General features: G+C 43.2%; 2 protein-coding genes and 7 gene segments (V, D, J or C); all 9 read right to left on the bottom strand.

Moving 5' to 3' along the window:
- Positions 1-7,370: 7,370 nt before the first annotated feature.
- LOC148188165 (T cell receptor alpha variable 18-like) lies at positions 7,371-8,816 on the bottom strand. The segment is given in 2 exon segments: positions 7,371-7,945; positions 8,036-8,816. Coding segments are annotated over 2 exon segments (507 nt in total).
- Positions 8,817-10,354: 1,538 nt separating this feature from the next.
- LOC148188164 (T cell receptor alpha variable 4-like) lies at positions 10,355-12,257 on the bottom strand. The segment is given in 2 exon segments: positions 10,355-10,698; positions 12,158-12,257. Coding segments are annotated over 2 exon segments (444 nt in total).
- Positions 12,258-14,248: 1,991 nt separating this feature from the next.
- LOC148188163 (T cell receptor alpha variable 26-2-like) lies at positions 14,249-14,784 on the bottom strand. The segment is given in 2 exon segments: positions 14,249-14,622; positions 14,723-14,784. Coding segments are annotated over 2 exon segments (429 nt in total).
- A 1,140-nt stretch (positions 14,785-15,924) lies between these two features.
- LOC121965935 (T cell receptor alpha variable 18) lies at positions 15,925-17,326 on the bottom strand. The gene is made up of 2 exons (XM_042516044.2): positions 16,567-17,326; positions 15,925-16,476 (listed from the first exon to the last, which is right to left on the bottom strand). The coding sequence occupies exons 1-2, from the start codon at positions 16,682-16,684 to the stop codon at positions 16,088-16,090; spliced, it is 507 nt and encodes a 168-aa protein (XP_042371978.1). The 5' UTR covers positions 16,685-17,326; the 3' UTR covers positions 15,925-16,087.
- An 18,552-nt stretch (positions 17,327-35,878) lies between these two features.
- On the bottom strand, positions 35,879-36,423 carry LOC148188162 (T cell receptor alpha variable 18-like). The segment is given in 2 exon segments: positions 35,879-36,258; positions 36,381-36,423. Coding segments are annotated over 2 exon segments (423 nt in total).
- LOC148188161 (T cell receptor alpha variable 26-2-like) lies at positions 36,255-37,115 on the bottom strand. The segment is given in 2 exon segments: positions 36,255-36,960; positions 37,061-37,115. Coding segments are annotated over 2 exon segments (396 nt in total).
- Positions 37,116-39,891: 2,776 nt separating this feature from the next.
- On the bottom strand, positions 39,892-46,353 carry LOC121937799 (general transcription factor II-I repeat domain-containing protein 2B-like). Its single transcript, XM_088085011.1, has 4 exons — positions 44,709-46,353; positions 43,222-43,505; positions 42,769-42,826; positions 39,892-40,232 (listed from the first exon to the last, which is right to left on the bottom strand). The coding sequence occupies exons 1-4, from the start codon at positions 46,351-46,353 to the stop codon at positions 39,892-39,894; spliced, it is 2,328 nt and encodes a 775-aa protein (XP_087941137.1).
- Positions 46,354-59,012: 12,659 nt separating this feature from the next.
- LOC148188160 (T cell receptor alpha variable 12-3-like) lies at positions 59,013-60,916 on the bottom strand. The segment is given in 2 exon segments: positions 59,013-59,350; positions 60,778-60,916. Coding segments are annotated over 2 exon segments (477 nt in total).
- A 2,308-nt stretch (positions 60,917-63,224) lies between these two features.
- LOC148188159 (T cell receptor alpha variable 38-1-like) lies at positions 63,225-63,893 on the bottom strand. The segment is given in 2 exon segments: positions 63,225-63,659; positions 63,782-63,893. Coding segments are annotated over 2 exon segments (423 nt in total).
- Positions 63,894-71,310: the final 7,417 nt, after the last annotated feature.

Genomic DNA, 71,310 nt, shown 5'->3' with positions numbered 1-71,310 from the left:
ATGTGACAAAGACTAAAGAGATGGTGGTGGACTTCAGGAGGAACAGGCCCCCACCCTCTCCTGTCTGCATCAGTGGGACTGATGGGGAAATTGTCACATCACACAAGTACCTGGGCGTCCTTCTGGACAACAAACTGGAGTGGTCCACCAACACTGAGGCAGCCTACAAGAAGGGCCTGAGTCAGCTTTACTTCCTGAGGAGACTCAGGTCCTTCAATGTCTGCAACAGGATGCTCCTGATGTTTTATCAGTCTGTTGTTGCGAGCACCATCTTCTTTGCTGTGGTGTGCTGGGGGGCAGGCATCAAGGCAAAGGATGCAAACAGACTGAACAAACTGATCAGGAAGGCAGAGTCTGTTCTTGGCTCTAAGCTTGTCTCCCTGGAGGTGGCTGAGGACAGAATGCTGGCAAAACTGCTGGCAATAACGGACAATGTCACCCATCCCCTCCATAAGACACTGGACAAGCTGAAGAGTAGCTTCAGCAACAGACTCCTCCAACCCCGCTGTCTGAGGGAGCGATACAGGAAATCATTCCTGCCTGCTGCCATCAGACTGTTCAACACATCCACCTCTGTCAGACCTGCGGTCACTGTCACTGAACTGGACTAAACTCTGTCACTGCACATCCAAACAGTACAGACTGCAGTATGTGTGTATGCATATCATGTATATACATGTACAAATATATAACATCGGATCGTCGCCTGCATTGTATTATAAATATTATATTATACATCACTATATATATATATATATATATATATATATATTATTATTATTATTCTATCATTATTATTATATTATATTATACATAACATTGGTCATCAGACATAAAAATGTCAAGTGCTAATGTCATGTTGCTGATACTATTATTAATATTAGTATTATGGATATTATTACTACTATTATTATTATTATTATTACTACTATTATTAATACTATCACTACTATATGTGATACTAAACTATGTGTGCGATGCCTTCAAACTGATGTTATTACCATTATTAGTATTATATGTACACCTCTAAATATTCCCCTTATTCTGCTGTCATCATTACCATGCTCATGTGTATCCTAACCATCATCAGATTGCACCTTACCACTGCATTTGCACTACCTCAGTACTCTTTTGCACTACCTCAGTACTCTTTTGCACTACCTCAGTATTCTATTTATTCTATTTTTATATATTTATGTCTATTTCTATCTTCTATTATTCTTCTTATTTTTCTGTGTATGTCTCTGTATGTCTTACGTGCCAAGCTGCTGTGACAACTAAATTTCCCTCCGGGGATCAATAAAGTCGTCTAAGTCTAAGTCTAAGTCTAAGTTCATCTTTACCTTATTGCTTGTCATGCTGCTCTGTGTGCCTTGAATTGCCCCCTGGGGACAAATAAAGTTTTTTGAATAGAATTGAATTGAATTGACCAGCTTCTTGTTATCTACCCAGTTAGATGCACATTGCAGTTTGCTTTGGAGTGTTGTTTTTTTTTAATTAATAGGATCAGGCTATGAACTGACTGGTACATTTGCGACTCATCAGCGTGTGGATCCTCCCACAGTGTTTGATTAGCAGCTGTAACCACAGTGACTCTGATCCAACAGGAACCATCAGAATCCATCTGATATGACGCTGTGGTTTGAATACCACTTCCCTCCTCTTTGAAGAGGAGTCAGATATCTGTGTTGAGCTTTTTGTACAGCCTCTCCTACACTTTGTATCACTGTGTTTCTAGAGCACAGTAGTACAGAGCAGAGTCTGCCAGGGTTAGTGTGCTTATGGTCAGCTCTGTTGAGTCCGCCGTTGTCTCGGATCCATATTTGACCTCATCAGGAATATGTTGATTTGTGTCCCCTTTTGCTGCTTTCCAGAGTATAAACTGAGGCGCCTGAAGGTCAGAGTGATGTTTGTACCAATAAAGGAGAACATAGTCCTCAGTTGTCTCATATTCACATCTGAGTCTGACAGATTCTCCTTCTCTTCCACTGACTTCTCGTCCTACAGGAGAGATTTTGTCTCCAGCTGTTAGTCCTGGAAAAAGCAGAGAAAATGAATCCATTAGACTGACATTGTTGATGAGGCTGAGAGGAGAAGACAGTGGAAAATGTCACCTGTACAGTGTTACTCTGTGGACAGAAACAGCTCAACAAATGAGAGATTTCTGCTGTCAACTCCAGTTTCTATAAATCTTTAGAAAATGATCAAAGATGTAGTAGTTTGTATGTTACCAAAGAAAAGAGCAGCAAGAATAATCCACAGCCAATGCTCCATCTCTACAACAAGGTTTAAATCAGCAGGAGAAAGTAGCTGATGTTCAACATTCAGTCTGAGAATTGTTCTCTTCACAGCAGCACTTATTATTGACTGAATGGTTGAACACAGTGCAGAAGTAGTGCACCGCCTACTTGATAATGTCGCCCTCTAGTGGAGGTCAAAGGTTGAGTACGACAGTGTGGAAAAAAGTGTGTCAGCTTGTGTTTTTGTACAGAGACTGTGGGTTTGCTGTCACTGTGGGCCTCACAGCACAGTAGTACACAGCAGAGTCTGTCACTGCAGCAGAGGAGATGCTCATGTTGATTTCTTTGTTCTCCACTTTAATCGTCAGTCTGGAGATTTGAGAGTTTAGTATTCCTCCTGATCCTGAATGAGAGATGATGAACTCTGGTGGTTTTCCTGGATATTGTCGATACCAGAAGAAATAATCAGTGTTAGCAGCAGCTTGTTTGTAGTATGTGTAGGACAGAGTAACAGTGCTGCCTTCTAAACTGGACTCTTCATTGTTGACTGGAGTGAGTTCATCACAGCTGACACCTGAAGGAAGAGAAAACTCTGTTATTTCATGTTTCAATCAATGATTCACATTCAGGTGTTATTGGCATGAAACTTTTTCAGACTGTATAATTGAACGTACCTGTTAGTATGGACAGAAACAGCAGAGTAAACCCACAGTGCTGCAGTGACAGCATGTTGAATAAAGGTGATGTTGATGGTTTGTGTATTGAACTCTGTTGAATATAGAAGTTCCTCTCTCTTCTATAGTTCAGGAACAGCTTAGCTCCTCCCTGAGTCTCTCCGTCTCCTCTCACATCTGTATTTTCACTTCTCTCTGTTACACTATATCCTGGTTATTAGACTGGTAGCAGCATTTTGTAGCAGTTAGAGGTGGAAAGTTTATTTGTCTTCCTCTGGAGTTTCTAGTATCACTTTATTTTACAAAGGTCTGGACATCAGTACTTTTATTAAAGCAGCTGCCATTGTTACTGTATTAGAATCACATACTGTCAGCTAAACACTGAATGCTGTAATTAAACATAATTTTGTCCAAACGTAAAATTTAAATAGACAATCAGAGGACCTACGATTAAACCCTGTGGCACACCACAAGAATTCACATCCTTAAAGATCAACAGAGAAACTTGTTTTGTAAAGATCAGAACAAAATTGTATTGCAACAAGATTATTTTATTCACATTGAAGTATTTGTCAGTAGTTGAATTTAATTTGACAGTAAGTATAGTTACACAGTTTATTTGTTTATTGGTTTAAACAGATAAGCATTAGTTGCTACCAGGGCAACAACTAATCTTCTTGGGGTCCCACCATAAGACAGCTACATACAAGCTCACGTTCAAGAGACAGCAGGTAGTTCAGTCATTATTAGTGTGTCTCCCCCATAACCCAAATCCCCTGACCTACCCATAACCCTGTATCACCCCTTCCTGAAGAAACACCATCCGTTTGGTGAAATATTTGATGGCAACAATAACAAGTAACAGATTCAGAATGAATCAGAATGAAACTGGACTGAAAGGGAACTCTGTTTCGATCAGGTAGGATGTCACTCAGGCACAGAAAGCAAGAGAAAATAGAAAGATATAAACCAAACAGCAGCAACTAAATACAAAAACAACATATCACATAGAAGGACTGTACCAGGTATAAGCTGCCATGTGCCATAAGACAGTCCAACCTCATTATGCAGAGCTATCCTCGACTATCACTCCTTTTTTGAAGTCCTTTTTAAAGCTTGTTTTACTGTTAGATTTTTTTAGGAAACCTGGCAGCTTATTCCACTGAGTAATAGCACTGTACAAAACTGTTTTCTGCATAGCTTGTTCTAGGAGCTGGAAATGCAATATTAACATTCATGACCTTTGTAGTTACATGATATCTGTTATTGACATATGGCGTCTTTGAGTAGAAACTTTTCGGCGTTGCCATAGTGTATATATAACGGAAAAAGACAACGACATTACTTAATAGTCTCTCCTCAACTTTTAGTCAAGAAAGAGCACGATGCATGCCTGCCATCGATGCTCGCCCTGGATGAACAGTGCAGAGCCAGATGTGCAGCTGTGTTCTGCATCAGTTGGAGCTCGTGCAGGTCTTTCCCTGGTGCACTAGACCAGATAACAGAGCAATAATCCAGATGAGGCAGAACTAATGATTGTATGACCTGTCTGACTGAATGATCAGCCATGAAACAGGCACATCTCCTAATGGTGGAAACAGTCATTCCCATTTTACTTACAATCCTGTTCATGTGATGAGACCAGTTCAACTGTTCATCAACAGTGACACCCAGAAGCTGGACCTCATGAACCTGCTCCAAAGCTAAACCTGTCACGCTCAGAGACAGAGCCAGCTCATTTCTTAATGCACAATTTGAACCCAAAGTTATGCACTTTGTATTAGCTGTAGGACCAGCTTCTTGTTATCTACCCAGTTAGATGCACATTGCAGTTTGCTTTGGAGTGTTTTTTTTTTTTTTAATTAATAGGATCAGGCTATGAACTGACTGGTACATTTGCGACTCATCAGCGTGTGGATCCTCCCACAGTGTTTGATTAGCAGCTGTAACCACAGTGACTCTGATCCAACAGGAACCATCAGAATCCATCTGATATGACGCTGTGGTTTGAATACCACTTCCCTCCTCTTTGAAGAGGAGTCAGATATCTGTGTTGAGCTTTTTGTACAGCCTCTCCTACACTTTGTATCACTGTGTTTCTAGAGCACAGTAGTACAGAGCAGAGTCTGCCAGGGTTAGTGTGCTTATGGTCAGCTCTGTTGAGTCCGCCGTTGTCTCGGATCCATATTTGACCTCATCAGGAATATGTTGACCTGTTCTCTTTTTTGCTGCTTTCCAGAGTATAAACTGAGGCGCCTGAAGGTCAGAGTGATGTTTGTACCAATAAAGGAGAACATAGTCCTCAGTTGTCTCATATTCACATCTGAGTCTGACAGATTCTCCTTCTCTTCCACTGACTTCTCGTCCTACAGGAGAGATTTTGTCTCCAGCTGTTAGTCCTGGAAAAAGCAGAGAAAATGAATCCATTAGACTGACATTGTCGATGAGGCTGAGAGGAGAAGACAATGGAAAATGTCACCTGTACAGTGTTACTCTGTGGACAGAAACAGCTCAACAAATGAGAGATTTCTGCTGTCAACTCCAGTTTCTATAAATCTTTAGAAAATGATCAAACATGTAGTAGTTTGTATGTTACCAAAGAAAAGAGCAGCAAGAATAATCCACAGCCAATGCTCCATCTCTACAACAAGGTTTAAATCAGCAGGAGAAAGTAGCTGATGTTCAACATTCAGTCTGAGAATTGTTCTCTTCACAGCAGCACTTATTATTGACTGAATGGTTGAACACAGTGCAGAAGTAGTGCACCGCCTACTTGATAATGTCGCCCTCTAGTGGAGGTCAAAGGTTGAGTACGACAGTGTGGAAAAAAGTGTGTCAGCTTGTGTTTTTGTACAGAGACTGTGGGTTTGCTGTCACTGTGGGCCTCACAGCACAGTAGTACACAGCAGAGTCTGTCACTGCAGCAGAGGAGATGCTCATGTTGATTTCTTTGTTCTCCACTTTAATCGTCAGTCTGGAAATTCGAGAGTTTATTATTCCTCCTGATCCATAATGAGACATGATGAACTGTGGTGGTTTTCCTGGATATTGCCGATACCAGTAAAATTCATCACTACCAGTAGCTTGTTTGTGGTATGTGTAGGACAGAGTAACAGTGCTGCCTTCTAAACTGGACTCTTCATTGTTGACTGGAGTGAGTTCATCACAGCTGACACCTGAAGGAAGAGAAAACTCTGTTATTTCATGTTTCAATCAATGATTCACATTCAGGTGTTATTGGCATGAAACTTTTTCAGACTGTATAATTGAACGTACCTGTTAGTATGGACAGAAACAGCAGAGTAAACCCACAGTGCTGCAGTGACAGCATGTTGAATAAAGGTGATGTTGATGGTTTGTGTATTGAACTCTGTTGAATATAGAAGTTCCTCTCTCTTCTATAGTTCAGGAACAGCTTAGCTCCTCCCTGAGTCTCTCCGTCTCCTCTCACATCTGTATTTTCACTTCTCTCTGTTACTCTATATCCTGGTTATTAGTCTGGTAGCAGCATTTTGTAGCAGTTAGAGGTGGGAAGTTTATTTTTCTTCCTCTGGAGTTTCCATTATCACTTTATTTTAGAAAGTCTGAAATGCCATTACTGAAATGCAATGAGCCCACTGTCAGTTTTTGGATATTAATTATATATATAAACACATATTGCCAGCAAATGAGTGAAAAGTGATGTGCTGTTTGACCATAATGTCATTCGAAGGCAACATGTAAAATGAGAGGACCTAAGATTGATCCCTGTGGTGCACCACGAGAAATCGCATCCCAATAAAACAACATCGCAGCTTTGTTTAACCCTCTGGTATCACAATGGACTTTTTGTCCAAATGGGTCATTTTTCACGTTTGTTTTCACAATTATTTTGGCTGTGTTCGTACATATGACATGATTTTTTGTAAGAAGGTTTTTTTCTTGATAAATTTTGAAATTCCAATTGTAATGGGTCTATAATACACTGTATACAAATTTACTACCCTTTAAGGCCATCAAGGACAAAAAAATGTCCACTTCCAAAAACTTTCATAAAAAAAATATTATATATAAATATTTTTTCCCCACTTTCTTATCTTAAATCTCTCAATCAACCTCAGTCCTAATCACAAATACCAAATAATTATACGTTTTAGGGGTTTTAATCCCTTTAAATGACAGTCTGATTACATGATGTCACTCCTTTTCATGAAAAATACACAGAAAAAAATAGTTATTTTCAATATAATAAATATGGAGAGGCTGTTTTTTCTTTTAATCACGGTCTTGGATATGTCAAAGATTAGCAACAACATTGATTTTGATGCATTTTTAGTTTTTTGTGCAGAGTCAGATTGATAATTAAAAACCTGGTAATCCATTTAGGACAAAAATGTCATTTTCCACAAACTGCTGTCAAAATATAACATATAATATTTTTTTCCCAAAATTTTTGGAGTAAATTTTTCAATCAACTTCAGTCCTGATCAAAACTGCCAAACATTCAATTACTTTCAGGATTTTAACCCTTTTGATGCCAGTTTGTTTACATGAGGTTACTGTTTTCTAAGAAAACTTTTGGTCTCTGTCTGTCCGATCTGACCTCAGTACTTTTAGGATCTGTTGTTTGAATCTCTGAACGTTATGTAGCGAGCGACTCCCTCTAGTGGATGTTGTGGAGTATTGTGTTGTCTTTGCTCATCATGTTTTTGTACACAGTTTTGGTGTTTCCTGTCACTGTGGGCTGCAGAGCACAGTAGTACACAGCAGAGTCAGACAGCTGAAGCTTCTGGATCTTCAGAGGAGCTGATCTGAAGGTGGAGTTCAGTGTGGATGAAAATCTCTCTCTGGACTCGTCTGGTGTGTTCCCTTCGTCCAGTTTATAGCGGCTCAGGATGAATTTGGGGCTGTTGTTTCCATCCTGTTTGTACCAGAGGAGATTTATATTTGTTGAAGTGCTGTTGTAGTGACAGCCGAGTGTTCCTGCCTCTCCCTCAGCAGCAGTCACATCTCCGTCTGGTTGCAGCACGTTGTCTTTCTGTGCTCTGCACTCTGTCAAACAGTAACAAACAGTATCAGTGTGCTGTGAAAGAGTCATGTCGGTGTGGGATTGATATCACAGAAACTGAGATGTGTTCATACCAAAGCTCACAGCAGCCAGCAGCACTGAGATGAACAGAGGAGTCATATCTGCAGCGCTGAGTAACTCTGAGCCACAGCGAGTGTAAAGAAGGCCGTGATCTCTGTGTTTAGTCTTCATCGACACTGAGGCGCTGGATTAGAGGGAGGAACCTGATCCCAGTGATACGACTCATTCGCAGCCCTGCGTTCTTCCCTCTACTGACGACTGTACACCGAACACAGCCTGAGCCTCTCTCCTTTCCTTGTTTAACATGTCTCATATGTCGTCATTAAGTGGAAATTTAAGGGGACGCGTTTCCTGTTTTACAGCTGCTGCAGATTCATGTTGTTCCTGAACATATAAAAGCTGCTAATTGTTGCGAAGCTGCTACGGCCACTGTACTGTTTCTCCTCAGAGACTGTGAGAGTAAAGTGAGAGTGAATATTCGAGCACGTCAGCTTTTCTGCTCTTTGCAGTATGTTTTTTTTCTCTGGAGTATAAATTGACAGGTTTGTATCTTTTGGTCAAATTCAGAGATGTTGTGGAAGCGTCTGTCTTTTTCTTTAATCAGATAATTCTTAATTTGGTAAAAACTTTAGTGGTTAAAACAGTGAGGTTTTTGTGGATTTTAAATATAAATATCTTTCAATTCCGTGGTTTTACTGCTTGGTGTTTCAGTGTGTATTTGAGGTGTGGCTCAGGATTTTTCAGAGGATAATGAACAGTGGAAGGAGCTGGCCAGTTGTCATTCTGACATCATGAAATACCACGGCTTTTGCAGTACTTGTGGTGTAAGATGGCGACCCCAAAAGCCACCTGTGTTGGTCGCTCGATACGCTGCTGGAGAGCATGAGGTTGAAACGCTGCCCGGTAAAGACGTAAAATAAGGAGCATGACGGTCCCTATAGGGCGGGCGGGACGGGCGGTGGATGGATCCAGCAAACATTCAGACGGGAATTAATCGCCGCCGTTTAATTCCCGTCTGAATGTAGTGTTTTTTTTCGGTACCCTGTACCCTTTGCCTCCTTCCCCTGATCCCAACCATCCGTACCAGCATTCGTCTTTGTTGATGTCTCAGCGTCGGCTGCCGCGTGCTGTCGTTGTCCAAATGAGGCCATGTACTGTGTCTTCACACCATGTGTACTTGTTGACATCATGGTAGCGGCATCCCCAGACATCAGCAGCAGACGCAGAAAGACACCTAGAGTGTAATATGCAGTCGCAGAGTCCACTGTAAAAAGGCAACATGCGACGAGTTGGGATGAGAGCGTGTTGAAGGAGCTCACTGTGACCACATTACCTGCAGAGAACAACAGAGGCTGTAGTTGCTGCGGCAGAGTCTATGTTTCTGTTGTCACGTGTTTGCGTTTGAGCCGTGATGAAGTCGGTTTGTGACTGATGTGGATTTGCCGCTCATGTGGATCCTCCCACAGTGTTTGATTAGCAGCTGTAACCACAGTGACTCTGATCCAACAGGAACCATCAGAATCCATCTGATATGACGCTGTGGTTTGAATACCACTTCCCTCCTCTTTGAAGAGGAGTCAGATATCTGTGTTGAGCTTTTTGTACAGCCTCTCCTACACTTTGTATCACTGTGTTTCTAGAGCACAGTAGTACAGAGCAGAGTCTGCCAGGGTTAGTGTGCTTATGGTCAGCTCTGTTGAGTCCGCCGTTGTCTCGGATCCATATTTGACCTCATCAGGAATATGTTGACCTGTGCTGTCTTTTGCTCCTTTCCAGAGTATAAACTGAGGCGCCTGAAGGTCAGAGTGATGTTTGTACCAATGAAGGCTAACATAGTCCTCAGTTGTCTCATATTCACATCTGAGTCTGACAGATTCTCCTTCTCTTCCACTGACTTCTCGTCCTACAGGAGAGATTTTGTCTCCAGCTGTTAGTCCTGGAAAAAGCAGAGAAAATGAATCCATTAGACTGACATTGTTGATGAGGCTGAGAGGAGAAGACAGTGGAAAATGTCACCTGTACAGTGTTACTCTGTGGACAGAAACAGCTCAACACATGAGAGATTTCTGCTGTCAACTCCAATTTCTATAAATCTTTAGAAAATGATCAAAGATGTAGTAGTTTGTATGTTACCAAAGAAAAGAGCAGCAAGAATAATCCACAGCCAATGCTCCATCTCTACAACAAGGTTTAAATCAGCAGGAGAAAGTAGCTGATGTTCAACATTCAGTCTGAGAATTGTTCTCTTCACAGCAGCACTTATTATTGACTGAATGGTTGAACACAGTGCAGAAGTAGTGCACCGCCTACTTGATAATGTCGCCCTCTAGTGGAGGTCAAAGGTTGAGTACGACAGTGTGGAAAAAAGTGTGTCAGCTTGTGTTTTTGTACAGAGTCTGTGGGTTTGCTGTCACTGTGGGCCTCACAGCACAGTAGTACACAGCAGAGTCTGTCACTGCAGCAGAGGAGATGCTCATGTTGATTTCTTTGTTCTCCACTTTAATCGTCAGTCTGGAAATTCGAGAATTTAGTATTCCTCCTGATCCTGAATGAGAGATGATGAACTCTGGTGGTTTTCCTGGATATTGTCGATACCAGAAGAAATAATCAGTGTTAGCAGTAGCTTGTTTGTGGTATGTGTAGGACAGAGTAACAGTGCTGCCTTCTAAACTGGACTCTTCATTGTTGACTGGAGTGAGTTCATCACAGCTGACACCTGAAGGAAGAGAAAACTCTGTTATTTCATGTTTCAATCAATGATTCACATTCAGGTGTTATTGGCATGAAACTTTTTCAGACTGTATAATTGAACGTACCTGTTAGTATGGACAGAAACAGCAGAGTAAACCCACAGTGCTGCAGTGACAGCATGTTGAATAAAGGTGATGTTGATGGTTTGTGTATTGAACTCTGTTGAATATAGAAGTTCCTCTCTCTTCTATAGTTCAGGAACAGCTTAGCTCCTCCCTGAGTCTCTCCGTCTCCTCTCACATCTGTATTTTCACTTCTCTCAGTTACTCTTCCTCTACCTTCACCTCTGGAAACGACTCGGATGCTGCAGTCCCCTTCATATAAATCATGTTTCACTCATGCTGGATAGAGAAAGTGTTTTATATTGTTGTCTGTCAGAGGAGAGAAACATTTTTGGATTCACATTTCAGCTGCACTCAGTTTTTCCACATTAAAAATATGAGATTAGTCTTTTCGAGTTACCAGCGATGTTCCTCTGGGTTCTGTTTTGGGCCCCTTCTATTTAGTATTTACCTTCTACCTGGTGGCCAAATTTTTGGGAAACCAGCCATTCAGTTTTTTTGTGACTCAGATGACACTCTGCTGTATCTATCCACCAAGCAAACCTCCACTCTTCTGCCCACCTCCCTCTCCGAATGCTTACTGGAAAGTCATTCTTGGCTCTTATACAACGTTCTTGAACACAACAGTCAGTGAGTTTACGTGCAGCGATAAGTGGAGTCACGGTCAAAGCTCCATGAGGCCATTTGATTGGACTACTGTTTCCCAGTATACCAGCACCGGGGGAGAATTGATGCTTTCACAAAAGTTTTTTGCATTCAAATTATTTCCATCCATCCATCCATCCATTTTCTTCCGCTTATCCGGGGTCAGGTCACGGGGGCAGCAGCCTAGACAGGGAAGCCCAGACTTCCCTCTCCCTGGCCACTTTGTCCAGCTCTTCCCGGGGGATCCCGAGGCGTTCCCAGGCTGTGAGACATAGTCTCTCCAGTGTGTCCTGGGTCTTCCCCGGGGCCTCCTTCCGGTGGGACGTGCCCTGAACACCTCACCAGGGAGGCGTCATGGAGGCATCCTAATTAGATGCCCGAGCCACCTCATCTGGCTCTTCTCAACGTGGAGGAGCAGCGGCTCTCCTCCGAGCTCCTCCCGGATGACCGAGCTTCTCGCCCTATCTCTAAGGGAGAGCCCAGCCGCCCTATGGAGGAAGCTCATTTCGGCCGCTTGTACCCGCGATCTTGTTCTTTCGGTCACTACCCAAATCTCGTGACCATAGGTGAGGGTAGGAACGAAGATCGACCGGTAAATCGAGAGCTTTGCCTCTCGGCTCAGCTCCCTCTTCACCACGACAGATCGGTGCAGAGTCCGCAATACTGCAGATGCTGCACCGATCCGCCTGTCGATCTCCCGCTCCACCCTTCCCTCACTCGTGAACAAGACCTTGAGGTACTTAATCTCCTCCTCTTGGGGCAGGACCTCTTCCTCGATCCGGAAGGAGCATGCCACCCTTTTTCGGCTGAGAGCCATGGCCTCAGATTTGGAGGTGCTGATTCTCATTTGGGCCGCTTCACACTCGGCTGCGAACCGATCCAGTGAGAGTTGAAGGTCACGGCCTGATGAAGCCAACAGGACCACATCATCTGCAAAGAGCAGAGACCCAATCCTGAGGTCACCAAACCGGACCCCCTCAACACCCTGACTGCGCCTAGAAATTCTGTCTATAAAAGTTATGAACAGAATCGGTGACAAAGGGCAGCCCTGGCGGAGTCCAACCCTCACCGGAAACGAGTTCGACGTACTGCCGGCAATGTGGACCAAGCTCTGGCACCGGTCATACAGGGAAGGGACAGCCCATATCAGGGGGTCCGAAACCCTATATTCCCGGAGAACCCCCCACAGGACTCCCCGAGGGACACGGTCGAATGCCTTCTCCAAGTCCACAAAGCACATGTGGACTAGTTGGGCAAACTCCCATGCCCCCTCAAAGACCCTGCCAAGGGTCCAGAGCTGGTCCACAGTTCCACGACCGGGGCGAAACCCGCATTGCTCCTCCTGAATCCAGGGTTCGACTATCCGGCGGACCTCCTCTCTAGTACCCCGAATAGACCTTACCAGGGAGGCTGAGGAGGTGTGGTGTTCGTTATGGACAATCTGTGGTGAGCGCAGAAGTCCAATAACTTGGGTTCAGATCGGGGGGGCCCTTCCTCCCGATCATGCCCCTCCAGGTCTCACTGTCGTTGCCAACGTGAGCGTTGAAGTCCCCCAGCAGAACGAGGGAGTCCCCAGAAGGAGCACTCTCCAGCACCCCCTCTAAGGACTCCAAAAACAGTGGTTACTCTGAACTGCTGTTTCGGCTGCCGCCCAGCTTACATGGCACCCGACCCCTACGGCCCCTCTTACGGGTGGTGAGCCCACAGGAAGGAGGTCCAATGTCACCTCTTCGGGCTGTGCCCGGCCGGGGCCCATGGGTAAAGGCCCGGCCACCAGGCGCTCGCCATCGAGCCCCACCCCCAGGCCTGGCTCTGGGGGGGGACCCGGTGACCCGCGTCCGGGCGAGGGAAACTCTGGACCATTTGTTGTCTTTATCATAAGGGTCTTGTGAGCTACACTTTGTCTGGTCCCTCCCCTAGGACCTGTTTGCCATGGGTGACATCGGTGGCATAAAGCCCCCAACAACTGAGCTCCTAGGATCACTGGGACACGCAAACCCCTCCACCACGATAAGGTGATAGCTCAGGGAGGGGTCAAATTATTTCAGAATATAAAAAATAATTTGTTCCATGTCATCATATCATCCACAGTTCAGTCAGAAAATTCTGCTGGATGTGGGTTTTGTTATTAAATAAGAAATATATGCTGTAGTTTGGTTTTGATCACCCTGACAGTATTGTGAAATGAGCCAAAGTGAGAGCAGGCAGAGTTAAACTCAACGCTCCAATGAGTAATATGAACAAAATTGCCATTGACTATACATCTGTGTAAAAATAGGTTCTAAAAACCTGAGTGGATATATTTCAGAGACGGTCTTTCCCAGATGAACACTGGGAATGTAACGGCAGTCATATATTACATTAATAGATAGTCAACAGACAGTCCAGCTGCTCAAAACATTAAAATTCAAAACTCTGCTTCAGCATAAACATGGTATGATATTTCTAACAATAATATGTCTTTTTTGTTTTCATAATCCTCCAAAACCGGTTGGGTCATGTTAGTGCAAAACAACATTAAACTGATCAGATACTGGATACAGACTGTTCTGTTGCATGTTGACGATCCTTGAGCAACAAATGAAACATTCAGAGAAATATTTTGTGGTAAAAGTTATTCATGTTTTTTGTCCTGTTTGATTTGTCCACTGGACCAGACTGTCAGGTTTTGCAAACCGGTTGATATTTTAGAAATCAAACAGCAGTGAAGACAGAGGACACCTTTGGTCTCTGTCTGTCCGATCTGACCTCAGTACTTTTAGGATCTGTTGTTTGAGTCTCTGAACGTTATGTAGCGAGTGACTCCCTCTAGTGGATGTTGTGGAGTATTGTGTTGACTTTGCTCACCGTGTTTTTGTACACAGTTTTGGTGTTTCCTGTCACTGTGGGCCTCACAGCACAGTAGTACACAGCAGAGTCTGTCACTGCAGCAGAGGAGATGCTCATGTTGATTTCTTTGTTCTCCACTTTAATCGTCAGTCTGGAGATTTGAGAATTTCCTTGTTCTCCTGAAGCCGAGTGAGAGATGATGAACTCTGGTGGTTTTCCTGGATATTGTCGATACCAGTAGAAATAATCACCACCAGTAGCTTGTTTGTGGTATGTGTAGGACAGAGTAACAGTGCTGCCTTCTAAACTGGACTCTTCATTGTTGACTGGAGTGAGTTCATCACAGCTGACACCTGAAGGAAGAGAAAACTCTGTTATTTCATGTTTCAATCAATGATTCACATTCAGGTGTTATTGGCATGAAACTTTTTCAGACTGTATAATTGAACGTACCTGTTAGTATGGACAGAAACAGCAGAGTAAACCCACAGTGCTGCAGTGACAGCATGTTGAATAAAGGTGATGTTGACGGTTTGTGTATTGAACTCTGTTGAATATAGAAGTTCCTCTCTCTTCTATAGTTCAGGAACAGCTTAGCTCCTCCCTGAGTCTCTCCGTCTCCTCTCACATCTGTATTTTCACTTCTCTCTGTTACACTATATCCTGGTTATTAGACTGGAAGCAGCATTTTGTAGCAGCTGGAGGTGGGAAGTTTATTTTTCTTCCTCTGGAGTTTCCATTATCACTTTATTTTAGAAAGTCTGAAATGCCATTACTGAAATGCAATGAGCCCACTGTCAGTTTTTGGATATTAATTATATATATAAACACATATTGCCAGCAAATGAGTGAAAAGTGATGTGCTGTTTGACCATAATGTCATTCGAAGGCAACATGTAAAATGAGAGGACCTAAGATTGATCCCTGTGGTGCACCACGAGAAATCGCATCCCAATAAAACAACATCGCAGCTTTGTTTAACCCTCTGGTATCACAATGGACTTTTTTGTCCAAATGGGTCATTTTTCACGTTTGATTTCACAATTATTTTGGCTGTGTTCGTACATATGACATGATTTTTTGTAAGAAGGTTTTTTTCTTGATAAATTTTGAAATTCCAATTGTAATGGGTCTATAATACACTGTATACAAATTTACTACCCTTTAAGGCCATCAAGGACAAAAAAATGTCCACTTCCAAAAACTTTCATAAAAGAATAATATATATAAATATTTTTTCCCCACTTTTTTATCTTAAATCTCTCAATCAACCTCAGTCCTAATCACAAATACCAAATAATTATACGTTTTAGGGGTTTTAATCCCTTTAAATGACAGTCTGATTACATGATGTCACTCCTTTTCATGAAAAATACACAGAAAAAAATAGTTATTTTCAATATAATAAATAAGGAGAGGCTGTTTTTTCTTTTAATCACGGTCTGGGATATGTCAAAGATTAGCAACAACATTGATTTTGATGCATTTTTAGTTTTTTGTGCAGAGTCAGATTGATAATTAAAAACCTGGTAATCCATTTAGGACAAAATGTCATTTTCCACAAACTGCTGTCAAAATATAACATATAATATTTTTTTCCCAAAATTTTTGGAGTAAATTTTTCAATCAACTTCAGTCCTGATCAAAACTGCCAAACATTCAATTACTTTCAGGATTTTAACCCTTTTGATGCCAGTTTGTTTACATGAGGTTACTGTTTTCTAAGAAAACTTTTGGTCTCTGTCTGTCCGATCTGACCTCAGTACTTTTAGGATCTGTTGTTTGAATCTCTGAACGTTATGTAGCGAGCGACTCCCTCTAGTGGATGTTGTGGAGTATTGTGTTGTCTTTGCTCATCATGTTTTTGTACACAGTTTTGGTGTTTCCTGTCACTGTGGGCTGCAGAGCACAGTAGTACACAGCAGAGTCAGACAGCTGAAGCTTCTGGATCTTCAGAGGAGCTGATCTGAAGGTGGAGTTCAGTGTGGATGAAAATCTCTCTCTGGACTCGTCTGGTGTGTTCCCTTCGTCCAGTTTATAGCGGCTCAGGATGAATTTGGGGCTGTTGTTTCCATCCTGTTTGTACCAGAGGAGATTTATATTTGTTGAAGTGCTGTTGTAGTGACAGCCGAGTGTTCCTGCCTCTCCCTCAGCAGCAGTCACATCTCCGTCTGGTTGCAGCACGTTGTCTTTCTGTGCTCTGCACTCTGTCAAACAGTAACAAACAGTATCAGTGTGCTGTGAAAGAGTCATGTCGGTTTGGGATTGATATCACAGAAACTGAGATGTGTTCATACCAAAGCTCACAGCAGCCAGCAGCACTGAGATGAACAGAGGAGTCATATCTGCAGCGCTGAGTAACTCTGAGCCACAGCGAGTGTAAAGAAGGCCGTGATCTCTGTGTTTAGTCTTCATCGACACTGAGGCGCTGGATTAGAGGGAGGAACCTGATCCCAGTGATACGACTCATTCGCAGCCCTGCGTTCTTCCCTCTACTGACGACTGTACACCGAACACAGCCTGAGCCTCTCTCCTTTCCTTGTTTAACATGTCTCATATGTCGTCATTAAGTGGAAATTTAAGGGGACGCGTTTCCTGTTTTACAGCTGCTGCAGATTCATGTTGTTCCTGAACATATAAAAGCTGCTAATTGTTGCGAAGCTGCTACGGCCACTGTACTGTTTCTCCTCAGAGACTGTGAGAGTAAAGTGAGAGTGAATATTCGAGCACGTCAGCTTTTCTGCTCTTTGCAGTATGTTTTTTTTCTCTGGAGTATAAATTGACAGGTTTGTATCTTTTGGTCAAATTCAGAGATGTTGTGGAAGCGTCTGTCTTTTTCTTTAATCAGATAATTCTTAATTTGGTAAAAACTTTAGTGGTTAAAACAGTGAGGTTTTTGTGGATTTTAAATATAAATATCTTTCAATTCCGTGGTTTTACTGCTTGGTGTTTCAGTGTGTATTTGAGGTGTGGCTCAGGATTTTTCAGAGGATAATGAACAGTGGAAGGAGCTGGCCAGTTGTCATTCTGACATCATGAAATACCACGGCTTTTGCAGTACTTGTGGTGTAAGATGGCGACCCCAAAAGCCACCTGTGTTGGTCGCTCGATACGCTGCTGGAGAGCATGAGGTTGAAACGCTGCCCGGTAAAGACGTAAAATAAGGAGCATGACGGTCCCTATAGGGCGGGCGGGACGGGCGGTGGATGGATCCAGCAAACATTCAGACGGGAATTAATCGCCGCCGTTTAATTCCCGTCTGAATGTAGTGTTTTTTTCCGGTACCCTGTACCCTTTGCCTCCTTCCCCTGATCCCAACCATCCGTACCAGCATTCGTCTTTGTTGATGTCTCAGCGTCGGCTGCCGCGTGCTGTCGTTGTCCAAATGAGGCCATGTACTGCGTCTTCACACCATGTGTACTTGTTGACATCATGGTAGCGGCATCCCCAGACATCAGCAGCAGACGCAGAAGGACACCTAGAGTGTAATATGCAGTCGCAGAGTCCACTGTAAAAAGGCAACATGCGACGAGTTGGGATGAGAGCGTGTTGAAGGAGCTCACTGTGACCACATTACCTGCAGAGAACAACAGAGGCTGTAGTTGCTGCGGCAGAGTCTATGTTTCTGTTGTCACGTGTTTGCGTTTGAGCCGCGATGAAGTCGGTTTGTGACTGATGTGAATTTGCCGCTCATGTGGATCCTCCCACAGTGTTTGATTAGCAGCTGTAACCACAGTGACTCTGATCCAACAGGAACCATCAGAATCCATCTGATATGACGCTGTGGTTTGAATACCACTTCCCTCCTCTTTGAAGAGGAGTCAGATATCTGTGTTGAGCTTTTTGTACAGCCTCTCCTACACTTTGTATCACTGTGTTTCTAGAGCACAGTAGTACAGAGCAGAGTCTGCCAGGGTTAGTGTGCTTATGGTCAGCTCTGTTGAGTCCGCCGTTGTCTCGGATCCATATTTGACCTCATCAGGAATATGTTGATCTGTGTCCCCTTTTGCTCCTTTCAAGAGTATAAACTGAGGCGCCTGAAGGTCAGAGTGATGTTTGTACCAATAAAGGCGAACATAGTCCTCAGTTGTCTCATATTCACATCTGAGTCTGACAGATTCTCCTTCTCTTCCACTGACTTCTCGTCCTACAGGAGAGATTTTGTCTCCAGCTGTTAGTCCTGGAAAAAGCAGAGAAAATGAATCCATTAGACTGACATTGTTGATGAGGCTGAGAGGAGAAGACAGTGGAAAATGTCACCTGTACAGTGTTACTCTGTGGACAGAAACAGCTCAACAAATGAGAGATTTCTGCTGTCAACTCCAGTTTCTATAAATCTTTAGAAAATGATCAAACATGTAGTAGTTTGCATGTTACCAAAGAAAAGAGCAGCAAGAATAATCCACAGCCAATGCTCCATCTCTACAACAAGGTTTAAATCAGCAGGAGAAAGTAGCTGATGTTCAACATTCAGTCTGAGAATTGTTCTCTTCACAGCAGCACTTATTATTGACTGAATGGTTGAACACAGTGCAGAAGTAGTGCACCGCCTACTTGATAATGTCGCCCTCTAGTGGAGGTCAAAGGTTGAGTACGACAGTGTGGAAAAAGTGTGTCAGCTTGTGTTTTTGTACAGAGACTGTGGGTTTGCTGTCACTGTGGGCCTCACAGCACAGTAGTACACAGCAGAGTCTGTCACTGCAGCAGAGGAGATGCTCATGTTGATTTCTTTGTTCTTCACTTTAATCGTCAGTCTGGAGATTTGAGAATTTCCTTGTTCTCCTGAAGCCGAGTGAGAGATGATGAACTCTGGTGGTTTTCCTGGATATTGTCGATACCAGTAGAAATAATCAGTAGCTGACAGTTTGTGGTATGTGTAGGACAGAGTAACAGTGCTGCCTTCTAAACTGGACTCTTCATTGTTGACTGGAGTGAGTTCATCACAGCTGACACCTGAAGGAAGAGAAAACTCTGTTATTTCATGTTTCAATCAATGATTCACATTCAGGTGTTATTGGCATGAAACTTTTTCAGACTGTATAATTGAACGTACCTGTTAGTATGGACAGAAACAGCAGAGTAAACCCACAGTGCTGCAGTGACAGCATGTTGAATAAAGGTGATGTTGATGGTTTGTGTATTGAACTCTGTTGAATATAGAAGTTCCTCTCTCTTCTATAGTTCAGGAACAGCTTAGCTCCTCCCTGAGTCTCTCCGTCTCCTCTCACATCTGTATTTTCACTTCTCTCTGTTACTCTATATCCTGGTTATTAGACTGGAAGCAGCATTTTGTAGCAGCTGGAGGTGGGAAAGGTTTCTTTTGTTTTGTCTTCTGGTGATTACATTGTCAATCTTAGAAAGGTCTGGTGACACCAGTAGGCCTACTCTGTAGGTTATGAACAAGTTGTCAGAGTTACTGGGCTTTAACTGAATATATATATCTCAGATTATCAACATTTGAAAATGATAATCTGAACATAATTTGATCTAAGGGCAATAGGTGAATTAAAAAATGAGAGGACCTATGACTGAACCCTGTGGTACACCCAAAGAAATCAGAGCTTGATAGAACAACAGAAACTTTTTCCATGAAGATAAAAACATATTCAATACCTGAGTGTGATGCAAACAAATGTATTAATATAGCCATTTGATTTGTCAATGATAGAGCTACATACAACAGTAGATAAAACGACAGTGTTACATTTCATGATCTTTTTTCAAGATACTACATTAATAACAAAACCTGTAGGTTTTATTTTAGAAATAGTTTCGCACATTGAAAGTTATGCATATGTGGGAGAGTTTTTCTCAGAAATAACTGACATAAAAATGGAATTTGAGCTCTTAAAATTAGGAAGACTTGACATTACACTTAATTATGATAGGGTATCGCTCATATAAATATATCGCAACACCTCATCATCATCAGTGACCTTTATGTATGACAACACGCTCCATCTGTCTGTTTTTTCTTTGGTGCTTCAGTTTCTGTTGTTTTTATTCCCACAACAAAAACTCCTCACAGTATCATCACAAGCTGCTGAAGTGTAACAGTGAGTGACTCGCTGTAGTGGAGCCAAAGGTTTTTGTACAGAGTTGACTTGTTTCCTGTCACTGTGGGCTGCAGAGCACAGTAGTACACAGCAGAGTCTGTCACTGCAGCGGAGTTGATCTCCAGATCAACACGTGTCTCTGCTTTGTTAATGTGAGCGGAGAAATCAGAAAGAGTTGGATAAATAGATCCTCCCTCTGTGATGTAGAGCAGGAACTCTGGTCTGGATCTCTGGTACTGTCGGTACCACTGGATACTGTAGATAGCACCGTCATATTTACAGGTCAGGGTGATGTTTCTGCCCTCTGCAACATGTTCTTCTGTCCTTCTTGGCTTTATGCTGTTCATGTAACCCAGGGCTGCGAAATGAGTATAATTCATGTCAGTCAGAGATTCAACCATCAGGAGACTTCTGACATCAAACATGACCAAATGTCTTTTCTGTGGTAGAAACTGTGCCCTCCACAGATAAAGCTGTAGTAGTGAAATATGTGGTTAATCCAGCAGGTTACTGAGACTCTGATCTGTGCTGTCACACTCACCTACAAAGTGAAAGAAAAGTAAAAAGAGGTAAAGCAACATGTCTTTGGAGTTGTTAAAGCCAAACCGACAGCAGATGAGCAATGTTCTTCCACTGCAGGAGAATGAAAAACTAACCAGCCTCTCTGCTGCACAGCCCTTCTCCTCAACATCAAGCTGACTGAGCTGTTAGTTCCTCCAACGTGTCTGCTCCGGAGACAGAAATAATCTCATTGGTTGAGTGAAACATCAGTGGGCGGGGCCAGAGATAAACCTGTTGATGGTTTTGAAACATCAACATTCGAGACACAGAAATGATTTCGATCTAGAAGACGTGTTATTGTGGGAAACTGACGAAACTAAAATGTACTTTGTCACCTTATTGTTTAAAATTATTACCGAGATTTTTGGAACAGCGAGTTGATTTGTCAAACACTGATAACTTTTTCAGCTACAGAGACCAAAATCCACCAGACAGCAGAAAGAGAAGTCTTTAAACTAAAGTTTGCAGGGTGGGGGAGCCCCCAAAACACTGACACATGAAGTCTGGCCCTGTTGAGGATGGTTATGTTGTCATCTTCCTCTGGATCAAACCTTCAGCTGGGAACCAGTTTGGGTTTTAAGGATCAAACAGCAGTGCAGAGAAAGGACACGTCTGGTGGATTCCTCTGATGCTGGCTGAGGTGTTTGAGCATTTGTTGTGTTTTCGTCTTAAAGTCTAACAGCGAGCGACTCCCTCTAGTGGATGATGTGGAGTATTGTGTTGTCTTTGCTCATCATGTTTTTGTACACAGTTTTGGTGTTTCCTGTCACTGTGGGCTGCAGAGCACAGTAGTACACAGCAGAGTCAGACAGCTGAAGCTTCTGGATCTTCAGAGGAACTGATGTCTTGTTGATTGAAGCATCAAATCTGTCTTTCTGAAACTCTGGAGCGTTGTCTCCTGTTTTTAAGTATCGCTTCAGCATGTACTTCGGGTACTGATTTGCTTCTTGTTTGTACCAGAACAAAGCTGGATCTGGGTCAGTGGTCTCAAAAGTACAGCTCAGTGTGAGCGTCTGTCCTTCAGTAGCGATGACATCTCCTGTTGGCTGCATCACTCTGTCTTCTCCTTTACACTCTGAGGAAGAAGAGAAGATGCAGAGGAAGAGATGAATCAATAAAGGTGATTGATTAAAGGAGAACCATCAGCAGGGTTAAACAGTTACCTAGACAGAGAGTCAGAATCAGGATGTTTCTCAGCCAGTGTTTCATGTCTGCAGTGAGAGGGGAGGACAGAGAGGAAGATCAGTGATGCTCTGATGGATCTGGGCCTTCACATCATTGGTCCTTCGTCTTCATCATGTGATGAGGAACTCTCAACATTTACGTCTCTTTCAGCATCATGAAATCATGGTCAGGACTCTCAAAGATCAGAATCACAAATACTTTATTGATCTCTGGGGGTAAATCGTGGTTTCTTACAGTTGCTCTGATGCCAGCATAGAGAAGTATTAAAAGTAGAAATAAGTACAAACGCAAGTATGTAAAATATAAATGTAAACAAGGAAATACAGTATTTGTAATCAATTAGCAAAAAATGTAAATATTTAAATATTTCAAAAATATTGAATAAGAATGTATCCAATATGTGTCGCATGTTAAAGGCCCACACTGGAAAGTTGGAAGAATATTGCACATTTGAATAATTGCACACAGAATTGCTGTAGTTTAAACCCTGTTGCACATTTGAAGTACAATAAGTAAGTAAGTATAAGTACAAGAATAAGTGCTAATACGTCCAAGGGCCAGTCTGTTGACTCAGCGTGTCAGACACTCTGAAGGAGGAGTTGTAAAGTTTGATAACCAGAAGCAGGACTGACTTCCTGTGGCGCTCCGTGGTGCATCTCTGCCCATTGAGTCTGTCGCTGAATGAGCTCCTGAGTCCGACCGGCACATCGCGGACCGGGAGGGAGACATTGCTCGAGCTTATTGATCCACACTGAGCTCCTGGATTGAAACAGGGGTCACTGGCGCCTTTGCCCCCCTCAGATCCAGAACCAGTTCCTTCGTCTTTGTCTCGTTGAGGTGTCGATGGTTCTGCTCACACCATGTGACAGAGTTTCCCACCACAGCCCTGCGCTCAGCCTCATCGCCTTTGCTGAAACTTCTGACGATGGCAGGACTCTGATAGTTGAAGTCTCGGGTGTAGAGGACGAAGAGGAGGAGAGAGGACCGTCCCCCATGGGGCCCTGGTGTTGCTGACCACGCTGTCCGACACACAGTGTTGCAAGCGGACATACTGTGGTCTGCCGGTCAGCTGGTCCATAATCCAGGACACGAGGGGGTCATCCACCTGCATCGCTGTCAGCCTCCCACCAAGCTGGCCAGATGGGGAGGAAAGCACTTGAGAAGTCAAAAGACCTGGTCCTCCTCGTGCTGGTCGACTTGTCCAGGTGGATGTAGACTCAGTTAAGCAGGTAAATGATGGCGTCCTCAACTCCTCGCCCGGGCCGGTAGGTGAACTGCAGGGGGTCCAATAGGGGCTTGACCATGGAGCTGCCCCAGGACGAGTCTCACCTTGATGTGGAAGGTCAATGCCAGCGCTCTGTGGTCCTTGGAGCCACTGGGACACGACGTCTTTGGCACAGGGACGAGGGACTTTTGATTGGGTCGGACATAGTAACTAATCTGGAGAGAACAAGAGGTCTGCCAAACATCCGAACAAATACGACAGGAACACAGTAACTTGATGAGACGAGAGGTCTATTGTCAAAGACTCAGTCATTTTAATGAAGATGTGAACAGAAAGAAGTGATGATAACCAATGAAATGTTGCATTTATTCAGTCAATCGTGGTGTCAGAGTCCACTTGATGGCGCTGTTGTTGGATCAAAGGAGGAGCTGAAGTGTGTGAATGTTGAGTGAGGAGCTGTCAGCTTTTTGTACAGAGACTGTGGGTTTGCTGTCACTGTGGGCCTCACAGCACAGTAGTACACAGCAGAGTCTGTTACTGCAGCAGAGGAGATCTTCAGATCCACACGACGTTTTCCTTCAGACAGTTCAACAAAGAACCTTTTGCCCAGTTTCAGAGATTCTGCTGTTTTTGTAACATTCAGTCCTGAGATGAAGATGATGAACTCTGGTGGTTTTCCTGGATATTGTCGATACCAGAAGAAATAATCATTGCTATCAGCTTGTTTGTAGTATGTGTAGGACAGAGTAACTGTGCTGCCTTCTAAACTGGACTCTTCATTGTTGACTGGAGTGAGTTCATCACAGCTGACACCTGAAGGAAGAGAAAACTCTGTTATTTCATGTTTCAATCAATGATTCACATTCAGGTGTTATTGGCATGAAACTTTTTCAGACTGTATAATTGAACGTACCTGTTAGTATGGACAGAAACAGCAGAGTAAACCCACAGTGCTGCAGTGACAGCATGTTGAATAAAGGTGATGTTGATGGTTTGTGTATTGAACTCTGTTGAATATAGAAGTTCCTCTCTCTTCTATAGTTCAGGAACAGCTTAGCTCCTCCCTGAGTCTCTCTGTCTCCTCTCACATCTGTATTTTCACTTCTCTCTGTTACACTATATCCTGGTTATTAGACTGGTAGCAGCATTTTGTAGCAGTTAGAGGTGGAAAGTTTATTTGTCTTCCTCTGGAGTTTCTAGTATCACTTTATTTTACAAAGGTCTGGACATCAGTACTTTTATTAAAGCAGCTGCCATTGTTACTGTATTAGAATCACATACTGTCAGCTAAACACTGAATGCTGTAATCAAACATAATTTTGTCCAAACGTAAAATTTAAATAGACAATCAGAGGACCTACGATTAAACCCTGTGGCACACCACAAGAATTCACATCCTTAAAGATCAACAGAGAAACTTGTTTTGTAAAGATCAGAACAAAATTGTATTGCAACAAGATTATTTTATTCACATTGAAGTATTTGTCAGTAGTTGAATTTAATTTGACAGTAAGTATAGTTACACAGTTTATTTGTTTATTGGTTTAAACGGATAAGCATTAGTTGCTACCAGGGCAGCAACTAATCTTCTTGGGGTCCCACCATAAGACAGCTACATACAAGCTCACGTTCAAGAGACAGCAGGTAGTTCAGTCATTATTAGTGTGTCTCCCCCATAACCCAAATCCCTGACCTACCCATAACCCTGTATCACCCCTTCCTGAAGAAACACCATCCGTTTGGTGAAATATTTGATGGCAACAATAACAAGTAACAGATTCAGAATGAATCAGAATGAAACTGGACTGAAAGGGAACTCTGTTTCGATCAGGTAGGATGTCACTCAGGCACAGAAAGCAAGAGAAAATAGAAAGATATAAACCAAACAGCAGCAACTAAATACAAAAACAACATATCACATAGAAGGACTGTACCAGGTATAAGCTGCCATGTGCCATAAGACAGTCCAACCTCATTATGCAGAGCTATCCTCGACTATCACTCCTTTTTTGAAGTCCTTTTTAAAGCTTGTTTTACTGTTAGATTTTTTTAGGAAACCTGGCAGCTTATTCCACTGAGTAATAGCACTGTACAAAACTGTTTTCTGCATAGCTTGTTCTAGGAGCTGGAAATGCAATATTAACATTCATGACCTTTGTAGTTACATGATATCTGTTATTGACATATGGCGTCTTTGAGTAGAAACTTTTCGGCGTTGCCATAGTGTATATATAACGGAAAAAGACAACGACATTACTTGATAGTCTCTCCTCAACTTTTAGTCAAGAAAGAGCACGATGCATGCCTGCCATCGATGCTCGCCCTGGATGAACAGTGCAGAGCCAGATGTGCAGCTGTGTTCTGCATCAGTTGGAGCTCGTGCAGGTCTTTCCCTGGTGCACTAGACCAGATAACAGAGCAATAATCCAGATGAGGCAGAACTAATGATTGTATGACCTGTCTGACTGAATGATCAGCCATGAAACAGGCAAATCTCCTAATGGTGGAAACAGCCATTCCCATTTTACTTACAATCCTGTTCATGTGATGAGACCAGTTCAACTGTTCATCAACAGCGACACCCAGAAGCTGGACCTCATGAACCTGCTCCAAAGCTAAACCTGTCACACTCAGAGACAGAGCCAGCTCATTTCTTAATGCACAATTTGAACCCAAAGTTATGCACTTTGTATTAGCTGTAGGACCAGCTTCTTGTTATCTACCCAGTTAGATGCACATTGCAGTTTGCTTTGGAGTGTTTTTTTTTTTTAATTAATAGGATCAGGCTATGAACTGACTGGTACATTTGCGACTCATCAGCGTGTGGATCCTCCCACAGTGTTTGATTAGCAGCTGTAACCACAGTGACTCTGATCCAACAGGAACCATCAGAATCCATCTGATATGACGCTGTGGTTTGAATACCACTTCCCTCCTCTTTGAAGAGGAGTCAGATATCTGTGTTGAGCTTTTTGTACAGCCTCTCCTACACTTTGTATCACTGTGTTTCTAGAGCACAGTAGTACAGAGCAGAGTCTGCCAGGGTTAGTGTGCTTATGGTCAGCTCTGTTGAGTCCGCCGTTGTCTCGGATCCATATTTGACCTCATCAGGAATATGTTGATCTGTGTCCCCTTTTGCTCCTTTCCAGAGTATAAACTGAGGCGCCTGAAGGTCAGAGTGATGTTTGTACCAATAAAGGCTAACATAGTCCTCAGTTGTCTCATATTCACATCTGAGTCTGACAGATTCTCCTTCTCTTCCACTGACTTCTCGTCCTACAGGAGAGATTTTGTCTCCAGCTGTTAGTCCTGGAAAAAGCAGAGAAAATGAATCCATTAGACTGACATTGTTGATGAGGCTGAGAGGAGAAGACAGTGGAAAATGTCACCTGTACAGTGTTACTCTGTGGACAGAAACAGCTCAACACATGAGAGATTTCTGCTGTCAACTCCAGTTTCTATAAATCTTTAGAAAATGATCAAACATGTAGTAGTTTGCATGTTACCAAAGAAAAGAGCAGCAAGAATAATCCACAGCCAATGCTCCATCTCTACAACAAGGTTTAAATCAGCAGGAGAAAGTAGCTGATGTTCAACATTCAGTCTGAGAATTGTTCTCTTCACAGCAGCACTTATTATTGACTGAATGGTTGAACACAGTGCAGAAGTAGTGCACCGCCTACTTGATAATGTCGCCCTCTAGTGGAGGTCAAAAGTTGAGTACAACAGTGTGGAAAAAAGTGTGTCAGCTTGTGTTTTTGTACAGAGACTGTGGGTTTGCTGTCACTGTGGGCTGCAGAGCACAGTAGTACACAGCAGAGTCTGTCACTGCAGCAGAGGAGATGCTCATGTTGATTTCTTTGTTCTCCACTTTAATCGTCAGTCTGGAAATTCGAGAATTTAGTATTCCTCCTGATCCTAAATGAGAGATGATGAACTCTGGTGGTTTTCCTGGATATTGTCGATACCAGTAGAAATAATCAGTGTTAGCAGCAGCTTGTTTGTGGTATGTGTAGGACAGAGTAACAGTGCTGCCTTCTAAACTGGACTCTTCATTGTTGACTGGAGTGAGTTCATCACAGCTGACACCTGAAGGAAGAGAAAACTCTGTTATTTCATGTTTCAATCAATGATTCACATTCAGGTGTTATTGGCATGAAACTTTTTCAGACTGTATAATTGAACGTACCTGTTAGTATGGACAGAAACAGCAGAGTAAACCCACAGTGCTGCAGTGACAGCATGTTGAATAAAGGTGATGTTGATGGTTTGTGTATTGAACTCTGTTGAATATAGAAGTTCCTCTCTCTTCTATAGTTCAGGAACAGCTTAGCTCCTCCCTGAGTCTCTCCGTCTCCTCTCACATCTGTATTTTCACTTCTCTCTGTTACACTATATCCTGGTTATTAGACTGGAAGCAGCATTTTGTAACAGAGGTTGTAAGTTGTTTCATTTAAATTTTGAAAGCTCTTGAACACAACTCTGCACCGATCTGTCGTGGTGAAGAGGGAGCTGAGCAGAAAGGCAAAGCTCTCGATTTACCGGTCGATCTTATTTCCTACCCTCACCTACAGTCACGAGTTTTGGGTAGTGACCGAAAGAACAAGATCGCGGGTACAAGTGGCCGAAATGAGCTTCCTCCGTAGGGCGGCTGGGCTCTCCCTTAGAGACAGGGCGAGAAGCTCGGTCATCCGGGAGGAGCTCGGAGGAGAGCCGCTGCTCCTCCGCGTTGAGAGGAGCCGGATGAGGTGGCTCGGGCATCTATTTAGGATGCCTCCAGGACGCCTCCCTGGTGAGGTGTTCAGGGCACGTCCCACGGAAGGAGGTCCCGGGGAAGACCCAGGACACGCTGGAGAGACCATGTCTCCCAGCTGGCCTGGGAACGCCTCGGGATCCTCCGGGAAGAGCTGGACGAAGTGGCCGGGGAGAGGGAAGTCTGGGCTTCCCTGCTTAGGCTGCTGCCCCCAAGAAAATGGATGGATAATAAACCAACCACTAGAGTTAGTTTATTTCAGTGGGATATATAGTCAGATATTGTCTGCAAAACAACGGAAGTTGAAGTTTCATTCATTAATAATTTGATCCAATGGCAGCAGGGGTGGCCGTGGCCTCCTCACGCTGAATTTGGGTAACCCAAAGCAACACATCACGGCTGTCACTAGACAGATTTCACACCAAGGCTTCTGACTGCAGCTTTGACACCAAGACAAGAGATCAAGATGTTTCGGAAAACTGTGATGGCCTTTGTTGGACCACAGAGACTTATTTGAGATGTTAGTGTGATTTAACTGGAGAAGATTTTGGGACATCCAGCACGTTATATCTGCCAGACAGGAGAGATGAAGATTAAAACTGACTTCTTTACCATTTTTTTAAACATATCTTTGTGTGTCATCTGCAAAGAAATTCTGCTGGATTTTGGGTTTTTACGATATGATGGGTACTGGACCCCCTGATACGGGCTGTCCGTTCCCTGTATGACCGGTGCCACAGCTTGGTCCACATTGCCAGCAGTAAGTCGGACTTTCAATGGTGTAATGGGTTACACCAATATATCATGTGTCTCAATTGCGCTGCCCAATAATATTCTTTAAACGAGGGTAGACCCCGTCCTCCCTTTTCTTTTGCTAGTTGTTAGGTTTTGAGGCGAATTCTAGGTCTTTTGCCTTGCCATATGTACCTTGATAATATTTTGTCCAATTCATTAAATTGTTTTTGGTTAATTTCTATGGGTAAGGTCTGGAATAGATATAATATTTTTGGAAGTATGTTCATCTTGACAGATTCAGTTCTGGAGCTGAGACTTAAGAAAGGGATACGGATCCATCCTGTTATATCCTCCTTGATTCTTTTATGTATTGGTGAATAGTTATGCTCTAATAGCTCTGTGGTATCTTGTGATAGCATAATGCCCAGATATTTGAGACACCTTGTTTGCCATGTCAAAGGGTATCTACTTCTTACCTCATCTGGTGGACTGTAATTGTATGAAAGCGACTGTGTTTTATTCACGTTTATCTTATATCCTGATAATTGACCATATTTTCCAAATGACTGCATTAATTTAGGTAGAGAATCTGTTGGTTGTCCTAGGTAAATTAGAACGTCGTCTGCGTAGCAGGCCAATTTATGTTCTGCCGCATGAATTGAGATACCCTTTATTTCTTCATTTTGTCTTATGTGTTGTGCTAATGGCTCCAAATATACTGCAAAAGGTAATGGTGACCATGCGCAGCCCTGTCTCGAACCCCTTTCCAGAGTGAAACTATTTGATAGGTACCCATTAACTTTTATTTTAGCAGTGGGCTTATTATACATTGCCTGTATAGTTTTGATAAGTGTATCGTGTAGACCAAATCTATGGAGAACTCGGTAGAGAAAATTCAAATTCAGAGTCGAATGCCTTTTCCGCATCAACACTCATCACTACTGCTTTAATCTCATTTTTTTGAACATGGTCTATTACGTGTGGTGTCCGCCTTATATTGTCTTGTGTTTGGCGCTGTTGGATAAAGCCTGTCTGGCCATCATGGAAGTGAATAATCTATAATCCACATTAAGGACAGATGTTGGTCTGAATGACCCACATTCCATTTTATCTTTGCCTTCTTTTGGTATAGCCGAAATTATTGCCTCCTTCCAGCTGGGAGGTGTTTGTGCTTTTTTTTAAAACCCAATTCATTGTAGGGAGAATAATAGGTGTTAGTTCCTCTTTGAACTCCTTATACCACTCTGCCGTAAGGCCATCTGATCCTGGAGACTTATTCAGTTTGAGTTTACTGATTGCAGTTTTTAGTTCACTGTCAGTTATATCGTCAGTCATTACTTTATTTTGTTCCTCATTCAATGTGGGCAGATTTAGGGAATCCAGGAAGCTGTCAGTTTCATTAAGGCTTCCCCCTGAAACTCCTGAATACAGATTTTTGTAGAATACTTCAAAGGCTTCCAGAATTTCACTCAGTTTGCTTTTTATAACATTCGATTTTGGATCTCTAACCCTGTGGATTGTATTTTCTGTCATCTTATTTTAAGTCTCCAAGACAGTATTTTCATAGATTTAGATCCACTTCCATAGTGCCTCTGTTTAAGAGACATGAGGTTTTTGTGTAGCCAGATTATTAGTTTTGTCCCTAATATTCTTTATTTCCTTCCACGTCTGCTGCGTCATTTTCAGTTTGTGTTTTCTTTCTAGTTCCTTTTATTTGTTTTGTAGAGCCTCGAATGGTTTGTTTCTTATTTTTTTCTTATGAGAAGATATTGCTATAATTTCCCCCCTTAGAACAGCCTTCAAAGCATCCCACAAAATGTGGGGTGAAACCTCTCCATCATCACTGACTTCCAAGTATAACCCAATCTCCGTCTTAATTTGGTCCTTAAAAGTGGGATCGTTAAGCAGGCTTGAGTTTAGTTTCCACATAGTATTCTTGAGTTGCATGTTTAAATCGACAGACAGGTATATGGGCGCGTGGTCACTTACATCTTTTGTACCAATTCCACAGGCATTTATTTTATCTTTATCTTTTTCAAATGTTGTGAAATAGTCTATTCTGGTGTACAGCAAATGAGCGGCAGAGTAATGAGCATAATCTCTTCTATTAGGATAAAAGTCCCTCCATATGTCAATTAGGCCTCCCTCTTCAAAAAGTATCTTCATTTTCTTGTGGAGAGACTTTTTACTGTGGGATTTTTTATTAGATGAATCCAACTCAGGTTGTAGATGTAAATTTAAATCTCCCCCACAGACAAGAAGGCCTTTTGTTTCTGTTACCATTATGTTAATAATTTTCTGGTAGAAACTGATATCACTGCCAGGAGGTGCGTACACATTCAACAATGTGACCGGATTATCCTCTATACTTCCCCTTATTAGAATAAATCTGCCCTCCTTATCTCCCGTTTCAGATATTTTTTTAAACTGTAATTTATTTGAGATGAGAATAGCAACTCCCCTTCTTCGTCCAGATTTATACGAGGAGAAAGAGATGCTAGTAAAACCCATTCTTCCTAATTTTTCATGTCCTTTTGGCCCTAAGTGGGTCTCCTGCAGGTATACAGTATGGGCTTGTTCTTTCTTCATTTTACTTTGCCATTAGCCATTCGTAAACAGTTTGTGTATCATTAAAGGAATAAAACAGGACATGATAGATCTACTCCCAGAACAGATGAGAACAAAAGACCATACGAACAAACAAAAAAGCGATCCCAAGGTAGGGGACTCCCGTGGATGACCCTGGCCTAAACTAGAGAGAACATCTAGCTGTGGGGGAAAGCCTCTCTCGGTCTTAAGTTTTAAAGATCAGCCGGGTCACTGATCCGTTTCTTGAGGTGGGTTTCACTACTGTATGTTTACAGGCTCATTTGGAAGTTGTAGTTTTGTACAGCAGTGTCAGCACAACAGTAAAGATGGTTTAGTGGTTTGAAAGCTGCTGTTGGTTTAAATCAGCTACTTTTACTCTTCAGCTGGTGAACTGTGGAACCACTGGATGTATGATCTGGTTTTTAATGCCAGAAACTGTAAATTATTAGTAACTCCAGTTTATTTCTCAGTGGTTGATCTGTGGTTATCGAGGAATTTATTTGCTTTCTGTTGTCACGTGTTTGCGTTTGAGCCGCGATGAAGTCGGTTTGTGACTGATGTGGATTTGCCGCTCATGTGGATCCTCCCACAGTGTTTGATTAGCAGCTGTAACCACAGTGACTCTGATCCAACAGGAACCATCAGAATCCATCTGATATGACGCTGTGGTTTGAATACCACTTCCCTCCTCTTTGAAGAGGAGTCAGATATCTGTGTTGAGCTTTTTGTACAGCCTCTCCTACACTTTGTATCACTGTGTTTCTAGAGCACAGTAGTACAGAGCAGAGTCTGCCAGGGTTAGTGTGCTTATGGTCAGCTCTGTTGAGTCCGCCGTTGTCTCGGATCCATATTTGACCTCATCAGGAATATGTTGACGTGTGTACCCTTTTGCTCCTTTCCAGAGTATAAACTGAGGCGCCTGAAGGTCAGAGTGATGTTTGTACCAATGAAGGTAAACACCGTCCTCAGTTGTCTCATATTCACATCTGAGTCTGACAGATTCTCCTTCTCTTCCACTGACTTCTCGTCCTACAGGAGAGATTTTGTCTCCAGCTGTTAGTCCTGGAAAAAGCAGAGAAAATGAATCCATTAGACTGACATTGTTGATGAGGCTGAGAGGAGAAGACAGTGGAAAATGTCACCTGTACAGTGTTACTCTGTGGACAGAAACAGCTCAACAAATGAGAGATTTCTGCTGTCAACTCCAGTTTCTATAAATCTTTAGAAAATGATCAAACATGTAGTAGTTTGTATGTTACCAAAGAAAAGAGCAGCAAGAATAATCCACAGCCAATGCTCCATCTCTACAACAAGGTTTAAATCAGCAGGAGAAAGTAGCTGATGTTCAACATTCAGTCTGAGAATTGTTCTCTTCACAGCAGCACTTATTATTGACTGAATGGTTGAACACAGTGCAGAAGTAGTGCACCGCCTACTTGATAATGTCGCCCTCTAGTGGAGGTCAAAAGTTGAGTACGACAGTGTGGAAAAAAGTGTGTCAGCTTGTGTTTTTGTACAGAGACTGTGGGTTTGCTGTCACTGTGGGCCTCACAGCACAGTAGTACACAGCAGAGTCTGTCACTGCAGCAGAGGAGATGCTCATGTTGATTTCTTTGTTCTCCACTTTAATCGTCAGTCTGGAGATTTGAGAATTTATTATTCCTCCTGATCCTGAATGAGAGATGATGAACTCTGGTGGTTTTCCTGGATATTGTCGATACCAGAAAAAATTGTCATTGCCATCAGCTTGTTTGTAGTATGTGTAGGACAGAGTAACAGTGCTGCCTTCTAAACTGGACTCTTCATTGTTGACTGGAGTGAGTTCATCACAGCTGACACCTGAAGGAAGAGAAAACTCTGTTATTTCATGTTTCAATCAATGATTCACATTCAGGTGTTATTGGCATGAAACTTTTTCAGACTGTATAATTGAACGTACCTGTTAGTATGGACAGAAACAGCAGAGTAAACCCACAGTGCTGCAGTGACAGCATGTTGAATAAAGGTGATGTTGATGGTTTGTGTATTGAACTCTGTTGAATATAGAAGTTCCTCTCTCTTCTATAGTTCAGGAACAGCTTAGCTCCTCCCTGAGTCTCTCCGTCTCCTCTCACATCTGTATTTTCACTTCTCTCTGTTACTCTATATCCTGGTTATTAGTCTGGTAGCAGCATTTTGTAGCAGCTGGAGGTGGGAAGTTTATTTTTCTTCCTCTGGAGTTTCCATTATCACTTTATTTTAGAAAGTCTGAAATGCCATTACTGAAATGCAATAAGCCCACTGTCAGTTTTTGGATGTTAATTAAATATACACATACCGGCCATTTTATTAGGTACACCTTGCTAGTACTGGGTTGGACCCTCTTTTGCCTTCAGAACTGCCTTAATCCTTCGTGGCATAGATTCAACAAGGTACTGGAAACAGTCCTCAGAGAGTTTGGTCCATATTGACATGATAGCATCACGCAGTTGCTGCAGATTTGTCGGCTGCACACCACATCCCAAAGGTTCTCTGTTGGATTGAGATCTGGTGACTGTGGAGGCCATTTGAGTCCAGTGAGCTCATTGTCATGTTCAAGAAACCAGTCTGAGATGATTCGAGCTTTATGACATGGCGTGTTATCCTGCTGGAAGTAGCCATCAGAAGATGGGTACACTGTGGTCATAAAGGGATGGACATGGTCAGCAACAATACTCAGGTAGGCTGTGGCGTTGCAACGATACTCATTGTGTACTAAGGGGCCCAAAGTGTGCCAAGAAAATACCCCCCACACCATCAGCCTGAACCGTTGATACAAGGCAGGATGGATCCATGCTTTCATTTTGTTGACGCCAAATTCTGACCCTACCATCCGAATGTCGCAGTAGAAATGGAGACTCATCAGATCAGGCAACGTTTTTCCAATCTTCTATTGTCCAATTTTGGTGAGCCTGTGCGAATTGTAGCCTCAGTTTCCTGTTCTTAGCTGACAGGAGTGGCACCCGGTGTGGTCTTCTGCCGCTGTAGCCCATCTGCTTCAAGGTTCGACGTGTTGTGCGTTCAGAGATGCTCTTCTGCATACCTCGGTTGTAATGAGTGGTTATTTGAGTTACTGTTGACTTTCTATCAGCTCGAACCAGTCTGGCCATTCTCCTCTGACCTCTCGCATCAACAAGGCATTTTCGCCCACAGAACTGCCGCTCACTGGATATTTTCTCTTTTTCGGACCATTCTCTGTAAACCCTAGAGATGGTTGTGCGTGAAAATCCCAGTAGATCAGCAGTTTCTGAAATACTCAGACCAGCCCGTCTGGCACCAACAACCATGCCACGTTCAAAGTCACTTAAATCACCTTTCTTCCCCATTCTGATGCTCGGTTTGAACTGCAGCAGATCGTCCTGACCATATCTACATGCCTAAATGCATTGAGTTGCTGCCATGTGATTGGCTGATTAGAAATTTGCGTTCACGAGCAGTTGGACAGGTGTGCCTAATAAAGTGGCCGGTGAGTGTATAAACACATATTGCCAGCAAATGAGTGAAAAGTGATGTGCTGTTTGACCATAATGTCATTGAAGGCAACATGTAAAATGAGAGGACCTAAGATTGATCCCTGTGGTGCACCACGAGAAATCGCATCCCAATAAAACAACATCGCAGCTTTGTTTAACCCTCTGGTATCACAATGGACATTTTTCACGTTTGTTTTCACAATTATTTTGGCTGTGTTCGTACATATGACATGATTTTTTGTAAGAAGGTTTTTTTCTTGATAAATTTTGAAATTCCAATTGTAATGGGTCTATAATACACTGTATACAAATTTACTACCCTTTAAGGCCATTAAGGACCAAAAAAATGTCCACTTCCAAAAACTTTCATAAAAGAATAATATATATAAATATTTTTTCCCCACTTTTTTTATCTTAAATCTCTCAATCAACCTCAGTCCTAATCACAAATACCAAATAATTATACATTTTAGGGGTTTTAACCCCTTTAAATGACAGTCTGATTACATGATGTCACTGCTTTTCATGAAAAATACACAGAAAAAAATAGTTATTTTCAATATAATAAATAAGGAGAGGCTGTTTTTTCTTTTAATCACGGTCTTGGATATGTCAAAGATTAGCAACAACATTGATTTTGATGCATTTTTAGTTTTTTGTGCAGAGTCAGATTGATAATTAAAAACCTGGTAATCCATTTAGGACAAAAATAATTAATATAATTAATACAATATAATTGAACGTACCTGTTAGTATGGACAGAAAAAAACTGCTGTCAAAATATAACATATAATAATTTTTTCCCAAAATTTTTGGAGTAAATCTTTCAATCAACTTCAGTCCTGATCAAAACATTCAATTACTTTCAGGATTTTAACCCTGTTAATGCCAGTTTATTTACATGAGGTTACTGTTTTCTAAGAAAACTTTTGGTCTCTGTCTGTCCGATCTGACCTCAGTACTTTTAGGATCTGTTGTTTGAATCTCTGAACGTTATGTAGCGAGCGACTCCCTCTAGTGGATGTTGTGGAGTATTGTGTTGTCTTTGCTCATCATGTTTTTGTACACAGTTTTGGTGTTTCCTGTCACTGTGGGCTGCAGAGCACAGTAGTACACAGCAGAGTCAGACAGCTGAAGCTTCTGGATCTTCAGAGGAACTGATGTCTTGTTGATTGAAGCATCAAATCTGTCTTTCTGAAACTCTGGAGCGTTGTCTCCTGTTTTTAAGTAACGCTTCAGCATGTACTTCGGGTACTGATTTGCTTCTTGTTTGTACCACAACAAAGTTGGACCTGTACTACTGGTCTCAAAAGTACAGCTCAGTGTGAGTGTCTGTCCTTCAGTAGCGATGACATCTCCTGTTGGCTGCATCACTCTGTCTTCTCCTTTACACTCTGAGGAAGAAGAGAAGATGCAGAGGAAGAGATGAATCAATAAAGGTGATTGATTAAAGGAGAACCATCAGCAGGTTTAGAGTTTCCTAGACAGAGTAAAGATGTAGTAGTTTGTATGTTACCAAAGAAAAGAGCAGCAAGAATAATCCACAGCCAATGCTCCATCTCTACAACAAGGTTTAAATCAGCAGGAGAAAGTAGCTGATGTTCAACATTCAGTCTGAGAATTGTTCTCTTCACAGCAGCACTTATTATTGACTGAATGGTTGAACACAGTGCAGAAGTAGTGCACCGCCTACTTGATAATGTCGCCCTCTAGTGGAGGTCAAAAGTTGAGTACGACAGTGTGGAAAAAAGTGTGTCAGCTTGTGTTTTTGTACAGAGACTGTGGGTTTGCTGTCACTGTGGGCCTCACAGCACAGTAGTACACAGCAGAGTCTGTCACTGCAGCAGAGGAGATGCTCATGTTGATTTCTTTGTTCTCCACTTTAATCGTCAGTCTGGAGATTTGAGAGTTTATTATTCCTCCTGATCCTGAATGAGAGATGATGAACTCTGGTGGTTTTCCTGGATATTGTCGATACCAGAAGAATTGATCACTACCATCAGCTTGTTTGTGGTATGTGTAGGACAGAGTAACAGTGCTGCCTTCTAAACTGGACTCTTCATTGTTGACTGGAGTGAGTTCATCACAGCTGACACCTGAAGGAAGAGAAAACTCTGTTATTTCATGTTTCAATCAATGATTCACATTCAGGTGTTATTGGCATGAAACTTTTTCAGACTGTATAATTGAACGTACCTGTTAGTATGGACAGAAACAGCAGAGTAAACCCACAGTGCTGCAGTGACAGCATGTTGAATAAAGGTGATGTTGATGGTTTGTGTATTGAACTCTGTTGAATATAGAAGTTCCTCTCTCTTCTATAGTTCAGGAACAGCTTAGCTCCTCCCTGAGTCTCTCCGTCTCCTCTCACATCTGTATTTTCACTTCTCTCTGTTACTCTATATCCTGGTTATTAGTCTGGTAGCAGCATTTTGTAGCAGTTAGAGGTGGGAAGTTTATTTGTCTTCCTCTGGAGTTTCTAGTATCACTTTATTTTACAAAGGTCTGGACATCAGTACTTTTATTAAAGCAGCTGCCATTGTTACTGTATTAGAATCACATACTGTCAGCTAAACACTGAATGCTGTAATTAAACATAATTTTGTCCAAACGTAAAATTTAAATAGACAATCAGAGGACCTACGATTAAACCCTGTGGCACACCACAAGAATTCACATCCTTAAAGATCAACAGAGAAACTTGTTTTGTAAAGATCAGAACAAAATTGTATTACAACAAGATTATTTTATTCACATTGAAGTATTTGTCAATATTTGAATTTAATTTGACAGTAAGTATAGTTACACAGTTTATTTGTTTATTGGTTTAAACGGATAAGCATTAGTTGCTACCAGGGCAACAACTAATCTTCTTGGGGTCCCACCATAAGACAGCTACATACAAGCTCACGTTCAAGAGACAGCAGGTAGTTCAGTCATTATTAGTGTGTCTCCCCCATAACCCAAATCCCTGACCTACCCATAACCCTGTATCACCCTTCCTGAAGAAACACCATCCGTTTGGTGAAATATTTGATGGCAACAATAACAAGTAACAGATTCAGAATGAATCAGAATGAAACTGGACTGAAAGGGAACTCTGTTTCGATCAGGTAGGATGTCACTCAGGCACAGAAAGCAAGAGAAAATAGAAAGATATAAACCAAACAGCAGCAACTAAATACAAAAACAACATATCACATAGAAGGACTGTACCAGGTATAAGCTGCCATGTGCCATAAGACAGTCCAACCTCATTATGCAGAGCTATCCTCGACTATCACTCCTTTTTTGAAGTCCTTTTTAAAGCTTGTTTTACTGTTAGATTTTTTTAGGAAACCTGGCAGCTTATTCCACTGAGTAATAGCACTGTACAAAACTGTTTTCTGCATAGCTTGTTCTAGGAGCTGGAAATGCAATATTAACATTCATGACCTTTGTAGTTACATGATATCTGTTATTGACATATGGCGTCTTTGAGTAGAAACTTTTCGGCGTTGCCATAGTGTATATATAACGGAAAAAGACAACGACATTACTTGATAGTCTCTCCTCAACTTTTAGTCAAGAAAGAGCACGATGCATGCCTGCCATCGATGCTCGCCCTGGATGAACAGTGCAGAGCCAGATGTGCAGCTGTGTTCTGCATCAGTTGGAGCTCGTGCAGGTCTTTCCCTGGTGCACTAGACCAGATAACAGAGCAATAATCCAGATGAGGCAGAACTAATGATTGTATGACCTGTCTGACTGAATGATCAGCCATGAAACAGGCACATCTCCTAATGGTGGAAACAGCCATTCCCATTTTACTTACAATCCTGTTCATGTGATGAGACCAGTTCAACTGTTCATCAACAGCGACACCCAGAAGCTGGACCTCATGAACCTGCTCCAAAGCTAAACCTGTCACACTCAGAGACAGAGCCAGCTCATTTCTTAATGCACAATTTGAACCCAAAGTTATGCACTTTGTATTAGCTGTAGGACCAGCTTCTTGTTATCTACCCAGTTAGATGCACATTGCAGTTTGCTTTGGAGTGTTTTTTTTTTTTTAATTAATAGGATCAGGCTATGAACTGACTGGTACATTTGCGACTCATCAGCGTGTGGATCCTCCCACAGTGTTTGATTAGCAGCTGTAACCACAGTGACTCTGATCCAACAGGAACCATCAGAATCCATCTGATATGACGCTGTGGTTTGAATACCACTTCCCTCCTCTTTGAAGAGGAGTCAGATATCTGTGTTGAGCTTTTGTACAGCCTCTCCTACACTTTGTATCACTGTGTTTCTAGAGCACAGTAGTACAGAGCAGAGTCTGCCAGGGTTAGTGTGCTTATGGTCAGCTCTGTTGAGTCCGCCGTTGTCTCGGATCCATATTTGACCTCATCAGGAATATGTTGATCTGTGTCCCCTTTTGCTCCTTTCAAGAGTATAAACTGAGGCGCCTGAAGGTCAGAGTGATGTTTGTACCAATAAAGGCTAACATAGTCCTCAGTTGTCTCATATTCACATCTGAGTCTGACAGATTCTCCTTCTCTTCCACTGACTTCTCGTCCTACAGGAGAGATTTTGTCTCCAGCTGTTAGTCCTGGAAAAAGCAGAGAAAATGAATCCATTAGACTGACATTGTTGATGAGGCTGAGAGGAGAAGACAGTGGAAAATGTCACCTGTACAGTGTTACTCTGTGGACAGAAACAGCTCAACACATGAGAGATTTCTGCTGTCAACTCCAGTTTCTATAAATCTTTAGAAAATGATCAAACATGTAGTAGTTTGCATGTTACCAAAGAAAAGAGCAGCAAGAATAATCCACAGCCAATGCTCCATCTCTACAACAAGGTTTAAATCAGCAGGAGAAAGTAGCTGATGTTCAACATTCAGTCTGAGAATTGTTCTCTTCACAGCAGCACTTATTATTGACTGAATGGTTGAACACAGTGCAGAAGTAGTGCACCGCCTACTTGATAATGTCGCCCTCTAGTGGAGGTCAAAGGTTGAGTACGACAGTGTGGAAAAAAGTGTGTCAGCTTGTGTTTTTGTACAGAGACTGTGGGTTTGCTGTCACTGTGGGCCTCACAGCACAGTAGTACACAGCAGAGTCTGTCACTGCAGCAGAGGAGATGCTCATGTTGATTTCTTTGTTCTCCACTTTAATCGTCAGTCTGGAGATTTGAGAGTTTATTATTCCTCCTGATCCTGAATGAGAGATGATGAACTCTGGTGGTTTTCCTGGATATTGTCGATACCAGAAGAATTGATCACTACCATCAGCTTGTTTGTGGTATGTGTAGGACAGAGTAACAGTGCTGCCTTCTAAACTGGACTCTTCATTGTTGACTGGAGTGAGTTCATCACAGCTGACACCTGAAGGAAGAGAAAACTCTGTTATTTCATGTTTCAATCAATGATTCACATTCAGGTGTTATTGGCATGAAACTTTTTCAGACTGTATAATTGAACGTACCTGTTAGTATGGACAGAAACAGCAGAGTAAACCCACAGTGCTGCAGTGACAGCATGTTGAATAAAGGTGATGTTGATGGTTTGTGTATTGAACTCTGTTGAATATAGAAGTTCCTCTCTCTTCTATAGTTCAGGAACAGCTTAGCTCCTCCCTGAGTCTCTCCGTCTCCTCTCACATCTGTATTTTCACTTCTCTCTGTTACTCTATATCCTGGTTATTAGTCTGGTAGCAGCATTTTGTAGCAGTTAGAGGTGGGAAGTTTATTTGTCTTCCTCTGGAGTTTCTAGTATCACTTTATTTTACAAAGGTCTGGACATCAGTACTTTTATTAAAGCAGCTGCCATTGTTACTGTATTAGAATCACATACTGTCAGCTAAACACTGAATGCTGTAATTAAACATAATTTTGTCCAAACGTAAAATTTAAATAGACAATCAGAGGACCTACGATTAAACCCTGTGGCACACCACAAGAATTCACATCCTTAAAGATCAACAGAGAAACTTGTTTTGTAAAGATCAGAACAAAATTGTATTACAACAAGATTATTTTATTCACATTGAAGTATTTGTCAATATTTGAATTTAATTTGACAGTAAGTATAGTTACACAGTTTATTTGTTTATTGGTTTAAACGGATAAGCATTAGTTGCTACCAGGGCAACAACTAATCTTCTTGGGGTCCCACCATAAGACAGCTACATACAAGCTCACGTTCAAGAGACAGCAGGTAGTTCAGTCATTATTAGTGTGTCTCCCCCATAACCCAAATCCCCTGACCTACCCATAACCCTGTATCACCCCTTCCTGAAGAAACACCATCCGTTTGGTGAAATATTTGATGGCAACAATAACAAGTAACAGATTCAGAATGAATCAGAATGAAACTGGACTGAAAGGGAACTCTGTTTCGATCAGGTAGGATGTCACTCAGGCACAGAAAGCAAGAGAAAATAGAAAGATATAAACCAAACAGCAGCAACTAAATACAAAAACAACATATCACATAGAAGGACTGTACCAGGTATAAGCTGCCATGTGCCATAAGACAGTCCAACCTCATTATGCAGAGCTATCCTCGACTATCACTCCTTTTTTGAAGTCCTTTTTAAAGCTTGTTTTACTGTTAGATTTTTTAGGAAACCTGGCAGCTTATTCCACTGAGTAATAGCACTGTACAAAACTGTTTTCTGCATAGCTTGTTCTAGGAGCTGGAAATGCAATATTAACATTCATGACCTTTGTAGTTACATGATATCTGTTATTGACATATGGGCGTCTTTGAGTAGAAACTTTTCGGCGTTGCCATAGTGTATATATAACGGAAAAAGACAACGACATTACTTGATAGTCTCTCCTCAACTTTTAGTCAAGAAAGAGCACGATGCATGCCTGCCATCGATGCTCGCCCTGGATGAACAGTGCAGAGCCAGATGTGCAGCTGTGTTCTGCATCAGTTGGAGCTCGTGCAGGTCTTTCCCTGGTGCACTAGACCAGATAACAGAGCAATAATCCAGATGAGGCAGAACTAATGATTGTATGACCTGTCTGACTGAATGATCAGCCATGAAACAGGCACATCTCCTAATGGTGGAAACAGCCATTCCCATTTTACTTACAATCCTGTTCATGTGATGAGACCAGTTCAACTGTTCATCAACAGCGACACCCAGAAGCTGGACCTCATGAACCTGCTCCAAAGCTAAACCTGTCACACTCAGAGACAGAGCCAGCTCATTTCTTAATGCACAATTTGAACCCAAAGTTATGCACTTTGTATTAGCTGTAGGACCAGCTTCTTGTTATCTACCCAGTTAGATGCACATTGCAGTTTGCTTTGGAGTGTTTTTTTTTTTTTTAATTAATAGGATCAGGCTATGAACTGACTGGTACATTTGCGACTCATCAGCGTGTGGATCCTCCCACAGTGTTTGATTAGCAGCTGTAACCACAGTGACTCTGATCCAACAGGAACCATCAGAATCCATCTGATATGACGCTGTGGTTTGAATGCCACTTCCCTCCTCTTTGAAGAGGAGTCAGATATCTGTGTTGAGCTTTTTGTACAGCCTCTCCTACACTTTGTATCACTGTGTTTCTAGAGCACAGTAGTACAGAGCAGAGTCTGCCAGGGTTAGTGTGCTTATGGTCAGCTCTGTTGAGTCCGCCGTTGTCTCGGATCCATATTTGACCTCATCAGGAATATGTTGACCTGTGTCCCCTTTTGCTCCTTTCAAGAGTATAAACTGAGGCGCCTGAAGGTCAGAGTGATGTTTGTACCAATAAAGGCTAACATAGTCCTCAGTTGTCTCATATTCACATCTGAGTCTGACAGATTCTCCTTCTCTTCCACTGACTTCTCGTCCTACAGGAGAGATTTTGTCTCCAGCTGTTAGTCCTGGAAAAAGCAGAGAAAATGAATCCATTAGACTGACATTGTTGATGAGGCTGAGAGGAGAAGACAGTGGAAAATGTCACCTGTACAGTGTTACTCTGTGGACAGAAACAGCTCAACACATGAGAGATTTCTGCTGTCAACTCCAGTTTCTATAAATCTTTAGAAAATGATCAAACATGTAGTAGTTTGCATGTTACCAAAGAAAAGAGCAGCAAGAATAATCCACAGCCAATGCTCCATCTCTACAGCAAGGTTTAAATCAGCAGGAGAAAGTAGCTGATGTTCAACATTCAGTCTGAGAATTGTTCTCTTCACAGCAGCACTTATTATTGACTGAATGGTTGAACACAGTGCAGAAGTAGTGCACCGCCTACTTGATAATGTCGCCCTCTAGTGGAGGTCAAAGGTTGAGTACGACAGTGTGGAAAAAAGTGTGTCAGCTTGTGTTTTTGTACAGAGACTGTGGGTTTGCTGTCACTGTGGGCCTCACAGCACAGTAGTACACAGCAGAGTCTGTCACTGCAGCAGAGGAGATGCTCATGTTGATTTCTTTGTTCTCCACTTTAATCGTCAGTCTGGAGATTTGAGAATTTCCTTGTTCTCCTGAAGCCGAGTGAGAGATGATGAACTCTGGTGGTTTTCCTGGATATTGTCGATACCAGTAGAAATAATCAGTAGCTGACAGTTTGTGGTATGTGTAGGACAGAGTAACAGTGCTGCCTTCTAAACTGGACTCTTCATTGTTGACTGGAGTGAGTTCATCACAGCTGACACCTGAAGGAAGAGAAAACTCTGTTATTTCATGTTTCAATCAATGATTCACATTCAGGTGTTATTGGCATGAAACTTTTTCAGACTGTATAATTGAACGTACCTGTTAGTATGGACAGAAACAGCAGAGTAAACCCACAGTGCTGCAGTGACAGCATGTTGAATAAAGGTGATGTTGATGGTTTGTGTATTGAACTCTGTTGAATATAGAAGTTCCTCTCTCTTCTATAGTTCAGGAACAGCTTAGCTCCTCCCTGAGTCTCTCCGTCTCCTCTCACATCTGTATTTTCACTTCTCTCAGGTGCTCCTCCTCTACCTTTGAATCATGACATTGATGCTGATCCATGTCCTCTTGGAGGATCTGAAGACATTCCCACTGAAGTTGCGATATTTAATTTAATTTCTCCCAGGGTCTCCCACGATATGGACAGACAACCCAGAAGGCTCAATCTACTATTTTTGGGCAGGGAGCCATGGCCTAGGACAGGGGTGGGCAATTATTTTTTCCATGGGGCCACATAAGAAACAGAAAATATTGTGGAGGGCCGGGCCAAAAGGCTGAACTCAATTCTGCATAATATTAATTGTATTTCTTTTTAAAAAGCAGTAAATAGCATTGTTCTGACAAGCTGGCAAGAGTATATGTTAAAGTTAAGCGATGAAAAAGTGAGGTTGCTTTACAAACAAATGTAATTTATTCACTCAGATTTCTCAAAACAATAGTAGACAAAATGTTAACATTTTTTACTATTTGTGACTCATATTAGTGAACATTTTCAGTCACAGTCGCTCCAAAACACATTTTGAGTTTCATATACTGTTGGGAAGCTGTGTAAAGGTTCTGAGCATTTTACAGACATCACAATATTGTCTTTGTGCACCAAACATTAAGCAAGATACAACATATTGAACTGTCACTGAACTGTGATTTTGAGAAAAAGGCTTCCAGATAAAGTGTCCCAGTTCACTGCTATCTGGTGCCTTAACATGCCTACATTTGTGGTCTAACTACCTCATTTGGTGATTTCAAGTTCTTTTTTCTTGTTCAGTGAGAGAAATCTAATCTCTGCTGGGCTTTAATGAGTGCATCAAAGTCAGGTTGAATGTCTGAATTGGAGATGCGAAGCACAGCTGACAGATGATCATCAGTGAGAGAGGATCTATACCTGGATTTTGTAAACTTCATCATTGAAAATGTTTGTTCACAAATGCAGGTAGAGCCAAAGAGAATAAACATCTTCTGAGCGTGTCTCCTAATGTTTGGAAAGTTCTCCTCCTTGAGAGAAGAGTAGAAATCCAGCAGAGATCCTGACTTAAAGTGCTCTGCCGGTCCTACATCAGACTGCAGGTCAATGAGTTCCAGCTGAACATCACTGGGTGCATCATCCACACTGCAGGTAAAGGGAGAGGAAATCATGTGCATTTCATCCTCCATTGTTCTGAGATCCTCAAATCGCCTTGAAAACTCACCGTGCAATGCTCTTAACATGGATGAGTACCTGCAGAGGTTATCAGCTGATGGTGTGACTTCTTTCAGGGTTTGCATGTGAGTGAGAGTGTTGCTCTGCAGTTGTCTTGAAAGAAACTGTATCTTTCTCATGAAAGCCTTCACCAGGCTGAGCATTTCATGAACAAAAAGGCCCTTGCCTTGCAGCTTGGTGTTCAGTTCGTTCATCAGTGCAGTCACATCAACAGCAAATGCAAAATCTGCCATCCAGTCCTCATCTGAAAGCTCTGGGATGTCTTTGCCTTTCGTCTCACAAAACTCTCGAATTTGTGCTTTCAGGTCCCAGAGTCTTTTTAGCACTTTGCCCAGGCTGAGCCATCCGACAGAAGTGTGGGAGCCAATGTCACTATGTTCACTGTCGTGCTCCTCCAGAAGTGTTACAAACTGTCTGTGATTCAGTGCCCGTGCCCTGATGAAGTTTACTATTTTAGTAACAACATCAATAACATGGTTCATTTTTAGCACTGATTTGCACAACACATGTTGGTGTATAATACAGTGTAAAAATACCAATTTCTGATCTGGGTCAGTTTCAGTCATTTTATCCTGCATACGTTTTAAAAGTCCGACATTTTTTCCTGTAAGATGTGGACAACCGTCCGTGGTGACACCTGCCAGTCTGTCCCATTTCGGTCCCAACGTGTCCATACACGCATTTACCTCCGTGAAGAGATCGCTCCCTGCCGTCGTCCCTTTTAACGACCGCATTGCTGCCAGCTCCTCCGTAATCTTGAAGTCCGGCGTTATCCCACGGACAAATACGAGTAGCTGGGCTGTGTCGCGGACATCACAGCTCTCGTCCAAAGCCAAGGAGAAAAAGTCAAAACTTGACACTTCACGTTGCAGCTGTAGCTCCAGATTCCCCGCAGTGTCCTCGGTCCTTCTCGTCACGGTTCGCCTGGACAGCGGGACTTGCTCAAATGCTGCTCTTTTTTCAGGGCATATTAGTGCTACAGAGTCTACCAAGCACTCTTTCACAAACTCCCCCTCCGAGAATGGCTTGCTGTCTTTGGCTATTTTGTGGTCTATCACAAAGCTGGTCTTGGTTGCTGCATCCCTGGATGTATGAAGCTTGGTAAAATAGCCTTGCTGCGTTTGCAGCTTAGCTAGCAAAGCTTCCGATGTTCGCGCTCTTTCAGCATCAGCCAAGTTTTTATATTTCTCCGCATGTTTCGTCTGGTAATGCCAACTCAAACTGTAGTCCTTAAACACGGCGATCTGCTCCCCGCAAACTAAACACACGGCTTTACCTCCAACTTCAGTAAATAAATACTTAGCCGTCCAGTTTTTGTTGAAAATCCTACATTCGGCATCTACCTTTCTTTCTTTAGCCTGAGCGGACATTTTTGAGGGCTAAAGTCGTCTTGTGATAACATTGAATCACACGCATGTCTTGATATACGTATTACGTCATTATGTACGTGAATAAAAAAAACAACTTCAAAACAAAAGCAGTGCAGCTTTAGTCCATGAATGAGGTGAAATTAGAAAGTATGTTTATTTTGTAATTTCCAATTAACCTTGCACGGGCGGTCAGAGTCAACCAAAGGTATGTGGCCCGGGCCGTACAATGCCCAGGTCTGTCCTACGGGCCAGTCAGGGTCATCCGGCGGGCCGGAAGTGGCCCGTGGCCCGTGGGCCGTATGATGCCCAGGTCTGGCCTAGGAGGTACTGACTCTCATCCTGAAGACGTCTGTTTTCAGTGTAAGGGGCCACAGCAGTTTTCATTTCTTTGTTTGAACAGACCCTGAAGTCTTTAGAAACGTGAAGGTTCCTGTCAGTTGGATCGCGTAACAGCCGCTAACAGCACTTTCTTAACCCAAAGAGCTGCCCGGCATGTAATACAGTGCATGACTCAGCTGGGCCTCAGCAAAGAAATACAGAAGTTATGACTGAAAAATGTACCGGCAAGAGAACAGGTTTTAAAAAAAAAAATCCAATTTGACACCGATTTTTTCAGGTGGACCTTTTTTAAAGCAGTTAAAATACATTTTTGACATTGACTCCTCTTTGTGTGCACCTCCCAGCATGCTGACCGCCACTTTCTATATGAAGTGAAATAACTAAACATCAGTATCTCATACAGCCCCACAGAGAAAGGACGTCTGGTGGATTCCTCTGACGTTTGCTGAGATGTTTGAATGTTTGTTGTGTTTTCAATTTGAAGTCAAACAGTGAGTGACTCCCTCCAGTGGATGTCCCTGTGAAATCCAGGATTATATTTAAAATCCTCGTCCTTACTTACAAAGCTCTAAATGTTCAGGCTCCGTCCTATCTGTCACAGCTCATAGTTCCTTACCAACCCTCAAGATCACTGCGCTCTGAAAACACAGGATAACTTGTGGTTCCCAAAGTCTCCAAAAGTAGGATGGGAACCAGAGCCTTCAGCTACCACGCTCCTCTCCTATGGAAACATCTTCCAGTTTGGGTCAGGGAGGCAGACACCGTTTCCACTGTTAAGGGTAGACTTAAGACCTTCCTCTTTGATAAGTTTATAATTAGGGCTGGTTTGATACGCTGAGCTCCTCTTCCTTCTCTTACTCCCGCCATCTGAAAATCATGCATACCTGTTAACTGCATTACACTTACTGCTTCGCTTAGCATTGCATCTGTGATAGCCATGTGGGACTGTCACTGCCTGGGGCTCACGATGAAAGAGCCTGGGTCTGCTGAACTGCACTACGCTAACTCCGTTGTCTCTCCGGAGCGTTCCTGCTCCCTTGTTTCCTAGTTTCCCTGGATCCTGGCCTCAACCCTGGCTGTGCCTGACTGTGGTGATAGCTGTGCTGATGCTGTGATCCTGCCTTTGGTTGTGCTCGTGCTGCAGCTGCACTGATACTGGACCCCCCGCTCGTCCTGATCGTGGTCTTGGTCCTGATTGCGCCGATGCCGTGATCTTGCCTTTGGACACCTCCCTATCAATACACTCATGAGACTCTTATCAACACCCACAACATCATCACAGAGTGCATTTGATAATTTCACACCTATCGTTATTGTAATATGACACGTGGCTGTTTCTATTATTGTGAGGGTCTAAGGGCAGAGGGATGTCGAACACTGTAAAGCCCTCTGAGGCAAACCATGTTTTGTGATAATGGGCTCTATAAATAAAACTGACTTGACTTGACTGTTCCTCGACCTTTAAATCGATGACACTGATGCAGATCCAGCTCCTCCTGGAGGATCCTGAGACATTCCCAAACCTGATGAGATATATAATCTCTCCAGCATGTTCTGGGTCTATCCCAGGGTCTCCTACCAGTTGAACAAAAAAATCTCAACCACAAAGACTCGGTAAAATGTTCACATTAGTGCTGAAGCTGCACCAATCCGCCTGTCAATGTCACGCTCCATTTTACCCTCACTCCTGAACAAGACCCTGAGATACTCTAACTCCTTCACTTGGAGCAGTAACTCTCTCACAACCCATAAGGGACGATGCAGCACTATCTGGAAGAGAATCACGGCCTCAGACTGGGAGGTCCTGACTCTCATGCTGACAGCTTCACACTTGGCTCCAAACTGCCCCAGTGCATGCTGGGAGGTCACGGTGTGATGGAGCCAACAGAATCACATCATCTGCAAAGAGCAGAGATCAAATCCTGAGGTCTCCAAACTGGACAGCGTCCTCCCCCTGCTGCTCCTTGAGATCCTGTCCATGAATATCAGACAGAATCTGTGACGAGGGACGACCCTGGAGGAGTCCAACACTCCTACTAATGTGATGTTTAAGGATCAAACAGCAGTGCAGAGAAAGGACACGTCTGGTGGATTCCTCTGATGCTGGCTGAGGTGTTTGAGCGTTTGTTGTGTTTTCGTCTTAAAGTCTAACAGCGAGCGACTCCCCCTAGTGGATGTTGTGGAGTATTGTGTTGTCTTTGCTCATCATGTTTTTGTACACAGTTTTGGTGTTTCCTGTCACTGTGGGCTGCAGAGCACAGTAGTACACAGCAGAGTCAGACAGCTGAAGCTTCTGGATCTTCAGAGGAACTGATGTCTTGTTGATTGAAGCATCAAATCTGTCTTTCTGAAACTCTGGAGCGTTGTCTTCTGTTTTTAAGTATCGCTTCAGCATGTACTTCGGGTACTGATTTGCTTCTTGTTTGTACCAGAACAACGAGGGGTATGTGTCAGTGGTCTCAAAAGTACAGCTCAGTGTGAGCGTCTGTCCTTCAGTAGCGATGACATCTCCTGTTGGCTGCATCACTCTGTCTTCTCCTTTACACTCTGAGGAAGAAGAGAAGATGCAGAGGAAGAGATGAATCAATAAAGGTGATTGATTAAAGGAGAACCATCAGCAGGTTTAGAGTTTCCTAGACAGAGTAAAGATGTAGTAGTTTGTATGTTACCAAAGAAAAGAGCAGCAAGAATAATCCACAGCCAATGCTCCATCTCTACAACAAGGTTTAAATCAGCAGGAGAAAGTAGCTGATGTTCAACATTCAGTCTGAGAATTGTTCTCTTCACAGCAGCACTTATTATTGACTGAATGGTTGAACACAGTGCAGAAGTAGTGCACCGCCTACTTGATAATGTCGCCCTCTAGTGGAGGTCAAAAGTTGAGTACGACAGTGTGGAAAAAAGTGTGTCAGCTTGTGTTTTTGTACAGAGACTGTGGGTTTGCTGTCACTGTGGGCCTCACAGCACAGTAGTACACAGCAGAGTCTGTCACTGCAGCAGAGGAGATGCTCATGTTGATTTCTTTGTTCTCCACTTTAATCGTCAGTCTGGAGATTTGAGAGTTTATTATTCCTCCTGATCCTGAATGAGAGATGATGAACTCTGGTGGTTTTCCTGGATATTGTCGATACCAGAAGAATTGATCACTACCAGTAGCTTGTTTGTGGTATGTGTAGGACAGAGTAACAGTGCTGCCTTCTAAACTGGACTCTTCATTGTTGACTGGAGTGAGTTCATCACAGCTGACACCTGAAGGAAGAGAAAACTCTGTTATTTCATGTTTCAATCAATGATTCACATTCAGGTGTTATTGGCATGAAACTTTTTCAGACTGTATAATTGAACGTACCTGTTAGTATGGACAGAAACAGCAGAGTAAACCCACAGTGCTGCAGTGACAGCATGTTGAATAAAGGTGATGTTGATGGTTTGTGTATTGAACTCTGTTGAATATAGAAGTTCCTCTCTCTTCTATAGTTCAGGAACAGCTTAGCTCCTCCCTGAGTCTCTCTGTCTCCTCTCACATCTGTATTTTCACTTCTCTCTGTTACACTATATCCTGGTTATTAGACTGGTAGCAGCATTTTGTAGCAGTTAGAGGTGGGAAGTTTATTTGTCTTCCTCTGGAGTTTCTAGTATCACTTTATTTTACAAAGGTCTGGACATCAGTACTTTTATTAAAGCAGCTGCCATTGTTACTGTATTAGAATCACATACTGTCAGCTAAACACTGAATGCTGTAATTAAACATAATTTTGTCCAAACGTAAAATTTAAATAGACAATCAGAGGACCTACGATTAAACCCTGTGGCACACCACAAGAATTCACATCCTTAAAGATCAACAGAGAAACTTGTTTTGTAAAGATCAGAACAAAATTGTATTACAACAAGATTATTTTATTCACATTGAAGTATTTGTCAATATTTGAATTTAATTTGACAGTAAGTATAGTTACACAGTTTATTTGTTTATTGGTTTAAACAGATAAGCATTAGTTGCTACCAGGGCAACAACTAATCTTCTTGGGGTCCCACCATAAGACAGCTACATACAAGCTCACGTTCAAGAGACAGCAGGTAGTTCAGTCATTATTAGTGTGTCTCCCCCATAACCCAAATCCCCTGACCTACCCATAACCCTGTATCACCCCTTCCTGAAGAAACACCATCCGTTTGGTGAAATATTTGATGGCAACAATAACAAGTAACAGATTCAGAATGAATCAGAATGAAACTGGACTGAAAGGGAACTCTGTTTCGATCAGGTAGGATGTCACTCAGGCACAGAAAGCAAGAGAAAATAGAAAGATATAAACCAAACAGCAGCAACTAAATACAAAAACAACATATCACATAGAAGGACTGTACCAGGTATAAGCTGCCATGTGCCATAAGACAGTCCAACCTCATTATGCAGAGCTATCCTCGACTATCACTCCTTTTTTGAAGTCCTTTTTAAAGCTTGTTTTACTGTTACATTTTTTTAGGAAACCTGGCAGCTTATTCCACTGAGTAATAGCACTGTACAAAACTGTTTTCTGCATAGCTTGTTCTAGGAGCAGGAAATGCAATATTAACATTCATGACCTTTGTAGTTACATGATATCTGTTATTGACATATGGCGTCTTTGAGTAGAAACTTTTCGGCGTTGCCATAGTGTATATATAACGGAAAAAGACAACGACATTACTTAATAGTCTCTCCTCAACTTTTAGTCAAGAAAGAGCACGATGCATGCCTGCCATCGATGCTCGCCCTGGATGAACAGTGCAGAGCCAGATGTGCAGCTGTGTTCTGCATCAGTTGGAGCTCGTGCAGGTCTTTCCCTGGTGCACTAGACCAGATAACAGAGCAATAATCCAGATGAGGCAGAACTAATGATTGTATGACCTGTCTGACTGAATGATCAGCCATGAAACAGGCAGATCTCCTAATGGTGGAAACAGCCATTCCCATTTTACTTACAATCCTGTTCATGTGATGAGACCAGTTCAACTGTTCATCAACAGCGACACCCAGAAGCTGGACCTCATGAACCTGCTCCAAAGCTAAACCTGTCACGCTCAGAGACAGAGCCAGCTCATTTCTTAATGCACAATTTGAACCCAAAGTTATGCACTTTGTATTAGCTGTAGGACCAGTTCCGGGTCGCTGCTCGTGTGGTCGACCGGTAGGTTCTCAGAGCAGCGTTTTTCTGTGTTTTCGTCTTTTCCACTTTCCTTTAAGTTTTTTATATGTATGTACTTGACGGTTCATAGTACTGTGCATTTTCCCCCCAATTTCTGGGATTATAAACGCTTCGTAGCTGACAAGAAAGAGCCGTTTGGTTTGTTTTCTCCCCGCCGGCTCGCTGCGAGCAGGCCGCCATTGTTACACAGCCTGTGGTTACTACACAGTAGTTACCGTTGTTACCTGGCAGACTTGGCCTGCAAGCTTTTTTTTTTTTTTTTCTCTCGCTCTCCCCTTGGATTAAACTTTTCCAGCATGGATATTCTCATACTCTTCTGGACTTTCACACAAGTGTGGATTATCTGTGAGTTTGTTTCCGCTAATAGAAACAATATTCCCGACGGACGTATTATCTACACACAGGACTTTCTGATGCAGCTCGGACTTTCACCACATCACAACCCCCCCAAAGACACTTTTCCTGAAGAAATCCTCCGCAAGAGCGCATCCTGCACAGAAAACCACGCTCACAATAAGAACAAGGTAACCAGACGGGGGAAGAAAAAGTGTGGGATCAAGAAAAGACTTAAACGGGATACATGTAAACAACGGCCGCTTCCTGCCATCATCCTGGCTAATGTGCGCGCTCTCCGCAATAAAACGGACGAGCTACAAGCTAACGTCAACCACATGCATGAATATAGAACTGCCTCTATTCTTGCCTTCACTGAAACGTAGCTGAATAAGAACGACGATGATAGCACGCTGCACATCGATGGCTTCACCCCCCCCCTCAGACTCGACCGGGACAGTGAACGCACCGGTAAACAACATGGCGGCGGCGTGTGTCTCTATGTAAACACACGCTGGTGCTCCACGGTCGTCGTGAGGGAGAAACTGTGCACCACTAACATTGAGCTCCTGGCTGTCTCTCTGCGCCCTTTTTATCTCCCCAGGGAATTCCCTCAGCTCTTTCTTATCCTGGTTTACATCCACCCCAGAGCAAACGCAGCTAATGCCATTGAAAACATCAGAAGTTCACTCGACAGACTGGAACACATCTCACCAGATTCCCCCAAATTCATCCTGGGTGATTTCAACCACTGCTCTCCTGAAACATCACTCAAAGGATTTCAGCAGTACATCACCTGCACCACCCGCCGGGGGAGGATATTGGATAAATGCTATGGATCTGTCCCAGATGCATTTAGGTCCTTGCCCTCCCCTCTTGGCTCTGCTGACCACCACACCATCCTGCTTGCTCCAGCTTACACACCTATCGTTAGGAGGGCGATGAAGGTCATTAAAAGCATCAAACAGTGGACCAGCAACAGCATCCAAGCGCTGCAAGGCTGTTTTGACTCCACAGACTGGAGCAGCCTCCTAGCCCCCTCCAGGGACATAGCAGAGCAAGTGGACACTGTCACATCCTATATCAATTTCTGTGTGGACAATATAATCCCCTCCAAGACAGTCACTATGTTCCCTAACAATAAACCTTGGATCACCAAAGAAATCCTCAACAAGAAAAAAAGAGTTTTCTTTACTGGCTCAGAGGCTGAAAAGAAAGAAGTCAACAGGGAAGTCAAGCGTGCCATTAAAACTGCCAAGCTGAAATACAAGAGTAAGGTAGAGGAAAAATTTACCCAGGGGAACCTCCGCTCAGCTTGGCAGGGTCTAAAAACCATGGCTGCTGTAAACGTCACTGCCACCAACCACAGAACCATCCAGGTTGCAGGCAGCAGTTCTACATCTCTTCCTGATGACCTCAACTCTTTCTACACCAGGTTTGAGACGGTCAACTCCATCCAACTGGCAGAGGCAAGATCTGCACTGAAACCTGGTGACTCCACACTCACCATCAATGCAGCCGAGGTGGTAAGAGCTCTTAGGAGGACCAGAGAGACCGCTTCCCCCGGCCCAGACAACATCAGCGGCCGTGTCCTGAGGCTCTGTGCTGAGCAGCTGGGTGGTTTGTTCCAAACTCTGTTCCAGAGCTCCATGGACAACAGCACTGTCCCCAGCTGTGGAAACACTCCACAGTCATCCCCATCCCAAAGAAAAATACCATATCAACCCTGAATGACCTCAGACCTGTGGCCCTAACCTCTCTGGTGATGAAGGCTATGGAGAGAGTCATTAAACAACACATCATCACAGCAACAGACACTCTGATGGACCCACTGCAATTTGCCTACCGCACAGGCAGAGGTGTTGATGACGCAAAAGCATTCATCATCGACACCATCCACAAACATCTGGAGCAGCCCAACACATCAGCCAGACTCCTGTTTGCAGACTTTTCCTCTGCATTTAACACGCTGCAGCCTCACATTCTGGCCGACAGACTCACCTCCCGCTTCCACCTGGACAACCAGCTCACCCTGTGGATACTGGACTTTCTAACCAACAGGTCACAGAGAGTCCGAGTCAACAACACCCTCTCCAACCTCCGACACACCTCGACTGGCTCCCCTCAGGGCTGCGTGCTCTCACCTCTGCTCTTCATCCTCTACACCGATGACTGCAGATCCACACAGCCTCAGTGTCACCTGGTGAAGTATGCTGATGACACAGTCCTCCTGTCCCTGCTGTCAGGCCCCTCTCAGCACCACGGATCGGCTCTGCAGGAGTTTGTGGAATGGTGATAACTCCTGCCTTGAGCTGAACGTGGGTAAGACTAAGGAGATGGTGGTGACCTTTTCCAACAGGCAGAGACAGCTGGCCACAGCATCCTCCACCTCAATTCATGGGAAGCCAGTCGAACTAGTTGAGGAGTACAAATAACTGGGCACCATCTTTGACAGCTTGCTGAAGTTCTCCTCCAACACAGAGGAGATTCTCAAGAAATGTCAACAGCGGCAGTATCTCCTTAGGAAACTCAATTCCTTTGGAGTCAGCAGAAACATCCTGCAAACTTTTTACTACTCTTTCATTGAGAGCATCGCCACATTCTCCATTACCTGCTGGTTTTATTCAATCAGCCTCCAGAACAGAAACCGTCTGGAGAGCACCGTCAGAGTCTGCTCCAAGATCACTGGACTACCAATAAGAACTCTTTCCTCATTCTGTGAACAGCAAACAGTCAGGCTAGCAAACCGAATCCTGCAGGATCCCTCTCATGCTCTCCATGCTGCATTTGAGTGGCTCCCCTCGGGACGACGTCTCCGCTGCCCAGGCTGCAGGACACAGGGGAGGAGAGCAACCTTTGTCTCCAAGGCCGTTCTCCTCCTCAACTCCTCCTAACCCCCCTCTCCCTCCTCCACACACAAACCACACGGACTTTCAAAGTGGTGGAAAGGGAGAAGTCGCACCTTATCAGTGAACTCTATGTTCTTTTATTACTGTAAAATTGTACATATAGACATATTTTATTCTTATTGTATTTTTGTCTATAACAGTCACACACGCCACACAACATACATACACACAACATACACACAAACATACACACACACATACAAACATACACACACACACATCTTACAATACACACACACGCACAGACAAACATACACACCACATGCACACACACACGCCACACGGACTTTCAAGCTGTAAAATTGTTTTTAAGCACAATTACCTCCTTTACATGCACCTTATTATTATTATTATTATTATATTACTATTATACTTTATTCACCTATATACTGTATATACACAAATATTTAAATTATCTTTATTTTGATTTCTATTTTTTCTCTTCTTCTTACTTTCTCTTCTTACTCTGCTTCACCCCCGTCATCACCAACCCCAGCCCCCAGCTTGTCACACACCACAGAACTTTTTCACACCCCTCTGCCGTCTCCCACCGCACCCTCCCCCCAGACTGGACTACACCTCACAGCCGACCAGGTGATGAGAGAGCTGGAGAGGCTCAACCAGAGGAAGGCTGCAGGACCTGACGGCATCAGCCCCCGGGTGCTGAAGGCGTGTGCCAGCCAGCTGTGTGGTGTACTCCAGCACCTCTTCAACCTGAGCCTGCACCTTCAGAGAGTCCCAGTGCTATGGAAAACATCCTGCCTGGTCCCAGTGCCCAAGAAGAGACATCCTGTAGCACTGAACGACTTCAGGCCAATAGCACTGACCTCTCATGTTATGAAGGTCATGGAGAGACTGGTTCTAGCACATCTCAGACCACTGGTGTGCTCATCACAAGACCCCTGCAGTTTGCAGACCAGCCCCGAGTTGGTGTGGACGACGCAGTGCTGTATCTGCTGCAGAAGGCCTACTCCTCCCTGGACAGACCCAACACCTCAGTCCGCGTCCTGTTCTTCGACTTCTCCAGTGCCTTTAATACCATCCAGCCCAGACTGTTGAAGGCCAAACTGGAGGACATGCAGGTGGACGCTCCCCTGGTCACATGGATCGGTGACTACCTGACAGGCAGACCGCAGTTTGTGAAACTGCAGAGCTGCGTGTCTGAGCGACTGACCAGCAACGTCGGGGCCCCCCAGGGAACGGTGCTGTCCCCCTTCCTCTTCACCACCTACACTGCTGACTTCAAGTACTGCACAGAGTCGTGTCATCTCCAGAAGTTTTCAGATGACACGGCCATCGTGAGCAGTGTAGAGAATGGACGGAGGGGCAGTACAGGGACCTGGTGGACCGCTTTGTCAGGTGGTGTGGGAGAATCACCTGCAGCTGAATGTGACAAAGACTAAAGAGATGGTGGTGGACTTCAGGAGGAACAGGCCCCCACCCTCTCCTGTCTGCATCAGTGGGACTGATGGGGAAATTGTCACATCACACAAGTACCTGGGCGTCCTTCTGGACAACAAACTGGAGTGGTCCACCAACACTGAGGCAGCCTACAAGAAGGGCCTGAGTTGGCTTTACTTCCTGAGGAGACTCAGGTCCTTCAGTGTCTGCAACAGGATGCTCCTGATGTTTTATCAGTCTGTTGTTGCGAGCACCATCTTCTTTGCTGTGGTGTGCTGGGGGGCAGGCATCAAGGCAAAGGATGCAAACAGACTGAACAAACTGATCAGGAAGGCAGAGTCTGTTGTTGGCTCTAAGCTTGTCTCCCTGGAGGTGGCTGAGGACAGAATGCTGGCAAAACTGCTGGCAATAACGGACAATGTCACCCATCCCCTCCATAAGACACTGGACAAGCTGAAGAGTAGCTTCAGCAACAGACTCCTCCGACCCCGCTGTCTGAGGGAGCGATACAGGAAATCATTCCTGCCTGCTGCCATCAGACTGTTCAACACATCCACCTCTGTCAGACCTGCGGTCACTGTCACTGAACTGGACTAAACTCTGTCACTGCACATCCAAACAGTACAGACTGCAGTATGTGTGTATGCATATCATGTATATACATGTACAAATATATAACATCGGATCGTCGCCTGTATTGTATTATAAATATTATATTATACATCACTCTATATATATATATATATATATATATATATATATACCATTATTATTATTCTATCATTATTATTATATTATATTATACATAACATTGGTCATCAGACATAAAAATGTCAAGTGCTAATGTCATGTTGCTGATACTATTATTAATATTAGTATTATGGATATTATTACTATTATTATTATTATTATTATTACTACTATTATTAATACTATCGCTACTATATGTGATACTAAACTATGTGTGCGATGCCTTCAAACTGATGTTATTACCATTATTAGTATTATATGTACACCTCTAAATATTCCCCTTATTCTGCTGTCATCATTACCATGCTCATGTGTATCCTTACCATCATCAGATTGCACCTTACCACTGCATTTGCACTACCTCAGTACTCTTTTGCACTACCTCAGTACTCTTTTGCACTACCTCAGTACTCTTTTGCACTACCTCAGTATTCTATTTATTCTATTTTTATATATTTATGTCTATTTCTATCTTCTATTATTCTTCTTATTTTTCTGTGTATGTCTCTGTATGTCTTACGTGCCAAGCTGCTGTGACAACTAAATTTCCCTCCGGGGATCAATAAAGTCGTCTAAGTCTAAGTCTAAGTCTAAGTTCATCTTTACCTTATTGCTTGTCATGCTGCTCTGTGTGCCTTGAATTGCCCCCTGGGGACAAATAAAGTTTTTTGAATAGAATTGAATTGAATTGACCAGCTTCTTGTTATCTACCCAGTTAGATGCACATTGCAGTTTGCTTTGGAGTGTTTGTTTTTTTTTTAATTAATAGGATCAGGCTATAAACTGACTGGTACATTTGCGACTCATCAGCGTGTGGATCCTCCCACAGTGTTTGATTAGCAGCTGTAACCACAGTGACTCTGATCCAACAGGAACCATCAGAATCCATCTGATATGACGCTGTGGTTTGAATACCACTTCCCTCCTCTTTGAAGAGGAGTCAGATATCTGTGTTGAGCTTTTTGTACAGCCTCTCCTACACTTTGTATCACTGTGTTTCTAGAGCACAGTAGTACAGAGCAGAGTCTGCCAGGGTTAGTGTGCTTATGGTCAGCTCTGTTGAGTCCGCCGTTGTCTCGGATCCATATTTGACCTCATCAGGAATATGTTGATCTGTGTACCCTTTTGCTTCTTTCCAGAGTATAAACTGAGGCGCCTGAAGGTCAGAGTGATGTTTGTACCAATAAAGGCGAACACCGCCTGCAGTTGTCTCATATTCACATCTGAGTCTGACAGATTCTCCTTCTCTTCCACTGACTTCTCGTCCTACAGGAGAGATTTTGTCTCCAGCTGTTAGTCCTGGAAAAAGCAGAGAAAATGAATCCATTAGACTGACATTGTTGATGAGGCTGAGAGGAGAAGACAGTGGAAAATGTCACCTGTACAGTGTTACTCTGTGGACAGAAACAGCTCAACACATGAGAGATTTCTGCTGTCAACTCCAGTTTCTATAAATCTTTAGAAAATGATCAAACATGTAGTAGTTTGTATGTTACCAAAGAAAAGAGCAGCAAGAATAATCCACAGCCAATGCTCCATCTCTACAACAAGGTTTAAATCAGCAGGAGAAAGTAGCTGATGTTCAACATTCAGTCTGAGAATTGTTCTCTTCACAGCAGCACTTATTATTGACTGAATGGTTGAACACAGTGCAGAAGTAGTGCACCGCCTACTTGATAATGTCGCCCTCTAGTGGAGGTCAAAGGTTGAGTACGACAGTGTGGAAAAAAGTGTGTCAGCTTGTGTTTTTGTACAGAGACTGTGGGTTTGCTGTCACTGTGGGCTGCAGAGCACAGTAGTACACAGCAGAGTCTGTCACTGCAGCAGAGGAGATGCTCATGTTGATTTCTTTGTTCTCCACTTTAATCGTCAGTCTGGAAATTTGAGAATTTCCTTGTTCTCCTGAAGCCGAGTGAGACATGATGAACTCTGGTGGTTTTCCTGGATATTGTCGATACCAGAAGAAATAATCACCAGTGGACAGTTTGTAGTATGTGTAGGACAGAGTAACAGTGCTGCCTTCTAAACTGGACTCTTCATTGTTGACTGGAGTGAGTTCATCACAGCTGACACCTGAAAGAAGAGAAAACTCTGTTATTTCATGTTTCAATCAATGATTCACATTCAGGTGTTATTGGCATGAAACTTTTTCAGACTGTATAATTGAACGTACCTGTTAGTATGGACAGAAACAGCAGAGTAAACCCACAGTGCTGCAGTGACAGCATGTTGAATAAAGGTGATGTTGATGGTTTGTGTATTGAACTCTGTTGAATATAGAAGTTCCTCTCTCTTCTATAGTTCAGGAACAGCTTAGCTCCTCCCTGAGTCTCTCCGTCTCCTCTCACATCTGTATTTTCACTTCTCTCAGTTACTCTTCCTCTACCTTCACCTCTGGAAACGACTCGGATGCTGCAGTCCCCTTCATATAAATCATGTTTCACTCATGCTGGATAGAGAAAGTGTTTTATATTGTTGTCTGTCAGAGGAGAGAAACATTTTTGGATTCACATTTCAGCTGCACTCAGTTTTTCCACATTAAAAATATGAGATTAGTCTTTTATAGTTACCAGCGATGTTCCTCTGGGTTCTGTTTTGGGTCTCTTCTATTTAGTATTTACCTTCTACCTGGTGGCCAAATTTTTGGGAGACCAGACATTCAGTTTTTTGTGACTCAGATGACACTCTGCTGTATCTATCCACCAAGCAAACCTCCACTCTTCTGCCCACCTCCCTCTCCGAATGCTTACTGGAAAGTCATTCTTGGCTCTTATACAACGTTCTTGAACACAACAGTCAGTGAGTTTACGTGCAGGTGCAAGTGGAGTCACGGTCAAAGCTCCATGAGGCCATTTGATTGGACTACTGTTTCCCAGTATACCAGCACCGGGGGAGAATTGATGCTTTCACAAAAGTTTTTTGCATTCAAATTATTTCCATCCATCCATCCATCCATCCATTTTCTTCCGCTTATCCGGGGTCGGGTCACGGGGGCAGCAGCCTAAGCAGCGAAGCCCAGACTTCCCTCTCCCCGGCCACTTTGTCCAGCTCTTCCCAGAGGACCCCGAGGCGTTCCCAGGCCAGCTGTGAGACGTAGTATCTCCAGTGTGTCCTGGGTCTTCCCCGGGGCCTCCTTCCGGTGGGACGTGCCCTGAACACCTCACCAGGGAGGCGTCCTGGAGGCATCCTAATTAGATGCCCGAGCCACCTCATCTGGCACTTCTCAACGTGGAGGAGCAGCGGCTCTCCTCCGAGCTCCTCCCGGATGACCGAGCTTCTCGCCCTATCTCTAAGGGAGAGCCCAGCCGCCCTACGGAGGAAGCTCATTTCGGCCGCTTGTACCCGCAATCTTGTTCTTTCGGTCACTACCCAAATCTCGTGACCGTAGGTGAGGGTAGGAACGAAGATCGACCGGTAAATCGAGAGCTTTGCCTCTCGGCTCAGCTCCCTCTTCACCACGACAGATCGGTGCAGAGTCCGCATTACTGCAGATGCTGCACCAATCCACCTGTCGATCTCCCACTCCACCCTTCCCTCTCTCGTGAACAAGACCTTGAGGTACTTAATCTCCTCCTCTTGGGGCAGGACCTCTTCCTCGATCCGGAAGGAGCATGCCACCCTTTTTCGGCTGAGAGCCATGGCCTCAGATTTGGAGGTGCTGATTCTCTTCCCGGCTGCTTCACACTCGGCTGCGAACCGATCCAGTGAGAGTTGAAGGTCACGGCCTGATGAAGCCAACAGGACCACATCATCTGTAAAGAGCAGAGACCCAATCCTGAGGTCACCAAACCGGACCCCCTCAACACCCTGACTGCGCCTAGAAATTCTGTCTATAAAAGTTATGAACAGAATCGGTGACAAAGGGCAGCCCTGGCGGAGTCCAACCCTCACCGGAAACGAGTTCGACGTACTGCCGGCAATGTGGACCAAGCTCTGGCACCGGTCATACAGGGAAGGGACAGCCCATATCAGGGGGTCCGAAACCCCATATTCCCGGAGAACCCCCCACAGGACTCCCCGAGGGACACGGTCGAATGCCTTCTCCAAGTCCACAAAGCACATGTGGACTAGTTGGGCAAACTCCCATGCCCCCTCAAGGACCCTGCCAAGGGTCCAGAGCTGGTCCACAGTTCCACGATCGCGGCGAAAACCGCATTGCTCCTCCTGAATCCAGGGTTCAACTATCTGGCGGACCCTACTCTCCAGTACCCCGAATAGACCTTACCAGGGAGGCTGAGGAGGTGTGGTGTTCATTATGGACAATCTGTGGTGAGCACAGAAGTCCAATAACAAAACACCACTCGGGTTCAGATTGGGGGGGCCCTTCCTCCCGATCATGCCCCTCCAGGTCTCACTGTCATTGCCAACGTGAGCGTTGAAGTCCCCCAGCAGAACAAGGGAGTCTCCAGAAGGAGCACTCTCCAGCACCCCCTCTAAGGACTCCAAAAACAGTGGATACTCTGAACTGCTGTTTGGACCATAGGCACAAACAACAGTCAGGATCCGTCCCCCAACCCGAAGGTGGATGGAGGCTACCCTCTCATTCACCGGGGTAAACTCCAACGTACAGGCACCGAGCCGGGGGGCAGTAAGTATTGCCACCCCAGCCCGGCGCCTCTCACCAGTGGCAACTCCAGAGTGTAAGAGAGTCCATCCCCTCTCGAGAAGACTGGTTCTGGAGCTCATGCTGTGTCGAGGTGAGGCCGACTGTATCTAGTAGGAACTTCTCAGCCTCGCGAACCAGCTCAGGCTCCTTCCCCACCAGAGAGGTGACGTTCCACGTCCCCAGAGCTAGCTTCTGCAGCCGAGGATCGGACCGCCAAGGTCCCCGCCTTCGGCTGCCACCCAGCTTACATGGCACCCGACCCCTATGGCCCCTCCTACGGGTGGTGAGCCCACGGGAAGGAGGTCCAATGTCACCTCTTCGGGCTGTGCCCGGCCGGGGCCCATGGGTAAAGGCCCGGCCACCAGGCGCTCGCCATCGAGCCCCACCCCCAGGCCTGGCTCCGGGGGGGACCCCGGTGACCCGCGTCCGGGCGAGGGAAACTCTGGACCATTTGTTGTCTTTATCATAAGGGTCTTGTGAGCTACACTTTGTCTGGTCCCTCCCCTAGGACCTGTTTGCCATGGGTGACATCGGTGGCATAAAACCCCCAACAACTGAGCTCCTAGGATCACTGGGACACGCAAACCCCTCCACCACGATAAGGTGATAGCTCAGGGAGGGGTCAAATTATTTCAGAATATAAAAAATAATTTGTTCCATGTCATCATATCATCCACAGTTCAGTCAGAAAATTCTGCTGGATGTGGGTTTTGTTATTAAATAAGAAATATATGCTGTAGTTTGGTTTTGATCACCCTAACAGTATTGTGAAATGAGCCAAAGTGAGAGCAGGCAGGGTTAAACTCAACGCTCCAATGAGTAATATGAACAAAATTGCCATTGACTATACATCTGTGTAAAAATAGGTTCTAAAAACCTGAGTGGATATATTTCAGAGACGGTCTTTCCCAGATGAACACTGGGAATGTAACGGCAGTCATATATTACATTAATAGATAGTCAACAGACAGTCCAGCTGCTCAAAACATTAAAATTCAAAACTCTGCTTCAGCATAAACATGGTATGATATTTCTAACAATAATATGTCTTTTTTGTTTTCATAATCCTCCAAAACCGGTTGGGTCATGTTAGTACAAAACAACATTAAACTGATCAGATACTGGATACAGACTGTTCTGTTGCATGTTGATGATCCTTGAGCAACAAATGAAACATTCAGAGAAATATTTTGTGGTAAAAGTTATTCATGTTTTTTGTCCTGTTTGATTTGTCCACTGGACCAGACTGTCAGGTTTTGCAAACCGGTTGATATTTTAGAAATCAAACAGCAGTGAAGACAGAGGACACCTTTGGTCTCTGTCTGTCCGATTTGACCTCAGTACTTTTAGGATCTGTTGTTTGAATCTCTGAACGTTATGTAGCGAGCGACTCCCTCTAGTGGATGTTGTGGAGTATTGTGTTGTCTTTGCTCATCATGTTTTTGTACACAGTTTTGGTGTTTCCTGTCACTGTGGGCTGCAGAGCACAGTAGTACACAGCAGAGTCAGACAGCTGAAGCTTCTGGATCTTCAGAGGAACTGATGTCTTGTTGATTGAAGCATCAAATCTGTCTTTCTGAAACTCTGGAGCGTTGTCTCCTGTTTTTGAGTAACGCTTCAGCATGTACTTCGGGTACTGATTCACTTCTTGTTTGTACCAGAACAAAGCTGGACCTGGGTCAGTGGTCTCAAAAGTACAGCTCAGTGTGAGTGTCTGTCCTTCAGTAGCGATGACATCTCCTGTTGGCTGCATCACTCTGTCTTCTCCTTTACACTCTGAGGAAGAAGAGAAGATGCAGAGGAAGAGATGAATCAATAAAGGTGATTGATTAAAGGAGAACCATCAGCAGGTTTAGAGTTTCCTAGACAGAGTAAAGATGTAGTAGTTTGTATGTTACCAAAGAAAAGAGCAGCAAGAATAATCCACAGCCAATGCTCCATCTCTACAACAAGGTTTAAATCAGCAGGAGAAAGTAGCTGATGTTCAACATTCAGTCTGAGAATTGTTCTCTTCACAGCACTTATTATTATTGACTGAATGGTTGAACACAGTGCAGAAGTAGTGCACCGCCTACTTGATAATGTCGCCCTCTTGTGGAGGTCAAAAGTTGAGTACAACAGTGTGGAAAAAAGTGTGTCAGCTTGTGTTTTTGTACAGAGACTGTGGGTTTGCTGTCACTGTGGGCCTCACAGCACAGTAGTACACAGCAGAGTCTGTCACTGCAGCAGAGGAGATGCTCATGTTGATTTCTTTGTTCTTCACTTTAATCGTCAGTCTGGAAATTCGAGAATTTAGTATTCCTCCTGATCCTAAATGAGAGATGATGAACTCTGGTGGTTTTCCTGGATATTGTCGATACCAGTAAAATTCATCACTACCAGTAGCTTGTTTGTGGTATGTGTAGGACAGAGTAACAGTGCTGCCTTCTAAACTGGACTCTTCATTGTTGACTGGAGTGAGTTCATCACAGCTGACACCTGAAGGAAGAGAAAACTCTGTTATTTCATGTTTCAATCAATGATTCACATTCAGGTGTTATTGGCATGAAACTTTTTCAGACTGTATAATTGAACGTACCTGTTAGTATGGACAGAAACAGCAGAGTAAACCCACAGTGCTGCAGTGACAGCATGTTGAATAAAGGTGATGTTGATGGTTTGTGTATTGAACTCTGTTGAATATAGAAGTTCCTCTCTCTTCTATAGTTCAGGAACAGCTTAGCTCCTCCCTGAGTCTCTCCGTCTCCTCTCACATCTGTATTTTCACTTCTCTCTGTTACTCTATATCCTGGTTATTAGACTGGAAGCAGCATTTTGTAGCAGCTGGAGGTGGGAAAGGTTTCTTTTGTTTGTCTTCTGGTGATTACATTGTCAATCTTAGAAAGGTCTGGTGACACCAGTAGGCCTACTCTGTAGGTTATGAACAAGTTGTCAGAGTTACTGGGCTTTAACTGAATATATATATCTCAGATTATCAACATTTGAAAATGATAATCTGAACATAATTTGATCTAAGGGCAATAGGTGAATTAAAAAATGAGAGGACCTATGACTGAACCCTGTGGTACACCCAAAGAAATCAGAGCTTGATAGAACAACAGAAACTTTTTCCATGAAGATAAAAACATATTCAATACCTGAGTGTGATGCAAACAAATGTATTAATATAGCCATTTGATTTGTCAATGATAGAGCTACATACAACAGTAGATAAAACGACAGTGTTACATTTCATGATCTTTTTTTCAAGATACTACATTAATAACAAAACCTGTAGGTTTTATTTTAGAAATAGTTTCGCACATTGAAAGTTATGCATATGTGGGAGAGTTTTTCTCAGAAATAACTGACATAAAAATGGAATTTGAGCTCTTAAAATTAGGAAGACTTGACATTACACTTAATTATGATAGGGTATCGCTCATATAAATATATCGCAACACCTCATCATCATCAGTGACCTTTATGTATGACAACACGCTCCATCTGTCTGTTTTTTCTTTGGTGCTTCAGTTTCTGTTGTTTTTATTCCCACAACAAAAACTCCTCACAGTATCATCACAAGCTGCTGAAGTGTAACAGTGAGTGACTCGCTGTAGTGGAGCCAAAGGTTTTGTACAGAGTTGACTTGTTTCCTGTCACTGTGGGCTGCAGAGCACAGTAGTACACAGCAGAGTCTGTCACTGCAGCGGAGTTGATCTCCAGATCAACACGTGTCTCTGCTTTGTTAATGTGAGCGGAGAAATCAGAAAGAGTTGGATAAATAGATCCTCCCTCTGTGATGTAGAGCAGGAACTCTGGTCTGGATCTCTGGTACTGTCGGTACCACTGGATACTGTCGATAGCACCGTCATATTTACAGGTCAGGGTGATGTTTCTGCCCTCTGCAACATGTTCTTCTGTCCTTTTTGGCTTTATGCTGTTCATGTAACCCAGGGCTGCGAAATGAGTATAATTCATGTCAGTCAGAGATTCAACCATCAGGAGACTTCTGACATCAAACATGACCAAATGTCTTTTTCTGTGGTAGAAACTGTGCCCTCCACAGATAAAGCTGTAGTAGTGAAATATGTGGTTAATCCAGCAGGTTACTGAGACTCTGATCTGTGCTGTCACACTCACCTACAAAGTGAAAGAAAAGTAAAAAGAGGTAAAGCAACATGTCTTTGGAGTTGTTAAAGCCAAACCGACAGCAGATGAGCAATGTTCTTCCACTGCAGGAGAATGAAAAACTAACCAGCCTCTCTGCTGCACAGCCCTTCTCCTCAACATCAAGCTGACTGAGCTGTTAGTTCCTCCAACGTGTCTGCTCCGGAGACAGAAATAATCTCATTGGTTGAGTGAAACATCAGTGGGCGGGGCCAGAGATAAACCTGTTGATGGTTTTGAAGCATCAACATTCGAGACACAGAAATGATTTCGGTCTAGAAGACGTGTTATTGTGGGAAACTGACGAAACTAAAATGTACTTGCACTAGTAAAAATTAATAATGACTTATTTATCGCTTCTGACACAGGTCTGGTCTCTGTTTTAATCCTATTAGATCTCAGTGCTGCATTTGACACCATTGACCATCAAATCTTACTGCACAGACTTGAATCCTCAATTGGCCTTAAAGGAACGTCACTAGCCTGGTTTAAGTCATACTTATCAGATCGTTCCCAATTTGTTCACATCAATGATCAACCCTCCGCACATACAAAGGTCTGCTTTGGAGTGCCACAAGGTTCGGTGCTCGGACCAATCCTTTTCACTTTATATATGCTTCCTCTAGGCAACATAATTAGAAAACATTCCTTAAATTTCCATTGTTATGCTGATGATGCGCAATTATATCTATCTATGAAACCAGATGAAACTGATCAGCTATCTAGACTTCAAACATGTCTTAAGGATGTAAAAGCCTGGATGAGCCGTAATTTCCTGATGTTGAATTCAGACAAAACTGAAGTTATGTTCTTGGCCCAAAACACCTCAGAAGCTCCTTTTCCAACAATTTCATTTCTCTAGATAGCATTACCTTGGCCTCTAGCACAACTGTAAGGAATCTCAGAGTTTTATTTGACCAGGATTTATCCTTTGCCTCCCATATAAAACAAACTTCAAGGGAATGACTTTCTTTCACTTGCGTAACATCGCAAAAATTAGACATATCCTGTCCCAAACAGATGCTGAAAAATTAGTACATGCATTTGTCACCTCTAGGCTGGATTACTGTAATTCCCTATTATTTGGTTGCCCAAACAAATCTCTTAGGTCTCTCCAGCTGGTGCAGAACGCTGCTGCTCGTGTTTTAACGGGAAGCAAGAAAAGGGATCATATTTCTCCTGTTTTAGCTTCTCTGCACTGGCTCCCTGTGAAATCCAGGATTGAATTTAAAATCCTCCTCCTTACTTACAAAGCTCTAAATGGTCAGGCTCCATCCTATCTGTCACAGCTCATAGTTCCTGACCAACCCTCAAGATCACTGCGCTCTGAAAACACAGGGTTACTTGTGGTTCCCAAAATTTCCAAAAGTAGGTTAGGAACCAGAGCCTTCAGCTACCACGCTCCTCTCCTATGGAACCATCTTCCATTTTCGGTCAGGGAGGCAGACACCGTTTCAACTTTTAAGGGTAGACTTAAGACCTTCCTCTTTGATAAAGCTTATAATTAGGGCTGGCTCAGGCTGCCTGGACCAGCCCATAGTTAGGCTGACATAGGTTTAACCTGCCGGGGGACTTCCTCTGATACACTGAGCTCCTTTCCTTCTCTCAATGCCGCCATCAGAAATCATGCATGTCTGTTTACTGCATTGCCATGTGCAAGCTTAGCTTAGCTCTGTGATAGCCCTGTGGTACTCTCACTGCCTGGGGCTCGCGATTACAGAGCCTGGGTCTGATGAACTGCACTACGCTAATCCTGTTGCCTCTCGGGAGCGTTCCTGCTCCCTTGTTTCCTAGTTTCCCTGGATCCTGGCTGTAACCTTGACTGTGCCTGACCGTGGTGATAGCTGTGCTGATGCCGCGACCCTGCCTTTAGACACCTCCCTTTCAACATATGCATGAGACTGTTATCATCTCTATCAACATCATCATAGAGAGCAATTACTAATTTCACACCTACCATTATTGTAATATGACATGCATCTGTTTCTATTATTGCTGTGCCCCCACCACCCTCTCTCCCCCACCCTCTCTCCCCCTCTCTCTCTCTCTATTTCCTTTTTTGCCATGATTGTATTTCATTTGCTATTCACGACATCTATTGCTCGTCTGTCCGTCCTGAAGAGGGACCCCTCATCATCCTCTACCGCTCTTCCTGAGGTTTCTTCCGTTATTTTTCCCCATTCAGGGGTTCTTTTTGGGGAGTTTTTCCTCGGGTGATGTGAGGGTCTGAGGGCAGAGGGATGTCGAACACTGTAAAGCCCTCTGAGGCAAACCTTGTTTTGTGATAATGGGCTCTATAAATAAAACTGACTTGACTTTGTCACCTTATTGTTTAAAATTATTACCGAGATTTTTGGAACAGCGAGTTGATTTGTCAAAGACTGATAACTTTTTCAGCTACAGAGACCAAAATCCACCAGACAGCAGAAAGAGAAGTCTTTAAACTAAAGTTTGCAGGGTGGGGGAGCCCCCAAAAACACTGACACATGAAGTCTGGCCCTGTTGGGGATGGTTATGTTGTCATCTTCCTCTGGATCAAACCTTCAGCTGGGAACCAGTTTGGGTTTTAAGGATCAAACAGCAGTGCAGAGAAAGGACACGTCTGGTGGATTCCTCTGATGCTGGCTGAGGTGTTTGAGCGTTTGTTGTGTTTTCGTCTTAAAGTCTAACAGCGAGCGACTCCCTCTAGTGGATGTTGTGGAGTATCGTGTTGTCTTTGCTCATCATGTTTTTGTACACAGTTTTGGTGTTTCCTGTCACTGTGGGCTGCAGAGCACAGTAGTACACAGCAGAGTCAGACAGCTGAAGCTTCTGGATCTTCAGAGGAACTGATGTCTTGTTGATTGAAGCATCAAATCTGTCTTTCTGAAACTCTGGAGCGTTGTCTCCTGTTTTTGAGTAACGCTTCAGCATGTACTTCGGGTACTGATTCACTTCTTGTTTGTACCAGAACAATGTTGGACCTGCTCTACTGGTCTCAAAAGTACAGCTCAGTGTGAGTGTCTGTCCTTCAGTAGCGATGACATCTCCTGTTGGCTGCATCACTCTGTCTTCTCCTTTACACTCTGAGGAAGAAGAGAAGATGCAGAGGAAGAGATGAATCAATAAAGGTGATTGATTAAAGGAGAACCATCAGCAGGTTTAGAGTTTCCTAGACAGAGTAAAGATGTAGTAGTTTGTATGTTACCAAAGAAAAGAGCAGCAAGAATAATCCACAGCCAATGCTCCATCTCTACAACAAGGTTTAAATCAGCAGGAGAAAGTAGCTGATGTTCAACATTCAGTCTGAGAATTGTTCTCTTCACAGCAGCACTTATTATTGACTGAATGGTTGAACACAGTGCAGAAGTAGTGCACCGCCTACTTGATAATGTCGCCCTCTAGTGGAGGTTAAAGGTTGAGTACGACAGTGTGGACAAAAGTGTGTCAGCTTGTGTTTTTGTACAGAGACTGTGGGTTTGCTGTCACTGTGGGCCTCACAGCACAGTAGTACACAGCAGAGTCTGTCACTGCAGCAGAGGAGATGCTCATGTTGATTTCTTTGTTCTCCACTTTAATCGTCAGTCTGGAAATTCGAGAATTTATTATTCCTCCTGATCCATAATGAGACATGATGAACTCTGGTGGTTTTCCTGGATATTGTCGATACCAGTAAAATTCATCACTACCAGTAGCTTGTTTGTGGTATGTGTAGGACAGAGTAACAGTGCTGCCTTCTAAACTGGACTCTTCATTGTTGACTGGAGTGAGTTCATCACAGCTGACACCTGAAGGAAGAGAAAACTCTGTTATTTCATGTTTCAATCAATGATTCACATTCAGGTGTTATTGGCATGAAACTTTTTCAGACTGTATAATTGAACGTACCTGTTAGTATGGACAGAAACAGCAGAGTAAACCCACAGTGCTGCAGTGACAGCATGTTGAATAAAGGTGATGTTGATGGTTTGTGTATTGAACTCTGTTGAATATAGAAGTTCCTCTCTCTTCTATAGTTCAGGAACAGCTTAGCTCCTCCCTGAGTCTCTCCGTCTCCTCTCACATCTGTATTTTCACTTCTCTCTGTTACTCTATATCCTGGTTATTAGACTGGAAGCAGCATTTTGTAGCAGCTGGATTAAACAGTTTGGGGTGAAGTTTGTTTTCTTCTTCTGGTGATTCCTTTATTATTTCATTTCAAAACAGTCTGTAGCTTCAGTACTTTATATTATCAGAATAACTGCTAGTTACTGGACTTAAATGCAATATAGATCCACAAATTGTCTGAAAGTCAATGGAAGCATTATTTAAACATAATTTGATCCAACGGCAACATGTAAATAGAAAATTAGAGGACCTAAGATTGAACCTTGGGGTACACCACAAGAATTCACAGTCTAACACAACAATGGAGAAACTTCATAACAATAAAATAAAGTCAACTGAAACGTGTTCACAGTTTATGGAGATTTTTGATTCAAGTTGTTTGATTTATCAATAATGGAATTGATTACAAAAGGGCTTACAGTGAGACACTGTTACATATAACAGTCATAATTATTTTTAACATAGTTTGAGATTTCGGAGATTATGCACATGTAAGAGAATTACTCTGAAATAACTGACATACTGAGTTAAATTTGAGCTCTAATAGATTTCAGAGTATTTTCTTTTACACTCAGATATGATAAAGTAATGCTCATAGAAATCATAATCTAACAACTCCTTATTCTCATGAGTTCCTGTTGAATACCACAACATGTTCCTTCAGTCTTCAGTCAGTCAGAGCGTTGGTCTGCTGGTGTGTGACGATGAGAAGGTATGCATTTAAAGACAACAGTACACTCTTTGAACAGTCTGGCCTGTTTGTCAGTGAATACATGCTAAAGCCCCAAAGACCCAAGCAAAAAGTGAACTTTATCCTGTTAGGGGTTAAAACTTTCAATTTCAACCTCAAATTGGCCTTTACAATAACAATTTTTGAAAAAGCCGTTCTTTCACCGTTGACTGCCGTTCTGTGCTTTATCTTGAAAAAAGGATCAGTTTAGGCACCAGTACCATTGTCAAATAATCATTTTGGCGGCAGTTTCGGGAAAAAAAAGCAACTATATCCACCTCTACAGAAATGACTGTGTGCTGAAGGACCTCTTGTGCTTGCAGTGATTCATTATTGTTGAGAAACCTGTTTGATTGACTGTTTTATTCCATCACTGAATGCTGACTCCTCGCTCTTATTCACCGCCCGATAGAGTCCCCATTTTTTACTGAAATCGTCTCGGCTAAAAACAACCTCGCCGTC

Source organism: Plectropomus leopardus, chromosome 12, assembly GCF_026936395.1.
Source record: "Plectropomus leopardus strain MGB_pleo_1.0 chromosome 12, ASM2693639v1, whole genome shotgun sequence".
Lineage (NCBI taxonomy): Eukaryota > Metazoa > Chordata > Actinopteri > Perciformes > Serranidae > Plectropomus > Plectropomus leopardus.
The sequence above is the reverse complement of the archived record's forward strand: the minus strand, read 5'-3'. Positions and strand labels throughout refer to the sequence as shown.

What these genes read in the sequence shown, in the direction of transcription:
- LOC121965935 (XM_042516044.2), bottom strand. Translation starts at nt 16,684, where the DNA reads ATGAAGACTAAACACAGAGATCACGGCCTTCTTTACACTCGCTGTGGC. An exon ending in GCTGGCTGCTGTGAGCTTTG is followed by an intron (nt 16,477 to 16,566) that starts GTATGAACACAT and finishes ACTGTTTGACAG; the next exon opens with AGTGCAGAGCACAGAAAGAC.
- LOC121937799 (XM_088085011.1), bottom strand. Translation starts at nt 46,353, where the DNA reads ATGTCCGCTCAGGCTAAAGAAAGAAAGGTAGATGCCGAATGTAGGATT. An exon ending in CTTTGGCTCTACCTGCATTT is followed by an intron (nt 43,506 to 44,708) that starts GTGAACAAACAT and finishes CTCTTCCTTCAG; the next exon opens with GTGTCAGCTGTGATGAACTC. An exon ending in CTCTCAGCCTCATCAACAAT is followed by an intron (nt 40,233 to 42,768) that starts GTCAGTCTAATG and finishes CTCTTCCTTCAG; the next exon opens with GTGTCAGCTGTGATGAACTC.